This window comes from Ursus americanus, chromosome 21, assembly GCF_024610735.1.
Source record: "Ursus americanus isolate L20-20 chromosome 21, mUrsAme1.1.p, whole genome shotgun sequence".
Lineage (NCBI taxonomy): Eukaryota > Metazoa > Chordata > Mammalia > Carnivora > Ursidae > Ursus > Ursus americanus.
Window position 1 is genome coordinate 12,166,990 of NC_142147.1, and position 72,089 is coordinate 12,239,078.

The following is a 72,089-nucleotide window of genomic DNA, read 5'->3' on the forward strand; positions in this document are numbered from 1 at the left end:
CGCCTGGGTGGCACAGCAGTTAAGCGTCTGCCTTCGGCTCAGGGCGTGATCCCGGCGTTATGGGATCGAGCCCCACATCAGGCTCTTCCGCTATGAGCCTGCTTCTTCCTCTCCCACTCCCCTGCTTGTGTTCCCTCTCTCGCTGGCTGTCTCTATCTCTGTCGAATAAATAAATAAAATCTTAAAAATAAATAAATAAATAAAGATGGGCAGTGTGAGATCTCCAACTTTATTCTTCCTTTTCAAGATTGTCTTGACTATTCAGGGTCCCTTACAATCCCATATGAATTTGAAGATCAGCTTTTCCATTTACGCCAAAAAAGGCTGTTGGAATTTTGATCGGACTGTGTTGAATATACAGATCATTTTGGGTAGTACTGACATCATAACAATGCTGCATCTCCCTATCCATGAACAAGGGATATCTTTCCATTTATTTAGATGTTTAATTTCTTTTGGCATTTTTTTTTTTTTTTGGTAGATTTCAGCATGCAAGTCCTTCACCTGCTTGGTTAGATTTATTTCTAAGTACTTAGTACTGTTTAGGCAGTAATATAAATGAAATTGTTTTCCTAATTGCATTAATAGATATTTTTTCAAGATTTTATTTATTTATTTGAGAGAGAGAGAGAGAAAGCACAAGCAGGGGGAGGGGCAGAGGGAGAAGCAGGCTCCCCACTGAGCAGGGAGCCCAACACAGGCCTCGATCCCACACCTGACCCAAAGGCAGATGCTTAACCCACTGAGCCACCCAGGTGCCCCACCTAATTGCATTAATATTTTTTAAAAGCTCCCTAAGAGATGCTCATGTGCAATTGGGGTTAAAAACCACCGTCTCTGTCAAAGCTTCCTAAGGTGGATGGAAGGCCATGTCTGCCTAGTTTCCCTGCTCCCCGTAGTGCCTGGCAAGCACCCTCGCACTGTCACTGTCAGTAAGTCTTTTCAGATGCATGTAGGCACAGCTTCCTTCTTGGAAAACACATTTTTAATTTTAATATATTTTATGTCCTTACCTCTTCCATATCTGCCAGGCAGTTCCCAGAAGGAAGGCCTATTTATCACTGACTCCTCTGTAAGACTGGGCTTGTGGAGGAAGGGAGCTGACATTGGCCCAGGGCATCTCCTATGGGGGTGGAACTGGGGACCCCCCAAGGGAAAGAAATGAGACCTGATTTCAACCAAACAGTACTTGCTGAGAAATGACCCCTGGGGGCCACTAGTGGCAGATAGACGCAGAGAGTGTGGCCGGACTTACGGACAAGTCAGCTGGAGGAAGGAGGTGGTCTGCTTTGTTGAGGAGGCCAGCATGGACACCCCATGAAGCACATATGTGCCCCCCCTGCCACCACCTTCCTTCAGATTTATTCTAGGCTCCCATCATGACTTGTGTCCGGGGTCCCCCAGCACCCCCAGCCCCCCTCAGTCAGGGACATGTGGCCTTATGCTGCAGGGTTTCATGGTCAGGAATTTGCAACAATGAGGACTCCAAGTTCACCAGCCCGCTTGGCACTGCTCTCTGAGAAAGCCAACAGATGGGCTCTAATTGCAGACCTGTTGTGGGGACATTGTTAACAAACACACAAGTAGCAGTATACAGGGCTTTTTGGAACCGAATGTGACTTGGCAGCTGGGGACGGCTGTCTAATTACCAACATCTGAGTTTCTTGTTTAATGAAGGGGAATGTGGAAAATGGCCGTGCTTGAAGCAGCCGGGACGGAGGAGGATGCCAGGCAGGGCTATGATGACACTGCCTGCACACTCTCTTGGTGGCCAGGTGACTCCATGCTACACAGGGGCCTCTGCTCCCTTCTCCCAGGAACCCAGCCATCACTTTTGGGAGAGAGGCTGGAATTCCTGAGCTCCTCAGGTATCAGCCACAGACCATTAGAAAACAGGGCAGGTCCCTTATATTTGTTAGTTTTTTCCTCTTAAATCATCAGACTGACACTCCAAGAAAATCGACCATGCTTAACCTATGACTCCCTGTATCCTTTTGCACAATGCTCTTTAACCTTGAAATACACATAGCCCAGTCCCACAATTAGAAATTTGCAATCACCCTTGCTTAGGCTCCCGTAGACTTGCTTTGTCTAAGTCCTGCCTGAAGCATTCTACCTGATCGACCCATTTAGTCCTCTTCCTACACTATTTTAAATTTTTTTAATTTTATTTTTTCTGCCTCTGTGAGTTACGATCGACGAACAAAAATTGCATATATTTAGGTTGTACAGTGTGATTTTTAAAAAAAGTATACAATGTGATGATTTCATTCATGTGTACATTGTGATGTGATCATCACAGTCAAGTTTATTAAGACACGTAGCACCTCACACAGTCAACATTTGTGTGTGTGTGGTGAGAACACTTAAGGCCTATTCTTTTTTTAAGATTTATTTATTTGAGAGAGAGAATGAGAGTGTGCACAACTGGGGGGAGGGGCATAGGCCCAGGAAGGGGGAGGGGGAGACAATCTTAAGCAGACTCCCCACTGAGCACGGAGCCTGATGCAGGGCTCCATCTCACCACCCTGAGATCATGACCTGAGCTGAAATCAAGAGTTGGATTCTTAACAGACTGAGCCACCCAGGCACCCCTTAAGATCTACTCTATTAGCAGGTTTCAAGAACATGTGTAGTGTTGTTAACTACAGTCACCATGCTGTGCAGGGGATTCCCAGAAGCTATTCATCTTATAAACAAAAGTGTGTACCCTTTGATAAACAGCTCCCCATTTCTCCCCCACTTCATTTTGTCCTTTAAATGACCCTAAGAGATGGATACCCTTTTTATTTCCATTTTACAGATGGGGAAACTGAGGCACAGACGGGTTAAGTAACCTTTCAGGGAGAAGCTGGCTTCTGGCCGCAGGTTGGCTTGGGAATGTTAGTAAAGAGTGGCAATCAGGGAGGGCTTGCTGAGCCCCGGGCACTGTGCCTGCCAGGCTTGACCTCACTGACTTAAGCCTCCCAGTAGCTGCATGGGGTAGATACTATCATTACCTTGGAAGCTGAAACCGAGGCTGGTAAGATTGAGCCATTTGCTCAAGTCACAGAGCTAGATGTCCTGAGCTGGGCCGGAGACTCAGGCTGTCTCCTCTGGGCCGCACTGTCCTGCCACTCCGTGAGAAGCAGCCCTGACATGTGAGCAGCCATCATGGGGATTCTGTTTTTGGTTTTAGGGCCATTTGAGAAGGTCCATGAAAGAAGCCTTTCATGGGTTTCAAGACCAGGGAAAAGCGAATGATCTCTGGAGAGATCCGATTGCTCTTAATTTATGGACACTGTGAAACTTATTAAACCAACGTCTCACACCAGGGTACAAGTTCCCTGAGGGGATATGCAGGTCCGTCTGAGGCTTGTAAGGGTCTACCTGTTGGAGTGACATCTTCACACCCTCCCACTGTGTCATTTTGAAAAGGAAAAGCCACTCAAGACGTGCCCCCGGGCTCCCCAGGGCTGTGCTACTGGATACCTATGAGAAGCACCATGGTAAAGAATTGTACTTTTTACCTCAGTTGCTGGACTGCTCTGGAAGCACGAGTAGCAGAGTAGAAGGTGGGCAGGATCTTGTGGCACACATTTTGTGTCCACAGTTTTACCCTGAGATTTTCCTCATTTCCCATTTGATCTAATCTCTTTCTTCCTTATAACCATCTGTGGAAGGTTATGCTTTCCAAAACTGACCACCACAATCTTTCTGGTCTCACGCGTGCTTTCAGAACCTTGCCACACCCTCCCCTTGAACCACGATGGGCTTTTGAAGGTGTCTTGACTAATGGAGGATGGCGGAAGTGATGTCATGTGACTTGCAAGGCTAACTCATAAACAAGATTAAATGGATTGGTTCTGGTTCTAGCTAAGGTGGAATGAGCACACTTCCCCTGTCTCCCTCAGTGAATACAGCTATAAAGTGTAGACATACTTGGAGCAGATGTGTGAGGGCTCTAAAGAATAAGACTGGCAGGCAAATTCATGGAGAAGACCAGAACTTGAAGTATCATTGAACTGGGAGTGAGTTTATCATTTTTCCCCTGGTCCTTTCCCCACCTGGCTCTAGATATAGGTAAAGTCATGGAAATATATAGCCAATTGGGATAACTAAAGCTCCAGCTTCCAGAATAGAGAACAGAAAAAAGATTCCTCAGTGTATTGAAAAGTACCAGTGAGATAATAAAGAGAGTCGAGGTTAGGAAAGCAACTCCATAAAGTTGTTTATGAATTCCCCGGTCTCACTTCTGGGTTACACGCATGTGGATCTGATCCAGATTAGCATACCGAAGACTTTGAAACTACACTGACACATAGACCACTGCCCAAGCGCCAGGCTGGTCACTGGGTTGTGTGCATACAGACCAGAGTCAAAGAGTGCTACAAAGACTTTAGAAACCCAGAACTGGCCTTAGAACCCTATCCCACAGAAGACAGGTCGGGAACTTCCAGGCCTAACAAGACAAGTTAATTGTCTGCTAAAACAAAAATGGCAACCTTCTCCGTAGGATTTAAATGAACCCTTGTGTTTCATAATATCATATTCAAAATGTCCATGATAGCATTCAAAATTACTTGGGAAGTAAGGAACTAGGAGAATCACGACTTTTAAGGGAAAAGACAATCAACAGACACCAACACTGAGATCACAAAGTGGCTGGAATGAGCTGACAGAGCAGCAGTTGTGCAAGAACTCCAATAAGCAAGGATGAACTCTCCTGAAATAGATGAGGCAGTAAAAAGCTCAGTCCCACTCCACCCCCAAAGCATATAAAGAATAAAATGAAAATTTCAGAATTGAAAAATACAATACGGATGAAAACTCAGATGGACTCAGTAGCCAGACAGGATGGCAGAGGACAGAGGAATGAGCAAGGATGAGACAAAACCTACAGATTCAAGCAGCTCAGTGATCCTGAAACAGGTCAAGGAATCAGAACCGAACTGCTGAAAACTAGATCAAAGAAAAAACCTTTAAATGAGCCCAATTAAAATGATACATTACCTATGGGGACAATGATGAGAATGATTGTCAATTCTCCAGCAGAAACCACGGAGGCCAGAAAGAAGTAGAATGGCATTTTTGAAGAGCTAAAAGGAAAATACCAATCCAGAATTCTATAATCAGCAAAAATATCCCTCAGAAATGAAAATGAAATAAACATATTTTCAGATGAAGGAAAACAAGAAGAAATATATACTAGTCTTCTCCTCTTATGATCTTTAACATATGCTTGATGTTTCAAAGCAAAAATGATAACATTGTCTGATGGAATTTTCAGTGCATGTAGCTATAACATCTAAAACAATGATAACATAAAAGAAGGTGGGTAAAAGGACCTACATGGTAGTAAGTTTTCTACTTTCCACTTGAAGTGCTCAGCTATTGATTCTAAGTAGACTATGAAAGTTAAGTATGCATACTTTAATCTCTAGAGCAACAAATAAAAAACTAAACAAAGAAGTATGGGGAAAAATGATAGAAATTAAAATCAAACACTGAAAATGTTCAAACAACCCAAAAAAGAGCAAAAAAAAAAAAAAAAAAAAGAAAGAAAGGGAACAAAGGAACGAAAACAGAGATAACAACAACAAAGAATAAGTGGTAGGCTTAAATTCAAACATATCAATAATTACATTATATGCAAATGGTCTAAACATCACCAAACTAAAAGACAGAGAGTGTCAGAATAGATAAAAAGACTTGGCCCATTTTCATGTAGACTTGCTGTCTACATGAAATTCATTTCAAAGATAATCAGACAGGGGCGCCTGGGTGGCACAGCGGTTAAGCGTCTGCCTTCGGCTCAGGGCGTGATCCTGGCATTATGGGATCAAGCCCCACATCAGGCTCCTCCACTGGGAGCCTGCTTCTTCCTCTCCCACTCCCCCTGCTTGTGTTCCCTCTCTCGCTGGCTGTCTCTATCTCGGTCAGATAAATAAATAAAATCATTTAAAAAAAAATTCTTCAAAAAAAAAGATAATCAGACAAGAAGATTAAAAGTAAAAAGGTAGAAGAGGATACGCCATGCAAATATAAACTCAAAAACAGCTGAAGGGGCTATATTAATATCAGCAAAGTATACTTCAGACCAAAAAAAGTGACTAGAGATAAAGACGGACATTAAATAATGACAAAAGGGTCAATATACCAAATAGACATATGATCCTAAGTGAGTGTGCACTGAACAAAAGAGTTTCAAAGAGACATGAAGAACAAACTGCAGGCATATTTCCTTTTATTGTGCTTTGCTTTATTCACTTTACAGATATTGTGGCTTCTACAGATTGAGGGTGTGTGGCAACCTTGCACTGAACAAGTTTGTTGGCACCTTTTTTCCAACAGCATTTGCTCACTTTGTGTCTCTGCGTCAAATTTTGGTAATTCTCACAATTGTTCAAATGTTCTCATTGTTATGTTAATTATGGTGATCTGTGATCAGTGATTATGACTCGCCAAAAGCTCAGATGATGGTTAGCGTTTTTTAGCAATATAGTATTTTTAAAATAAAGGTGCAAACATTGTTTTTTTAGACATAATGCTATTGCATATTTAATAGACTACAGTACAGTGTGAACATAATTTTATTTGCTCTGGGGAACCAAAAAACTCATTTGGCTTGCTCTATTGCTATATTCACTATATGGTGATATCTCTAGGTGTGCCTGTATTAGAACTGAAGGGAGAAAAAGACAAATACACGATTATACTTGGAAATTTTAACACTCCTCCTTCAGTAATACATAGTAGACACAAAAACTGCAAAGATATAGTCAAATAAAAAAAAATCAACCAACTGGATCTAACTAACACAAGTTACTCCTCTATCAATAGTATGTTCTTCTCAAGTGCACCTGGCCCATCCATCCAGATGGTGGTGGAGCAAATTTTAACAAATCTTAAGGAACTGAAATCATACAAAATATGTTTTCAGATCATAATGGGATTAAACTAAAAATTAATAACAGAAAGATAACAGAAAAATCTCCAAACACTTGAAAATGAAGCAACACAGTCCTAAATAATCCATAGCTCAAATAGAGATTCCCAAGGGAAATTAGAAAATATGTTAAACTGAATAGAAATGAAAACCCAGTATAACAAAATGCATAGGATGCAGACAAAGCAGTGTTTAGAGGGAAATTCATTGCATTAAAAACTGCTTATATTAAGAGAAGGAAAAGGGTCTCAAATCAAAAGTCTAAACTTCTACGTTAAGAAACTAGAAAAAGAAGAGCAAAATAAAACCAGAGCAAGTATCAAAAGAAAATAAAAAAGGTAAAAGCAGAACTCAGTGAAATAGAAAACAGAAAGACAATAGAGAAAATCAATGAACCCAAAAGCAGTTTCTTTGAAAGATAGAGAAAAATTGTTAAACCTTTACCAGGGCAGGCAAAAATAAAAATATAGAACACACAAATTACCAATATCTGAAATGAAAAACCGTGGACATTAAATTGATAATAAAGGAATACTATGAACAAATCTAGGCAAATAAATGAACAACTTAAGTAAAAATGGACCAATTCCTCGTAAGACACAAACTATCAAAACTCACACAAAATAGTCCTCTTAACTTCATTAGGCCTAAAACTATCAAAGAATAGTTTAAAACCTACCAGAAGAGAAATTCACAGTCCCAGAAAGTTTCACTTGCAAATTTTATGAACCACTTAACGAAGGTATACCATGTGTTATCTACAATCTCTTCCCAAAAATAGAGGAGAGAATAATTCCTAACTCAGTGCTAAGGGCAGCATTAACCTGATACTAAAACCAGACAATTCAGACCAATAATCCTCATGAAGGAAATCCTCAACTAAATATCAGCAAATCAAATCCAAGAATATGTTAAAAGAACAGTATGTCATAACCACGTGAGGTTTATTTGAAGAATGCAAGGCTGATTCAATATTCAAAAATGAGTCAGTGTATTACACCATAAATAGAGTCTAAAGACAAGAAATCACATATCCATATAAATTGATGCAGAAAAATAATTTGGCAGAAGTCAACATATGTTCAAGATAAAAACTTTCAACAAACCAGGCATAGAAAAACATTTTCTCAACCAAAATAAAGGAACCTACAAAAACCTATATCTCACATGATATTTAATGGTGAAAAGTTGATATTTTCCCCCCGAAGATTAGGAACAAAGCAAGATGCCCACTCTAACCATTCCAGTTCAACATCATACTGGAAGTCCCAGCTGCTACAAAAACGTAAGGAAAAGAAATAAAAGGCATATACATTGGGAAGAAAAAACAAAACTGTCCCTGTTCTCAGACTACATTATTTTACAGGAAGCCCTGAGGAATTTACAAAATCTTCTAGAACTACTAAGTCAGTTTAGCAAAGACACAGGATACCTGCTCAACTAAAAAATTAATTGCATTTTGATATACTAACAGTGGACAACTGTTAGAAACTGAAACTAAAAAATTTACAATACATGCCTCCCACCACCCCTAAGGGAAATGCTTACGTATAAATCCCATAAATCATACACAGGTTCTTCGTGCTAAAGACTACAAAAGGCTGTTAAAGGAAATTTAAAAGGGTCTAAATAAATAGATATATGATGTTCATGGACTGGAAGACCCAACATAGTAAAGATGGCAATTTTCTCTACATTGGTCTTTAGAAATGACTCAATTTCAATGAAAATCCCAGGGGCGCCTGGGTGGCACAGCAGTTAAGCGTCTGCCTTCGGCTCAGGGCGTGATCCCGGCATTCTGGGATCGAGCCCCACATCAGGCTCCTCCGCTATGAGCCTGCTTCTTCCTCTCCCACTGCCCCTGCTTGTGTTCCCTCTCTCGCTGGCGGTCTCTATCTCTGTCAAATAAATAAATAAAATCCTTAAAAAAAAAAAATCCCAGATTTCCTCTTTGTTGTTGATATACACAAGTTGATTTTAAAATGTGTGTGGAAAGCAGAGGAACTAGAACAGCTAAAATAATGTTAAAATAAAAAAATATTGTCTAATGAATCAAACTATCTGCTTTGAAGTCTTGCTGCAAAGTTACCATAATTAAGACAGTTTAGTATGGGCAACAGATCAGACACATAGATTAACAGAACAAAACAGCAAGTCCAAAGATGTACTCACACAAATACGGCCAGTTAATTTTTAACAAAGGTACAAAGCATTTCACAGGAGAAAGAACAGTCTTTCCAACAAATGGTATTGGTACAACTGAGCGTCCATATCACAAAAATGATCCTTGGCCTAACCTGCATACTTTATACAAAAATTAACCCAAAACAGATCATAGATTTAAATGTAAAATATAAAGTCATAAAACTTTTAGGAGAATATCTTTATGGCTTGAGATTACCTTAGGTAAGGAATTTTTAGGCATGACACCAAAAACATGATTCTGAAAGAAAAATCTGATACATTGGAATTCATCAAAATTAAAAAACTTCTACTCTGCTAAAAGCACTGTTAAGAGAATAAGAAGATTGGACCTACAGCCCATATATTGGAAGAAAATATTCACAAATCAAAAACCTGACAAAAGATTTGTGTTCAGAATATGTTAAAAAAAAAAAAACAACTTTCAAAGCTCAACAAGAAAACATTTAATTGAATTAAAAAATGAGTGAAAGAATAATATTGCATTGTATAAATATATGACATCTTTGTTAACCACTTCTCAATTGATAGACATCTGGGCTGCTTCCATATCTTGGCTATTGTAGACAATGCTGCTATAAATATAGGGGTGCATGTATCCCTTTAAATTAGGCGTTCTTGTATTCTTTGGATAAATATCCAGTAGTATGATTGTTGGATCAGTTAGAGAAAGACAAATACCGTATGAGTTCACTCCTAATTTAAGAAATAAAACAAGCAAGCAAAGGGAAAAAGATAAGAAAGAGAGAGAGAGAGCGAGCGACAAAGCAAGAAACAGACTCTTAACTGTAGAGAACAATCTGATGGTTACCAGAGGGCAGGTGTGTGGGGGATGGGGAAATAGGTGACAGAGAATAAGGAGGGCACTTGTCGTGATGAGCACGGTGATGTATGGAACTGCTGAATCGCTATATTGCACACCTGAAACTAATACAACACCATATATTAACTAACTGGAATTAAAATAAAAACTTAAGATAAATTAAAAAAAAAAAAAGAAAAAGCACCTGAAACAAAACAAACAAACAAACAAAAATGGCCAAAAGATTTGAACAGACCGAAGAGGATATACAGATGGCAAATAAGCCTTTGAAAGTATGCTCCACATTTCTAGCTCTTAGGGGAAATGCAAGTTAAAATCATAAGATACCTCTACATTCCTTTGAAATGGCTGTGACAGACAGTATTGACCACACCAAGTGCTGAGGAGGGTGTGGAATAACTCAACCACTTCTATATTGCTGGTGGCAATGCAAAATGCCACAGACCCTCTGGAAAACAGTTTCGCAGTTTCTTACCAACTTAAACATATACGTATCCCATAACCCAGCAAACTCACTTTTGGGTATTTACCTTAGGGAAACGAAAACTTATGTTTCCATGAAAATCCACACACACTTATAGAAATTCTATACATAACTGTCAGAAGCTGAAAACAATCTAAATTTCATTCAGTGAAAGAATTAACAAACTCTAGTACAGCCATATAATGAAATATCCCTCAACAATATAAAGGAATGAACTATTGATACAAGCTGTCTCTTGGATGGATCTCAAAAGCATTATGCTGAGTGAAAGAAGCCAGTCATTTTTTTCTCCCCCAGAGGGAGAGAAAGAGTGCACAAGGGTGGGGGGCAGAGGGAGAGAGAGAATCTTAAGCAGGTTCAACCACAGTGGGGGTGGGGAGGCTCTCCATCTCGCCACCCTGAGATCATGACCTGAGCTGAAATCAAGAGTGGGGTGCTTAACAGACTGAGCCACCCAGGTGCCCCAAGAAGCCAGTCTTTATTAAAAGTTCACAGAGTGGATAATCCCATTCATATAACATTCTAAGAAAGACAAAGCTGTAGAGATAGAGAACAAATCAGTAGACACTAGGGCTTCCGAGGGGGGAGAGGCATGCAAGGGATAGCAGGAGGAAGTCTGGGGGGTGATAAAGCTGTTCCCTGTCGTGGGGGTGCTCCTGGTACATGAATCTATACATGTGTTAACTATCACAGAATTGTACAATAAAAAAGTCAGTTTTATGGTCTGATCTTTTTTTTCTTTTTCTTTTTTTTCCAAGGGAACATTTGGATTAAGGACTTGTGGCTGCTCCCGGGGCTAAGATGGTATTTCGGAGTCCAGGGCTCAGGGCCGTCATGTGGGAGCCAGAACCTTAGAGGAGGCAAGGAAGCCTGGGGAACAGTTTATAGAAGTCAGTTCCCTGTGATACAGAACAGAACAAGGGGAGACAGGTGGGGTGGGGAGAGTGAACCTTCAAGCAGACAGGGCAAATGACCAGCCTGGAGACTGACCACAGTATTGGAATGGGTACGAGGACTATACGAGTTAACAGGAGAATGCATGGAACTTACTTCCTTAAGGGACAGCTGCTATTACCAAGTCGTAGCAACTACAACACCCCATGTACAGAGACAAGGGGCAAAGTGAGGCTTCGAGAAGCTGATGGATTTGTCACACAGCTAGGAATGTCTATCCTAGGAGACACCAGATGTAATGGAAGAGAGTACAAAATTCAAATGCATTTTGGGCTTCAAACACGAAGCTTCAAAGACACTTCTACAGTTCAAATCCACATCGGACTGACTCTGAAGGCCTTGATCATCTGGCTGCCTTGAAAGATGAGATGTACTTGCATACCCCACAAATGCATTTAACAGGAAAGGGCCTGTATTTGCTAGAATGCGTGTTTCGTGAGAGCACGGGATTTGTGTGCTTATTCACTGATGAGTCTGCGGGACCCAGAATAGCACCTAGCATGGAGTAAATGCTCAAGAAATATTTGTCCAATGCATGAAATATAATTGCTGACATATAATCAGTTTGGCTGATGAAACAATGATTTAATGGAAGGGGATAGAGGTTGCAAAATTGATGGGAGATGGAAGGAGGGACAGGCCTTAGGAATAGCAGGAACCAAGGTAGCTCTGGGGGTCTACAAAACAGGAAGAAGGGACTCAGAAACATCTCTTTCCAAGAGCAGCCTGGTCTGGACGTGTTGCCTTTGTCACCACCATTTTGCTTATGCAAATAGCCTCCCATCATCACTGCTGTGCTAGATACAGGGCTGGGGGGAACAAATTTAGTGACCTCATGTCACACACTAGGAGTAGGTAGGAAGACCCCTCCCCTTTACCCTAACCTCTCCCCCAATTGCTCCCAAGCTTCCCTCGGAAGAGGTCACTTTGGGATCTGGGATGCTGACCTGGGAATTGTTCTCCTGCCAGATCTAGTTTGAGTAGAAGAGAAGTAATTCCCCATAAGCAATACCAGAAAAGCACCATAGAGGAATGATCAGAGGACATGGGTCCTAGAGCCAGACTGCCTGAGTTCAGATCTCGATTCTTGTAGCAAACATACTACGCAACCTTGGGCAAGTCCCATTCTCTCTGCCAGATCTGAAAAATGGGGATAAAGCAGTTAAATGAGCTAACACATGCAAAGTGCTTGAAATCGTATCTGGCCAGAGGAAATTGCTCAATGAATGAAGAAGGTCATTAATAGTAGGAAGGTGAATGGACTCTGAGCAGCTACACATGGAGGTGGGCAAATGTATCAGTTATCATCCACAGTACGCCAAGTAACAAACACACACAAAACCCAGTGGCTTAAAAACGAAAAGCTTTTAGTTAGCTCATGGATCTGCTGGTTGGACGGGTGGTTCTGCTGGTTGGATGGGTGATTCCGTTGGTTGGATGGGTGGTTCTGTGGGGCTGGGTTGAGCTCACTCAGGTGCCCTGGTCAGATGACAAGTCACTTGCAGGCTGATTTTGCAGTTCTTGGTTTCCCTTTTGGGAGCTGGTCAATCGCGGATGGTCTCCCCTCTGCTCCATGTAGCCAATAGGCTAGTCCAGGCTTGTTCACTGCAAACAATGTGTTTCCAGGGAGACGTGAAGAATGGGGGCTTTTTTGCCATCACCTTACTGCACCTACAGATGGCAGTGAGTCGCTGAGCTGATCAACGTGGCAGAGCGACGGGTGGGAAATCAGGAAGCTTGACTGTGCTTCTAGATCTTATCTGTGCCACGAGAAGGCTGGACCAGGTCTTACAATGAATGCCCCCTCCCCCCAGGTCTGACAGCTGAGGCTCAGGTCTCAGAGTTCCTGTCCACTTCTCTGCTGTCCAGCTCCAAAGTATGAGTGAGGAAAAGACACTCTTCCACTGGTCTGCTGGGCACCCCTCTCCAAGAACTTGAACCTCACCAATAACCACTTCTGCCTTGATAGACAGAGCACACCTGCCAGGAAATGTTTACCTCCTATGCCTAACAGAGAGAAGCTTTGCTCAAAAGCTCTGCGTCAAGGAAAAAGCAACAATGGTATCTTTCTTGTTATCTCCCGGACTAGTCCCCTTCCCCTTGGGAGGGCAATTTAATGAGTATGGATTTGGGGGAGCTTTGCTGGTGGCCTTTGGAGAATTTGGCTGACAGTAACGATAAGAAGGGAAAACTCAGACAAGTAAGAATTAATGAAATCCCAGCAAAAAAAAAAAAAATCTATTAAAGGAGGAGGGGTACCTGTGGGGAGGGAATACTTGGCAAATCTGGAAACACATTCATCAGGTAACCTGGATGAAAGGAGTACCTGGCCGTGAGAATTCCCTAAGCAAACATGGCAGAATCCTTAATCCTGTCAAATCGTGGTGGATGGAGGAGGTGAATCCGCCAGAACCTTTGAAAGAGCAGTAAATGGATGTCAGAGATACCTGAAAATAAAGAAATCAATCCTCCCATAATAATAATAATAATCCAAGCTCTTAATATCCGCTGGGCACGATCTACATTTTTTAAAGCATATGAACTCGTCACGCTCTTATAAAAGTCTTCCAGTATGCTTTTGTCACTAGTTTTACAGACAAGGCGAAAGGAGTCCAGGGAGATTGTCTTGCCCAAACTCTCACAGCTAAGTAATAGAGCTGCACTTGAACTTGGGTAGGCTGTGTCCAAAGACCAGATTTTAACTTCTTTTTCTGTACCGAGTTTCCTGGCTTTCTGGAACCTGCTCCGTGAGAGATGGAAAAATGGCTCATTTGACAGATGGGGTAACTGAGCCCCAGAGAGGGCTTCCAGTAACACCAAGTGTCTGCAGTGTCCTCAAAGTGCGGGGTGCTTTTCCACCCGAGGGCCTCATCTTCTTTGTCCAATTGGTGAGCTTCTACTGACCTGCCATGGTTCTCAAATGCCACCTCCTTTGGGAACCTTCCACACCCACCTTGGGCCAATCAGGGTCTTCCTCTTTTGATTTCCACAAACAGGACCGCAGATGTCCTTATGAGAGTGTTTTTCATCTGAAGGAAGTATTTTCTTTCTTTTTTTTTTTTCAGAAGTTTTTAAAAGGAAAATTACAGAAATAAAGATTTTTAAGTATTCACGTTCCCATGAACTAGAATTTATGTTTGTTAACTTTTTGCCATATGCAGTATATCTTCTTAAATAAAAGCACTCAAACACAGCCAATACAATGGAGGTATTATTATTATTTTTACTAAAAAGGATGAAACATTACTGGTGAAGTTGAAGTACCAATCTGCAGTCTCCTTTCCCTCCCTCTCCACTGGCGTGAATCTGTTGAGCGCCCTAAGGATTTATTTTTATTTTTTCTCTTTTTATTTATTATTATTATTATTTTTGTTTTTGAGAGAGAGAGAACGCGTCCATGCATGGGAGGAAGGGGCAGAGGGAGAAGAAAAATCTAAAGCAGGCCGCACGCCCAGCACGGAGCCCTGTGAAGTGCTTGATCCCACGACCCTGAGATCGGGACCTGAGCCGAAATCAAGACTTGGACGCTTAACCAACTAAGCCACCCAGGCACTTCTAAGGATTTATTTTTAAACTCATAATATATCCATTTACCAATATGTGTACATGTGAACTCTAACTTACATTTGGGAAAAAACCCCATAAAACATAGACATGCAGTTGGACGAAAAATGGATAGCTACCAGCAATGACACAAAATAGAGTATTGCAAGTATCGCAGGCTCATTGCACTGCCTTCCTCATTGTCGTCGTCCCCTTACCCCACCTACAGATTCTTAGAGAGTATAATTTAGCTTTTCCTGACTTTTGAGCTTTGTATAAATGGGATTATTCGTTAAATATTCTTTTGTGTCTTGCTGCTTGGGCTTAAACGCTGTGACAGTAAAATGCTGTTGCCTGTATATATGGTATGCTATTGAATGACAGACTTCAATTCCTGTATCCTTTTCTCAGATGATGGGAATTTGATCTGTTTCCAGTTTGTGGCAACTGTAAGAACTACGTTGCTAGAACTTTCTTGCGTGCATCTCCGTACATTGCACAAGGTTTTCTAGGACACATGCCTCGTGGAAGAACGGGTGGGTCAGAGCGTGTGTGTAAATCCAGTTGCACTGCGTGACACCAAGTTGTTTTCTAAGAGCTTGAACCCCTAACCATGATCTCAAACTGCCTTATCAAAAGCATGCGTTGAAGGTATCAGTGGGTTTTGGAAAAAGCAAAATTGTGATTACAAGGAAGGGATTGCATTAACTAGAATCTAAGCGTCTGCCTACTGAAGTGTGCGTCTCCCTGCAGCACATGCAGGCTCAGGACCCTGGAAATAGCTGAAATCAGCTGCCCTGGAGGATTGTAAGGAGCACATCACACACTCCTCCAACTCTCTGCCTGGACGGCATCTGCTGACAAAGCAGAAGGATAGATGTTACCAGTGATTTGGACTTTATCTCCTGGCTGCTTCATTACATCCTACCCACAGCAGCACCGAGGAGCGGTCCCAGGGAGGCAGCGCAGAACTCATAACACTGCCACAGCTGCACTGGGTGGCCCTGCCTCAGTTTCCCTCTTGCTTTTCTGGGACTCCTGAGGACTTGGAATTATTGCTGTGAGCCAGCACCGATGTCCTCTCGGGGACAGCTCGGTACACACCCATTCCACCTTTATCCACAATCTCTTCAAGTGGACCCCATCGGGGTCCCTCTGAATGACCCAGAAGCCCCTTCATTATTCTGCTCAATATGTCAGCCAGGGCTGTTTACAGATCCAAGGATTCTCTTGCCAAATGTACAGGCTGCTCCCCAGGCTTTCATGTTATAATGAAATGAAGAACAAGCAAGACATCTTAATATCCTATTCTGTGAGAAAGTGAGATTTTTTTCCCCCTCCTTCTCTCTTAATAGATAAATTAATATCATCAAACATTCTGAAAAGATCCTTTATGAAAACAACTCTCTTGCCAAAAAAAAAAAAAACTTTATTATAAAACTGGAGAAATTTGTTTCAACTTGTTAAAAGCCTTATTCTCAGCCGTGAATTCGGTTCCCATTTTTTTCTCCTCTTCAATTAATTTCACACTAATCCATTTCTTTATCAGACACTGGAGTGAATGCTGTGGAGTCAGTGATGAAGATGAGGGGCAATGGAGGTGTTTGGCTCTGTAATTTCATCCTTGAATTTTGTGATTACTAACAGGACAACTTTTTTAATTTGCTCTTTTGTCTGGATTCCCTGGCTGGCAATCTGCTCGGTGAGCTTGGCTTTTTAATCAATCACCTAGATAATCAAATGTCACTGGCTATCTGCTCCGTGTAATTACTTTTGCAATTAAAAATCAACCTCAAGTTGCCTCATCTAATTAGAGGGATGGGCAGATTTTCATCTAGATTGATTTTTTAATAAATATTGACTTAAAATGCCATAATCTCATCATATTCTTTCATTTTCTTTGTACCAAAAATCAAACAAATGGAAGAATTAGCAAGCAGAAGGAATCGTGGGACTTCAAAAGCTTCAGACACACAAAACTATGCTGTACAGAAGCCCAGCTTAGCTAGCCTAATAACAACACTCAATGGCTTCCACCTTTTATTGGAAAAAGGAACAAAGCAATTCAATGATTATATTTCACACTAACATTGTTGCAAGTGCACAGTTTTAAGGGCTTCTAATTTCATTTATTGTGCGGCCAGGGACAATCGTTTCTATTAATGTTATTATTTCTTTTAAAGCAATCTCATATTTGCTATTAGAATTTTTAGCACTAGCAGGAAAAAATATATATACGTTTCATACCAGAACCACCACACTGTGAGTTTTTCAAACATACAAACGCCACTCCAGGCAGATAATTTTCTTGTTTTTGCTGTCTTGTATCTTTTGTGTATTGTAATTAAAACATTGTCAATAACACAGTTCGTTGCTTTTGGGCTGTAGTGGCTGATGTTGAACATGGAAAATCCACAATCTGGTAAGGGATTACCTCCAGGAAAATAACACACTTTGCTCAGAGAACAATTGTCCCAAGATGAAATGTAATGGTATCTTGTGTGTCTGTTTAAAAAAAAAAAAATCATGTCGGTGACCCTGACAGAATTCCATTTAAACCTCAGCTGATTGGAGCGATGATCAAGAAGTAATAATCCTTCTAGCATCCCTGCTTTATTCCGGCACAAAGAAGGCACTTCTGTCTCCTTGTGTGTTCACACTCTAAGGCAGGAATAGTGAAATGCCCACATCTGACTGCACAATTCCACTGAAGAATAGAAAAAAAAAAAGCCATAACTAAGGCAAGTCAAACTTTCTGCTCTTGTTGGTGGCAAGACAAACAGGGGAGTAAGGGCAGACCCAAACAAAAGAGCCAAGGACAATAAGAAAGAGAACAGTGATTTCACCCATGCCTCCCTCCGCGAGGGAGAGAAGTTGCTGCCTGTGCGAATATCTCATCTATAATTTCTGTTGAGCTACCAACTTAGCATCCAAGCCATCATTTCCCGGAAGGAGATTCCAGGGGCTATTAGTCCCATAAAGTATGTTCCAAAAATGAAGGCTTTGAAATCACTTTCAAAAAAAGCAACATTTTCTACCTCCTTGCTCGAAAGAAAAAAAAAAAAAAAACATGTTATCCTAGAAAGTCTCAGATGTCCTGCAACAAAGAAGCCTGTTTGGCTCAGAATTTATCAAATTTATTTTTCCTTAGATTGTTCTATTATCTATCTATCTATCTATCTATCTATCATCAATCAATCATTATTTATTTAGGGGATACAATGGAACATTCCCTCAGTATAGACTTTGGGAAACTGTTTGTTTTCACACTATCCCCAAAAAATCTCATTTTCTACACCATCTGCCTCTCTGGGGGACAAATGCTGTCTTCTAGATGCATCGCTGATTATGTTTTCTTTCTTTTTTTTTCTTTGAAGATCTTTGTTTATTTATTTTAGAGAAAGAGCGCATAAGCGGGGGAAAAGCAGAGGGGGAGGGAGAGGAAGGGAGAGAGAACCTCAAGCAGACTCTTTGCTGAGTGTGGAGCCCGACAAGGGGCGTGACCCCAGGACCTTGAGATCATGACCTGAGCCAAAACAGACTGTCAGATGCTTAACAGACCGAGCCACCCCCGATTGTGTTTTCTGAGTGCAGAGTGATGTCTAGCCTGAGTTTGCTTATGGCCACCTGCAGTGACCTACTGAGAACGCAGGGGGCGATCCTGGGTATTGTCTGTGGTTCTGGCCAGACGGAAATTCCACACGTGTGTGCTCTGGCATCGTGGAGCATGGTGCAGGTTGAAAGAGTTACCTGGGTGCCCACTGCCATGGGAAGGAAGGGCGAAGCTCCACTAGGAGTTGAGAAAGTAATAGGGACAGGAAAGGGGGAGGGGAAAGAGTGAGGCTAGTTGATGTTTTTTGAACACTGGGCTACATGTGCTGCCTTCAGACCTCTTTGCATTGAATGCCCACAGCAGCTCAGAGCAGGGAGCCCTGTTTGGGTTATTACTCTCCCCATAATACAGATGAGGGAACATGCTTCCAAAAATGAAGTGCATGTGAAGAACGCTAGAGCTGGGAATTGGCAGAGTTAAACCCCAGACCCACATCTGAAGGATGCCCCACACTTCGGGCTCTGAACCACTTCATCTTCTAGGAGTAAGCCTGAGGACAGGAGAGAGGGCCGCTGACACGGGGGCGAGGGACTGTTGCTGCTGCAGAAGAAACCTCACTGCAGGGGTGGGTATCACCATAACCCGTGTCACAAACCACCCCTCAACTCCATGGCCTCGGCAATCAGCTCCCCCGTCTGCGGGTTGACTGGAAGATTCTTCTGGTCTCGACTGGCCTAACCCATGAGTATGTGGTCAGCTGTGGGCTGGTTAGGGGGCTCTGCTAACGTGGGCTGATTCTCTCGCTTGTTTCGGGGCTAGCCGGCTGTGGTTGGTCTAGGATCGCCTTGACTTGCACAACTGGGCAACCTGGCTCCACTCCGGGAGCCACATCTCCCCGCAGGCTGGCCTGGGTGTGTTCTCACTGGGCAGGCAGAAGAGGAGGAGAGGCGCAAACACATTTCAAGCCTCCTCTTGCTTCGTGTCTTGCTAACATCTTCTTGACCAAACCAAGTCACACGATGGAGCTCAGAGCCAAGGGGCACCCACAAAATAATAGAACGAAGGCCATGGATCCAGGGAAGATGAAGGTTCACAGAGGAGAAGTGTCCTGATTGTCAAATCGAGGCTACAATTTACCAAAACTCATTTCATCAGTCCATTGGTGACCCAGGATGCGTCATCTGTGCCACACCAAGATCCAAGCTCTGTCTGTCTTCTGGGGCTGCTGTGGGGTTAGGGTACCTTACACCAATGAATGAGGTACCCCCTCTTTCCAGAAAGGTCAGTCAGTACTTGGGGGGCTCTCCCTATCCTAATGACTGACATAACTCTCTCAGAGAAAGGGTCCACTCCTAAAAGGCCACCTTTGGAGGGGAAATTGGTGGTCAGGCTGCTTCTCACCCTGGCCCTCTGTTGGAACTGCGTCGCTGGTAGAACCCTAATTCCGAGGCTTCACAGTAGGTCCACTGAGGAGCCAGAATGAGGCTTTGGAGACATACAAAGCCCAGGGTGCAAACTCAGATGCCACCAGGAACACGGAATAAAATGAAAGTGAATTTTTTGAATACAGGCACACTTCTGTTCATATATAAAATGCGTAGAAATATTCCTTAATTCAACACAGAAATATGCCCTTTATGATTTTCCTTAAAGTGCGGTCCCTTTTTAGTCTAAATTTTGCTTCCCACTTTTGTTAGTATTGTGTTTGTAAGAAGGGTATTCCTCTATTCTCAGAAAACCCCCCAGTAGTCAGCAATACAAACATGAGGATAAATGACCATTATCAGCTGGTCTCAGTGTTGGGTACCAGTAGGGAGTGGCGGAGACTGTGACAAATTGACAAGCACTCAGTCCGTCTAAACAATTCATCTACTTGCTCACTCTCTCCGCCTCTGGCTGGCAGGGCAGAACGGGGGTGCCATCTGTTGTGGCTTTATTTCCAAAAGAAGCTAGAAATCTGGAATTTGATATGAACACTTGGAAGGCGGGTCTCCGTTAATGAAAAGAACGTGCAGAACAAAGGAAACTCACCTGTGGACCACATCTAGCCCACAGGTCACTGGTCTAGGCTAAGGATTCATGCATTATAGGGAAACTGAGGCCTAGAGATGGGAAGGGTCTTGCCTGAGGTCTCAAATAGTCCCTTTCAGAGATTTAATTACGTGTCAAACTCCTGGAGTTGCCTCAGAGTCTGGCCTTTGATACCTTCCCAGCCTTAGTTTCCAGAGGTTCTGTCTTCTCAATCATCCACGGATCCCTCAAACTGGCCTCACCAGACTGTTCTGTCTGCCTGGAATGTTCTTCCAGGCGCAAGTCAAATGTCAGCCCCTCTTGCAAACCTCCTCATTCCCTCAGACAAAATTCATCAGTCTTACGCATCTGTATTATAGCATTTCTTGCTCTGGGTTCTCGTGTAGTCATTTCTTTGTTGATATTAGTCTGAGCAAGTGCCCTGGGGATTTCATCTGGGGATCCCTAGGGCCTAGTCCAACACATGGCACGTAATAAGGGCTCAATAAATGTTTATGGAACGAATAAAGATGGAAATGAGAGAATAATGAATGGGGTATGTGACGGAAAAAAACAAACTGTTCACCCAGCCAGTATTCTTTGCCATACGCACTATCATCAGGGCTCTTATAAGAGAGGAAAAGTTAACGTACACATACGAGTCAGTAGAGCAGAGACGTTGAGAGAGGGACAGTCTTGGGGTCAAAGGCTGCCTCTGTCATTTACCAGCTACTTGATCCGCGGTGAGACACCGAATGGTGATGCCCAAGTGTTCTTGGCTGCAAAATGGGCTCATAATGGCACCAACCTCAGCTGGCCCTTGTGGACTGCATGGAATGGTATACATAAAGCACCGGATCCTGCATGCAGTAGGTGCTCACTAAATACTAGCTAACATCATTATCAAGAAGAGAAGCTAAATGCTCTTTCCCCTTCGACCATCCCCAGCCTGCTGCTCACCCCCCAACGGCGACACCAGAGACACAGAATTCAGAAGCCAGTGCTATGCTGGGACGGGACAGGAACCCACGGCTCTGGGCCTCCAGCACAGCCCTCCTCCTCCACCCCTGCTGTGAAGTAACACCCCTTGCAAAATCAGCAGCCTCTTCAGCAGCCTGAGACATAAACGCAGCCGTGACTTGCTCATCGGGGCTTTTCCCACGTAAGCCTCGGTAAACACGTCCCTGAGAGTACCTGAACTCAATATCAGCCCGGGCCCGAGGATTAGCAGGCAGAAGGGGCTGCGAAAGTGGGATCCTTTATACGTTTTCATATCTCTCCTCTCCAGAAAAACAAACAGCCTCTGCCGAGTCTCAACTGTCCTTCCTGGCAGCGTCTGTGATCATCGTAAGAAGACAGCCAGCCCATCAGCCGTGTAAGCTGTCATGTGCTAATAGAAGGATGCTTCTGGAAACCCACACATGATCATTTAGGTGTGGGGTCCGCTTAGACAAAATGTTCTCTTTCCAAATTCAATTATGGTTCTTTAATAATAATTATTCTTACAATTATAACTGTTTTTATTGTTCTCGTTGCTGTAGTATATATAATAAGGCAATCCCCCAAGTTGAATTTATGACCAAATAAATCAGCTGACAAAGAAGAATAGCCTTGCATTTTTTCAGTATAATATTTTAGTTGCATTTGCATTTGGAGGAGGATTTGTGGCGAGCCAGAGGATTAAATCCCATGAAATCATTATACAAATTTCAAAATGTCAAGTGCTCTGATAGAGATTATGATTTTATCTTCTTATTTTGACAGGAAACCGTGTGTGGCCACCTCTGTCTTAGAACAAGCGAGGAAGGGAGGCCAGGGGAGACCAAATAAAGATAGAGGAGCTTGCAAGGTTCCCGATCAGCTGTCTTTTTATTCTGCTCGCTTGTACGACAGAGCATAATAGACATTTTCCTTTGCACAAAATAATAAGAGCAGTACTTATCGTGCAGTGCCTCCAGCCAGGGGCAAAAGGAAATTAGAAAAGTCCAATGAAGCTGAGAAGTAATTAATCATCATACAGTGGGGCCTGTCAAATCAGAAGGGTCCTTCCAGCTGATAATGCTCCCCAACTCAATTTAGACTGATAGAAATTAGAATTTTTTTTTTCCTCTGGCAAAAACAAAAAGACTAGAGTTAGCACAAATGTGGCCAACTGTTGGCTTTCTTGACTGCCTGACCCATTTACGGCGATGTTTGCATCACGTTTAACTCAAGCCAAAATTGAAGCAACATCGTTTACTCCTCAAGGCAAAGGGAAATCATAACTCTACTGTTTTAAGGCTCCACCCCACCCCCTCCGCCTTCCTTTTCCCCTCCACCCTCACCATAGAGCCTTAGCTATGTAGGAAAAATGAAAGTTTGGTTCTATTGATTAAGTGAGCTGATCTCCCCAAAGAGCTGTGGGGAGGGAAGCATTTACCACCATCTATAATGAGTCTAGGCTCTTTGGAGATCAAGTAAAACAAATAAAATGGGTCCAAAAGAAGCCACTGAGGGCTACAGGCAAAGGGAAGAGGATAGCAAGCTGCTTTCAGAGATTCTTGAGCCCTGAGGGGATGGGGAAGATGGCGCGCCCTCAAAGGAAGACATCTTCCTGTTGGAACAACTTATGCCGCTTACACCGTAATCCAGTTTCCCCACTCAACCAACACCACCAATTCTGACCTCACCATGATCCAAACGGCAAGGTAATATTTTTATTGCTGCCTCCAGGTACTCCCGAAGGTGAGGGGGCCGTAGGAGGTTAGGGCAGGGATCTTGAATTCGAACATCCACAGAGACCAGGACAGAAAAGAAACGGGTGAAGCTGGCAGGGGATGAGCAATAAGGAGTGGTGGGGACTGTGGCCAGTTGGAGCTTGTTTGTCTTTCCCAAAGGGAATAGGCTTCCCTTGACTCCAAGTTCATACACCATGTTGCCAGATGTTCTGATTGGCCACAAAAAGCTCCAAGTCTAGCATTCAACATAACGTCTCCTAGTTTTTTAATATAGCCAACTAATGAAATTTTTAAAACTATGTGAGTGTATCCATCATCACCTACCATTTGTGGCTTTGGTCTACAGAGAAGCGAAGGCCTTCAACAGATGCTGTGTTTCACAGGAGGCTTTGCGTCCTACAGACCAGGGTTTGAATCCTGGCCCTGCCATTATCAGTTGTGAGCGCCAAATCAAGCAACTTCACTCTTATTATCTCAACTTCCCCATCTGTAGAAAGTGAACAATAATCAGTACCAACCTTATAAGCTGGTTAATAAATGCAGTCATTTTTTAACCCCCCACCCCACCCCTGGCAGTGCCCGCGCACATCAGTGTTCAAGCAAGGGCAGAGGTTCATTGGATCAACACACAAGTCACTCAAATTGCCTTTAACACACCTGCCTCCATGCTGGCTACAGATGCTCCGCCTCCTTACATGAACTTGTTGTTATCCCCTCACTTGGGGGATATTCTGATTCTGACACCTAATAATTTCCTTCCATCTGGGAGGCAAAGCAGGAACGCACCAAGTCGTCAGAATCACAGAACTTTAGGCTGCAGTTCCGCTGCTCAAAGCAAGCACATTCTGGAGAGGCAACATAACTGTCACCATTCCTCCCAAGTTAATATGGCTGCCCTGTTGGTTGCATGGTCTTGCTCATCATTCGAGGCCAGGGGGCACAAGTTAATATGGAGGGCAATATGGTGACTCAGAGGAAGGTAATTTTTGATATGTGGTATTTACCCATTGGGCTTCGGATGCCAAAGGTCTCAGTGCTACCTGCTTCTTCCACGTCCTCCAGGTCTGATGGCAGAGAAACAACCACATTGGTGATGACCATGATGGCGGACGGTCACAGTCATGGCTTCCACATCGTGCCTTCTAGTTGTGTTATTTCTAATCCCGACAGCAGCACTGCACGGTTAAATATTTCCATCCCCTTTTTACGGATCAAGGAACTAAAGTTCAGAGAGGTAAAATCACTTGCTGAAGGCCACACAGCTAGTGTGCCCAGGAACTAGGTCTCACTGCATTCAAAACTCACGTCATATACACTCCGCTACGTTGGGAGGAATACTCTGGTGGGCTCTCTTTCTCCTCTCTCTCTCTGGACTTCTTTCTTTTACTGTGCCGCTCATTCATTCATTCATTCCTTCAACCTCTATTTATAGAGTGCCTACTGTGTGCCAGGCTTTTCCTTGGAGTGTCCCAGTAGGACTTCCAGGCATGGGGACAGATGGCCTGTGGGGCCCCGGGAAAGAGAAGACGGGAGCCCGCGCTTATGGTGCTCTCTGAGGCGATGCCTAGAGATTATCAGTTTGCACGGAGGCTGTGCTGCCCTAACAGAGACTGACCAGTGCAGAGGCAGAGCGAACAGAGCACAGACAGATAGAAACGTTGCACAATCGTTCTGACGTGAGCACCCCCGCTCTGCTCCACGTGCTGGTTCAGCGTCCGGCTTCCTCTCCAGTTGCCTCGGCATCCCCTAGGGGAGGGGTCGGCACACTTACTCTGTAAGGAGCAGACGGGAAACGTCTTTGGCTTTGCGGGTTACGGGGTCTCCGCTACAACTACCGGATTCTGCCACGACTGCGCAAGAGCAGCCCGAGGCGGTCCTCAGACGATGGGCGTGGCCACGCTTGGCCCTCTGTGGGCTGGATTTGGACCGGAGTTTGCTGCCCCTGCCCCTAGGGTATTGTCGCTGTCGCTGAGTCATTACCTCGGCCGGATTGCAGCCAGTCCGAGGGGCAAGAGAGCATGGAGGAGGCACGCGAGGCGTGTGAGAGCCCCGGACTGGAAGCGGCGCACATCACGTGGCTCGTGCTTCATAGGCAAAAACTAAGCACGTAGCCACAGTCAGCTGCAAGGGAGTCTGGGTAATGTAGTCTTTGCAAGGGAGTCCGGGTACTACAGTCCAGTTGGGCCAAAGGACCCAAGGAGAGAATGGACTTTGTGTGGACACCGTGCCGTTCCCACCACAACCGTAACCAGAAGGAGGGAGTGTGCGCGGACAGCGATTGTCTTTCCTCGCTGACAGGTGGCCTCCGCGGGCCCTCGGGTCCCATGCTCTGCCTGCAGCTCTTGAACCCCTTTTGGAGGTTGGAGGGGAGTGTCGTGCGCGGCAAGGCAGCCCTCATTTAAGACAGCCCAGTGGTTCTGATCATCTGCGCTGTGAACCACCTTCCAAAAGATTCTCATTTCACTAGAGGTCCTTTCAAAAAGCCAACTCTCCTTGAGCCTTTGGGGGGAAAAATGATATTCAGAGTTTCTGCTTGTATACCGCCGGTGAGGGATGCACTCCGCTTTTTTTCAGATTCACTTTGAGCTCCAGGGCTGCTCTCCCCCTACAGAATGAGCTCCAGAGTCTGGAGAAGATGCTTTCTGTTTGGGGCCCTGGCGTCTCAGGTCAGCCACCTCTCCTGGCCCCGGACGTCTGAGAAATGAGAACGGGCTTTCCTTTAATAGCCCCATAGATGAGGAATGGGAGGCAGAGTCCTGTGGGCCTTCAAGTGGGAGACACAGTAGCATCCATCCAAACTGCCCTGGGGGTGGTGGAAAATCTGGAGGCCCCAGGGTGTAGAGAACAGAGGGAAGAGGAGCTCCGGACCCTAGTTCCTCCTGGAGGCCCAGGCCCGCTGGGTGTGTTAGGCATTCTCTCCTGAGGACAGGGCATGGCCAGGAGGCGACTGCATTCCCTCCCGGGGCTGTGAGCCCCTGATCACCAAAGGCTCCCATCTGCTGGCTTCCCGATGGGGCTTGCTTTGACCAGCTCGATCCTGACATTGGAAATATTGCCACCACAGAGGCCCTGCTATCGTCCTTCTAATGCTGGGGGCATGGAGGTATGGAAGGAGAGACTTGTCAGACAACACTGTTGGCCTTTGCGAGTGTTCAGCAGTAATACCCACTGCATTTCCCCTCCATCCATCCTTGAGAGGACGAGGGGCGCCAGGCATGACTGTGAGAAATGCAGTCCAGGAAGGGGCTCGCATGTTTTTCATAGAGGTATTTGTCCAAAGCCACCCGGTAGAGTGCCATTTTCAGAGTCACTGCTAACTCCACGAAAACAACCTCAGAGCTTCCTGAACGTTCATAATAATAATACAATAATAATCATAGTACTGGCCAAGACTTCATGCCACATGCCATTCTAAGTCCTTTATGTATATAAAACTCATTTAATCCCTACAGCAACTCCATTGGACAGTGCTGTTATTATCCCCACTGTACTGATGAGAAAACAGGCACAGAGGGGTTATGTAGATTGCCTGAGGTCACACAGCTCGGACCCACACAACCAGAAGTCAAGCCCAGACAGTCTGGTTCTGAGTCTGTGTTCTTACCACACTTTACTATTTCGTGGTACCTGAACTTAAGAAGCATCCATCAAAAATACAGCCCATGGGTTCTGTCTTTCTTTTGTTATCCGCAAGTGGCTGAAGGAAAGGAGGGGAGGCAGGGAAGGGAAAGGCAGGAAGGGGAGGAGAAATGAAGGGGGGGTAAGAGGAGGGAAGAGGAAATCCAGAGAAATAATGAGCAAGAGGGAGAAACTAGCCTGCCTGAAAGTAAACCACACTCCCACTGCTGTTGAAATCTACATTTTCTCCTGGCTTATTTACAGACTGGGTGTTAGATCCTAATACATGGGAGGATTTTTAAAAGGTCCTCAGGATAGCAGAGCCAAGCTAAGCAAACGGCTCGTGTACACAGCCCAGGCAAGATGAAAGCCCCAGCCGTCCGGGACCACTCAGGCCCCTTATCTGCCCCTGGCCCTCTGTGGGTTTCAGAAAGCCCAAGTGGGTGGCTTGGCGGAAAGTTCAAAGTCATTTTTTGAACAGATAGCGCAATCAAAAGTTTGTCTATCTGTTGAAATATTTAGGAGAACAAGATATCACTTTGACCCGCCTACACCTGGGACCTTTCTGAATGCTGTTAAGATGTGTTTCAAGCTTGTTTGTAGTCTTAATCTTTAATGGGCTTCTGCGTTTTTCAAAGGGTAGAATTTGGCACAACAAAACCAAACCAAAAAAAAAAAAAAAAAGATATTTCTCCCCTCATCAAGAGAGGTATGCTTGGTGACCTTAGCCATTCCCATGCCTTCTGGAAATCAAAAGAAAAAAAGGTGTATGGTCCTAGCTCAACCTCAGAGTGGTAGTAGCGTACCTCCAGTCTCCTTTCTTCAACCCGAAGCGCTAAGATAGGGAGCTGAAGCTGCCACCTGACTCCCCAGGGACCAGCCCTGAAAGAAGACAGGGAACCCAGAAACGAGGTTTCAAGTTTATGGTGAACTTGTTTTTGTCCTGGGGACCCTGGGTGTTTGAAACCCAACAGGATTAGTTTACAGAGTGCATGGATAACTCTTTAGAAGAAAATTAACCTAGCAATTGAACAGAAGAAGAGGGATTAGGGCACAAAGACACTTGGGTAAACACTGGAATGTCTCGACGCTCATCCTCCCAAACCAGGCCATCACTGAGTCTGCTTATTTGTGTTCCTTATAATCTTCCTGGGACTGTAAAATGGAGATAATACTGTCGCTTTAACAGAGTTATCAGGAGCTCTAAAGATACAGAGCGTATAGGTAAGATGTCCACATGGTGCTTGGCATATGGAAGGAGCAAAATGTGGGGGAGCAAAAACAGACAAAAATGTACCTTCTCCTGTCTTTCTCTTTTTCCTTCTCATCATCTTCATCAGCAAGCCTCAGGACGACTCCTATGTGTCCCCCAAAATATGATTTCTTCTAGCTTGATGGTGGAAAGGGGTACTTTGTAGGGTCTCCCCTTGGTTGGTTGTGCGGAGACCCCTGCTACCTGGGTGGTACTTCCACCATCACAGAGATGAACCAGTGGCCAGCTGTCCTCTCCCCCATCCATGAGCCAAAAAAGAGAGTCTAATCCTTGACATTCACATTCCTGTGTTAGTCTAGACCCAGAGGAGGTGTAAAAGTAATTAGGAAGATGGCAAGCATTGTTCAAGATGGCAGCCCCAACCTACCTGCCACAGTCTTTCCACGTGGCAGTGATTCCAGCAGGTCCGTTATGGATCACCCAATCACCTCCACTGCTTATGTTTCTTCAGATCTATCTTGTTAGAGCTACCATGTTTCCAGATCCTGACCCCTCGTCTATAAAATGGTGCTAATCCCACAATTAATCATAAGAATAATACTTACCATTAATAGAATAATTAATATGTGCTAGGTAGGCACTTTGATAAGCAATATTGCTTTCTACAATTTCATTTCAACTTTGTTAATAAGCAAATAGCTGCAAATTAAAACTGCTATGTGGTACCATTATACTCCCATCAGCTGGCAACAATGAAAAATGTCTGACAGTCCCAAGCATTGGCAAGAGTGTAAAATCGCACCACTGTGTCAGGCAATAGTCAGTAAACTGCAGTAGTGAATATCCTATGAGCCAAGCCTGAGCATGCCCCCTAGGAAAGTCTCACACATGTGCCCTGGGAGACACACATAAGAATTTTCAGGGCGGGGCACCTGGGTGGATCAGTGAGTTAAGCAAGTGACTCTTGGTTTCAGTTCAGGCCATGATATCAGGGGTGTGAGATCCAGCCCCACCTGGGGCTCCATGCTCAATGCTCAGCATGTAGTCTGCTTGAGATTCTCTCCTCTTCTCTCTCCTCCCCCCTCCCAACTCACATGTGTGTGCACTGTCCCTCTCTCTCTCAAATAAATAAATAAATAAATAAATAAAATCTTTAAAAAAAAAAAAAAGCATTTTCAGGAGCGCCTAGGTGGCTCAGTCGGTTGGGTATCCAATTCTTGATTTTGGTTCAGGTCGTGATCTCAAGGTTGTGAGAGTGAGCCCCACATTGCACTCTACACTGGGCGTGGAGCCTGCTTAAGAGTCTCTCTCTCCCTCTGCCTCTGTCCCTCTCCCCACCTCCTCTCTCTTCCTCTGTAAAAGAAAAAAAAAAGGAATTTTCATAAAACATTGCTCTTGCTAGCAAAGAAGTTGAAAATAATGTAAATGCTCACCCCCAAATGGAACATTCTATGGCAATGAAAATGACTGCCTAGCACCATACATGTCAACATAGATGAAGAAAGCATATGGCAGAAGAATATGAAAAACCGTATGTAGAGGAACGTATATAAGTAGTTCAAGTATAAGGAAATCCTTGGAAAGGAGCAATCTCAATTCAGAGCAGCCGTTCTCTCTGAGGAAGGGGTCGGGAGGATGTAATGCAAGAGAGAGACTCGGAGGTGGTCTACTGTATTTGTAATATTATATATATAATATATATTTATATATAACATATTGATATATAACATATTTATATATAATATTATATATATATTATATTATATATATTTAGAGAGAGCACAAGTGAGCAGGGGGTAGGGGGGTGAAGAAGAGCAGAGGAGGAAAGAGAGAGAATCTTAAGCAGGCTTCATCCTGGGCTCCATGCTGCAGGGCTCGATCTCACGACCCTGAGATCATGACCCGAGCTGAAATCAAGAGCCAGATGCTTAACAAACTGAGCCACCTAGGTGTCCTTGTAATATTATATTTCTTAGGCTGGGTGGTGGGTATACGAGTGCTCATTATATGATTTTTTTTATATTTTAGGGGATGTCTTAAATATTTCATAATTCATTAGTAAAAATAAATTAAATTCATTAAAATACAATAAGCAAATGAAATTGAATTCAACGTCTTGGAAGGCAGAACCTACTGGAAAGGAACCCACCAGAGCTGCAAAGGCAGCCCCCCTGAGGTCAGCCAGGGCCCCTGGCCACCCTCCAGGGCCAGACCAATGGGTCAGGAAGGCTGGCTCCAGTCCCAGCTGTGGGCCTCAGCAGCGGCATCCTGCTAATGGCCATGCACCCTGGCATGAATTCTAGACACAGGAAGGGTCAAGATGATGGGCCAAGAGCAGATGGGGAGCATGGAGCCCCTGGACCCACAAAGGTCCTGCCGTGAGTTGGAGGGAAATGATGGATTTATATATTTAATGGAAAGGAAACAGTGGAAGAGCAATAAAACTATGGTCATGCAGGCAGGTATGTTTGGTGTGTGTGTGTGTGTGTTTCAATCTCTACTCCGGAGCCCCAGCTCTGGTACAATTCTTTTGTTAGATCAGGTAATATTTTTGAAAAACAGCATTACAAAAGGTTAAATGTAGAACAGATGTAAGTTATAAAATACAAGCTGATCAAAGCTGAGATTTTGAGACAGATATGTTAGCAAATGATGATAAATCCGTCCCAGTAGGACTGTAAGAAGCAGACAAATGTAACTATGGAAGAGCGAAAGTCAAGGGTTGAAACGGGGGGAAGGGGAAAGAGTGAAAACAAATGTTGGAACTAATTCTGGGGAACTCACGCAGAACATCAATGAATCTGTGCCGAGAGAGGACCGAAACAACGGACACAATGTACTCCGTTTTCTTTCAAAGAATAATCAAATTCCTGGGTTTTGAATAATCCAATTATGGATTCCGATCTCAGAGCCTCAGCCATCTCTCCTTATACTGGGTTCTGACTCTGGGAGTTCAACCTTTTTCGAGCAACAGATGCTGGGTTCTGGTTTAAGGCATTTAAAAATCGGCTGGCGAACTCGGGCATCTAAACTTCTCATTAAAAAGCCAGATAATTTATAGTCACATCATTAAACCGCTTCCTCAGCCTAGCACGATACACTTATCATTCGGGGAGGGGGGGAGAGAGATTTCAACAAAACATTACCACTGCTTTCTGGGAAGGCAGCAGAGAAGCAAAATTAAATAAATCAAGCCTCTCCGTGTCAATAAATGAAGCCCACGAGAAGTAAACTATTTACTGAGGCTTGAGTGAAACAGAAAACATTTAAAGATCAAGAAAGAAAAAAGGAGGTAATTGTTCAGGCTGTCAGCAGGGGACCGCTGTGATAATTTGATCTGAACTCTGCTAACAAATGACCGAGCCGTTCTTCCAACTTTAGGATCTGTTTATGCTCCTACAAATTGAAACCCCGCCGCTCAGCTGCGCAGAACAGGGCCCGGTACAATAGCACATCAGCCCGTCGATTAGTTCAAGGTGGGGATGGATTAGCTGTCCATCCCAGGCCTCCAAGCCCTCCAGAATATTTTGTCTTTCCCTGCTGGGGTAAAAGGGTGCAGACATATGTAACTAATAAAGAAACAGGCTTCTATGGACTGGAGGTTGAATGGAAGGAATGCAGAACAAAACTATAAAATAATAATAGACAAAGGGGCAGTGAGGACGGGGCGGGGGTGGGGGTGTTGGGGGTGGAACTCAATACCTCCTCCACTTACCCAGGCGGGGCTGTAGCACCGGCATCCCCAAAAAGTTTTCAAAATGGAAGGGGGTCTGTTTGTGCGATTGCCTAGCACACGGCTCCAGGCCAGGCGTGCCAACATTCAGGACTGACGTGAGATCAAAAGCCTGATAAATGAGAGGAAAGGGAATGTTTGACCCACTAAACCATATTCTACAAGAATCCCAGGCTTTTAAAGTAATAAGCAAGGCCATAAATTACAATGTCTTGGGTATATTCTGATATATTCTGATGCACGTGAATGCTATTCGTATATAATATTTTTAGAGAGATCTATGAGCACTTGAATGCATAAGAATCTAGTTCTCTATTAGAATTCTGCGTCTAGAGTCCCCATTTGGAGGGAAGCAACTTATCTTCCTGGGGTTTCCGAAGCTAAAAGGGATAATTAGGTGAAAAATATGCTTTAAATAAATGGGAGCAAATTCAAAATGACACCAGACATCCATACACTGCTTTCGTGGATCAATAATGAGTCACATTTAGAAAGGGAACTTCGGGATCGAATGAAAAAGAAAAGATGAAAAAGTGAATGCAGTGGCATAGCTTAGGGTTAAAACCACAGGCTGTGGATTGGAGGCTGTTCTCCACCATTTTGAGTTGTGTGATCTTGGTCAGCTCACTTGGCCTCCTCAAGTCTTGGGTGAGTAATAGCAGTAATAAGAGCCCCTGTGTCCCAAAGCTACTGAGGAAGCAAGAGTAAGTGGGGCATATAGGATACATTGACCTTATCCATGGTAGGTGTTCAGTAAATATTAGGTAACATTGTGTTAATGTGGTTATTATAATGACCACCAACAGTATATAGAGTGGTGTATACATAGAAGGGTGGAAAGAACATTTTGGTTAATCTATCAAAAAAACTAAAAACAAAAAACAACAAATAACTCTGCCCAGAAATCAGAAGGCTGTGGAGACAATTATAAAGGAAGCCACTGCAAAAGTTTCCTACTAATTGGATTGTTTCATTGGCCTTTCTTTTGTACTTCTGCTATTTTCCAAATTTTCAAACCATTTGCCCCAACCTACTCTGAGGCAACGCTGACAAACTTTCCAGCAGAGGGCACTGGCCCCATTAAAAATTGGGGAGACCATTTTGAAAATGGCTGCCTTAACTGTCCCAAAGAAAACACTTCTGCTAGCCACTGAGACAAAAACATTTATTTCCGTCCAGGCAAATTTGCCTTCAGACCAAAAGTGTCTCAAGATGGTCAATGGTTTCGCCTGCTAGGATGTTGCCAGATAAAACAACTGCTTACTAGGACCAAAATAACTCGAAAAGCCACGTGATGAAGAAAGCATGAAAATGCAGAAGGAAAAGCATCCTTAACCTCAAGCCTTTCATCCTTCAGCTAGCCTGGTCGTTCTCAACCAAGGGTGATTTTGCTTCCCAGGGAATATTTGGCGAGGTCTGGAGGCATTTTTGATTGTCACGCCGGGAAAAGAGAGAGGGGTTGCTATTGGCATCTGACAGGCAGAGGGCAGGGATGCTGCTAACCCTTCTACAGGATGTTTAGGACAGGACTCCACAACACAGAATTGTCCAGCCCCAAATATCAATAATGCCAAAATTGAGAAACCCTAAACCAGACACAGATGTGACACTGGTCTTCCTCTTGGCTCAGCCTGGCCAGGGCACGCATTAATGCTGGAGATGTAATGTCATTGAGTCTGAGTCTTAGCAAATTAAAACAGAAAATAATAATGAACAGAAGCAGCTCTTGGCCGACGAAGCTTCGATCAGGAAGGAGAGCAACATAGGTGCTGAGAACGTGACTTTGATTTTCCAGTCCTGAACTCCAGAGAGACCAGCACGATCAGGGGATTGTCCAGCTCTTTTTATTTTCCCAAGGTGGAGAAGCTAATGACCAGACACTGAATACTCACAGCTGTCCTTAGACTCCCCGGCGGAGGCTGAATACTCTAGAAATTAACCAGAGATGGGTAGGTAGATAGACTGAGTGGGAGAAGAGTCTAGAATGGTGTCAGTCTGGATCCGAGTTTAAATCCTAGCTTCGTCTCCTAATAATTGTGTCACCTTGGGCAAGTTAGTTAATCTCTCTGGGTCTCAGTTTCTTACCTGCAAAACAAGGTTAACTCCATCCACCTTGCCAGATTTCAGGAGGATTAAGTTAAATAACGTATCTAAAGTTCCATATCGTAACTTCAAGGATGAAAGCCACGCATCAAAGTGCCCAGTAGATGTTTACATTAAGTTCTAAGGTTCACTAACATTTATTGAGCGCTCAGTAAGTGCCGTGATTTGCCTTGATTACCTCATTTTAGCCTTCTATTATTATCCCCATTTTACAGATGGGAAAACTGAGTAGTAGAGGCAGGGTTTGAACTGTGGTGGTCGGATGCCAGAGCCCACACTCATAACCTCTACCCCACCTGCCACATTTAAAGAGGTTAGGGCTGGAAGAAATGTCAGAGATCATTTAGGCAATCTTCCTAATTTCTCAGATGGACACCTGAGTCCCACAGGGACTGAGCAGTTTGCTTGTGATAAAGCTGGCATGGAAACTGGGGGTGGGGTAGGGTCCTGACTCCCAGTTCTTCCAACAAAGAACAGCTCTGATTTTTTTTTTTTTCCAAAATCAGATACCATTTTCCCAGCACAGGGTAAACACAGGACAAATCACTTAGCATGTGTATCTTAATAACCCGACTTGACTGAGATGAATGAATTCACATTCAGTCATCATATAAGCCTATTAAATATTCTAGAAGGCTGCAGTATACATTTTAATGGATGTCGAAACACTAAGTGTGTGTGTTTATGGCTCTTTTAATCTTGCCAGTTTTACTAATATGATTAGTTCGGGAACCATTTCACATTGAGACTCAGATATCAAAAGAGAAACACAGAAATTTCCAGAACATTTTGCACCTTGAATTTTTTTTTTTTTAAATGGAATATCTGGTTTCCACCTATGAGCTCAGTTGGGAGAGGAAAACACAAATGGCCGAAATTATGACTTCAGTGCTTCTGATGCTTCCATTGGTAGAAATCTACCGTTGCTCACTGTGAAATGTCCTCTTTCGTGGTTGTTAATGGTGCTACCTCCCTTTTGGGGAACCCCAGGACTTCACAGATGGATAGCCCCAGTTACACCCAAGTTTCAGGCATGAGGGTGCACAGGGCACCAAGTGGGGTACCCCCACCCCTGCCTCTTCACAGCCTGCCCCTGATATTTATCGGCTCACCGGCCGTGCCATGGTGAACGGCGGCCAAATGAGGAGCTCAGTGTCTGGGAAATGATTGAAATGGCCACGTGCCACGGTGAGAGTTGTTTGTTCTGGGAATGGAAGGAGGAAATTGTCAGAGGAAGTGAAATAGGAAATGAAAAGATCAAAGAGAGGAGGAAATGAGATTAAATTGAGTCCTTTCTGGATTCAACCTTGCACTCTTAACCCATGTGAGGCAAAACGATTAGGCTTGAAGCAGCTGGGGTGGGTGATACAGTTTCCAGCGGGTGCATCCTGGCGATGGCAGCCCCCACCATCCCACCCCACAAGTGGACAGTGGCTGGGGAACTGAGGGTAAGCCAGACCCACTTCCCACAGAAAGTCCAGTGGTGAGTGTCCCAAGCAAATCCCCAAATCTCAATTTAACCAATAACCCCATTAAGCTATGGGATATGAATATATAGGGCCTGAGCCAGACTCTCTCCCCAAGAAGGAAGTGCGGTCTCACCCAGAACCAGCCACTTTCCTAGTCCCCAGGGTGGGAAACGGGGTTTCCAAAAGGCACAGTTAACAACAGGGGTGGCTTCCAGGGCATAATGGGGTTGTGAGCTGCAGGGATCCAAGCCCCAGTGATAATCCTTTGTCCTGGCCTGAGTATCTGGTCATTGCAGAACTTTGTAAAGACCCAGGGGCAACCGGCTGCTTCCCATGTTAGAGTTAATACCTGTATTATCCAGCTGGGGTTCTGGTCCCTCAGCCCAGATGACACAAGTCATTCAATAACAGAGATTTATTGATTACCTAGAGGGAGATGTTGGGGACACAGAAGTGAACATAACAGCCTAAGATCTCTGCTCTCGTGGAGCAGATATTCTAGAGGGGCAGTGGCAGTTAAATGAAACCAAGAGGTTAAATATATGGAATGTTCGAAGATGTTAAGTCCTAGGGATAAAGATAGGGAGATAGGGAGTGTTCTAGAAAAGGGGCCCCGGGGAGCCTCCCTGAGAAGGTGAAGTTGAAGGAAAGCCTTGAAGGAGGTGAATTAACAAGACTGGGGGAACATACGGGGAAAGGGCTTCTTTCCTACCCTTGTCTCCTTACAGCAAGCACATATCCACATTCTTCTTGGGTCTTAAAAGGGCTTTGCTTCTCGCAAATAGGAAAAACTGGCAAGATGGGAACAAAAGAGAAGGGCTTCTTCCTACTGCAGTATCGTCCAAAGGCCCACTGAGATGCTCAGTATAGGACTCTGGGTGCCCATCTCCAAATCCCCAAACCAGGCAGATCCGCATTCCGGGAAACACAGTTGGAGGGTCTTCAGTCCTAGGCATTTTACCTAAGGAAGAGCTGTGGTCTTCCCTTCCTTCATTACCTCCGGCCAGACCTCTGCAGACCCTATTGGGTTGGTGAGACTTGGGATCTGGGGTGAGGCTGGGCAGGGGGGCGGGTATTCCAAACAGTGGAGAGATTCCAACAGGCAAAAGTTGGGACCAAAGAATGGGGCAGAAAGGTGATTTCCAAGGCCACTATTCTGGGGAGACTCATGCATGTGGAATATAAGGAGTGAGGCTCTGGGACAGCAGTAGCTGCTGGCCCCATTCTAGGTATCCAAACGGCTGCTTTTAGACACTACAGTCCACAGCTTTGCACAATGAAGCATGGGGAGGTCTGTGGTATCAACAAGCAATACTAAGATTTGTAAACACAGACACACGTACACATACCAGACAGGATCCAAGAGAGCTGAGAGTCATTGTCAAAAGCACATGGTAGTGAGTTTAATATGTATGATATGCTTAGGGTCTGTAATTTTCGGATCATAGGGACTTGAACCCTGCCATCTTTTTGTTGCTTGGTGTCTGAATACCATTCCTTGTCTGAGGACAGTTTGAAATGTGACCTTCTTGGTCATTTTCATTTCTTTCTGGAAACCCAGATGGATGTTGGCTCTGGTCTAATCTCCCATAGAGATTACATGGCTCTATCTTTCAGCCTGCACTCTCTGCAGAGAACACTGTCATCCCAGGGGCTGGCTCCTTGGGATGGGTCTGGTCCTCAGGGCCTGTTTCTGTGGCGTGATCTCACTACCTGGCATGTGTGGTCCCTGTGCTCCATACTCCCAGGACTCAGAGCTAGAACCGGACCCACCATGACTCCCAACCTCTCCCCACACGCAATGCATATGCACACACACACACACACTCCTTTCTGTACCTGGTAAAGTAGACTTTGCTGAAGGTTTGGGATGAAGAAGAGGAGGAATGGCTAGAGATTTGGATCACAGCTGTGCAAATGGCTTCCTAATAGCTGTCCCTACTCTTGGAAATCCTTCACTCCCAGCCATCAGAGATTTTTCAGTGGCCAAGTCATTTCACAAAGCTAGCATGCAACCTTTCCTATGCTCTTCTCCTGACAAACTGTCCCAGGGAACTTCTAATTGAGTCCTTGCCAACTCCGGTTCTCACACTCACATACAAGACATCTACTGTGGGCAGTCCTGAATCTATCGAGATGTCCAGCAGAACCCAAAGACCTTTTTAGTAAGATTCATTCTTCTTGGAAAGCAAATTCCCATTCAATATACGTCAACAAGCCCTATAATTTGGGGGCTCCAATGGGTTAATCACGTGGCAGGACAACTTCTCATTTCTCCATGATGCCTCACGTGGTACCAGAACACAATTACCTCTAGCATATACTTCCTAGGTGTTTGGTTAAGCTCAAAATGCCATTGGGGCAAGTCTAGGAGAAGATTCCCAGGGACTCAGGGGAGAATGAAGGCTCTGAGCGCTGGGAGGAAGGTGGGGAGTGGGCACTCATCTATGATGTGAGCCAAGAGTAAGCACTCAGAAGAGATTCTGTTGGCCCTTCTCTCTGCCCGGCTCTTGAAATCTCACCCATTTGTGGGTAAGTTACTTCCTGCTCAGCATCTTTTTATCAAGAGCATTCACACACATCTACTGAAACTGTGAATCACGTGGCCCCGCATCCCTGGCTATGTGGTAGGCATGTGACTCGAGCTGGCCAATCAGCACATCACAGCGATTTCCCATCAGATGCATCTCAAGCCTTCTGCTAGAGCTTGGGGAAATAGCATGTTCTTATCCCTGAACTCTAGCTAAAAGGATGCTATGAATGTCTTGGGTCTTGCTTTCCCTGTGGGAGATGGGGGACAGGCGTCAGTGCACATGCAGGTGTCGGGGCTTTCAAGTGGCTCAATGAGGTGCTCATCCATCCTCAGACTTACCGCCCAGGATTTCTGCCCTCACTGCCACAGGCCACAAGGTCAAATGGTGTCATGCTGTCTCCTCTCTCCCAGGCTGGATTCTTCAACTCCTTTTCCTGTCACCCCACCCTTCTATGCCCTTCCTCTGACCTGTCCCTGATGGTCATCTGCCATCTGGGTTTAATGCTTGATTCCGATAACCCCGAGTTTCCCAAACTTCAGTCTTGTATATATCACGTTCACTTTTTTTTTTTTTTTTGCTATAACCACCTACCATCTTAGGCTACTAATTATTTAATTAGTTTCTTTAAGCAGACTCACTCCTTTTCTTAAACAGCTTTTTTAAAAAGAAAATTGTATTTCATAAGAGTAAACTGAAAACCAGTGGTACTTGGCATAAATAGAATGTAAATAAAGACACACAAAAATAACGTTATTAAATACCAGCTAGGTTTGTGCCTAAGGTTGTGCCCTGAAACTTGCCCTTTCCATGTTATAAGGGAAGCTGGCAAGATTTAGCAAGGTATTAAAGGCATATTGGCACCAAACTTAGACTTTCTCTTGTCATTATGGAAAAACTGAGAAGGGATAGAAAGGAGCAATTTTCTCATCAATTCATTAATGCGTGCTGTGTACACGTACCACGTAAAACGGCTTGAGGGCCACCAGAACTTCGGGAAATGCTAAACTAATCAACAATCAATAATTATGCCATCTTATTTTGTTTCCTCTTGTTCCATGCTCTCCATGTTTTCTCCAACTAGACTATAAATCCTTCAAGAGCAGAGGCCTGATTCTTCCTTCTTAACAGTTCTATCCCAGAACCCACAATTGTGCGGCCCATAATAGTCGGTAAATGCTCATCTTTCTGGTCAAAGGTTTGGAACTCTTGGCAAGCAGGGCTGATATTTTTCTGAAGCTTTCTGGAGTATGCTCATATTCTTAAGAATCTCTAGATGACATCGAATCAAATTCTCTGATATTATCGACTTCCCTCTAAAACTCACAGAGGAGAGCCTTTTGGAGGCCACATCTTGTTACTGCGGAGTTCTCCGTGCACCCAGGCTGTTTTCTCTATATTGCCCTTGAGGACTGCAGTGAGACAGATCAGCTCTGCAATCAGCTCAGCAGACATGATCCGACAATGCAATCTCCCCCTCCCCAAGATGAAATTGATCCGTACCATGGTGCTCACACACGTGACAAATACTGGGATTCCGAATTGGATCTTAAGGTCAGTTTTCTTTTCCATGAGTATTTTATGGTGAGATCAGGTTTCAGAGGAGAAGCACACAAAGACTCAAGAGTAATTTTGTCTCATTAACAGCCCGGGGGGAGTCCTAAACCTCTCTTCACTGTCCTGCCTGGTTTGTTTAGTGGCTGGGCTGTGGGTGGGTGGGTGTGGGGGGGGGGTGTGGGGGGTAAAAAAATTGGTAATGAAAATTATACTTGAGAACGTAAATCCTTTTTGGGAAGTCAGTGGCCGGAGAGCTGATTTGTTACAAGAGTAGGATCCTAGCCTTCTTGGACTAGGAATCTAGTTTGTGTTTTCGTTTTTTGTTTTTTTTTTTTAATTAGCCTGATATTTAACATTTAAGTACAATATCATATATTGCTGTAGTTAAGACCTGAGTAGAATGTTAATGAACCATCCAACAAGAGTGATTTGTTAGCAGGCACTTGAGATCACCAGCGACAATTCATTTCTGTAGAGTAATGTAAACTAATTATCTACAACGCTGAAGCAAGGACTGTGTCTGCATGGTAAATTGCAGAATATTGCATTATAAGAAGAAATATTAATTCGCATAACATAACATTAAAATTGATGACAAACTTTTCCCTTTTTTAATTGTTTAATTTTTTAATTGCTATTGTCTGACAGCAGCAGACATCACGTCCCTCAGAGGCACACAAATGTATTTGCCTGAAAGCACATTCTTTGCAAGCAAAAGACATGGTTATCCAGAAAATGACTGTCTATTCATTCTTTCTTTCCTTTCATGGAAATTTATTTTCTCTCCTGGGAAATAAATTTTCATATTGGGGGGGAAGGATTTTTTTCTTAGCATCTCAGTGTATTTTTTAATCAGAGCAAGTCTTAAACTTTTAATAAAATAAAGGAAGCATAGCCATCAAGATAGACACAAAATCCTAAGAATTAGCATTCTGACTGGAGGGTTGCACTTTATACTTTCTCTCAGTCACAAACTGTTATTTGCCACCATTTTCTGTCCCTGAGTGCTTAAGATAAAACTGACAATTTGATGGAGAGATTCCTATCACTTAGTTCTCTCTATAGGTGTAGCAGAAAAATGCCTAATTGAATTATTTATTTCTTTGCTGTTCCAAATGAAATTAACAGTGTGGGCCCCGAATGAGTGGATCTTGCCAAGAATGTCAATCAAGCAAGTGGCTCTCAGGTCATTACACTTAGATCAGATTGGGGTGGCGGAGGAAGGGGGGGAGGGGACAGGCTTTTCCAGGGCACCATGTTGTCAGCACCAGGGCTGGCTCTTCATTCCAACTACCAACCAACGCATCCCTGGATTTCTCTATAGCTTACACTTTTGTGGCACCCTGGAACTTTTCGGGGTTTGGGCGTTAAGACCCATAGCTCCAGATGAGTGGGTATGGACTGTGTGACCTTGTTCCCCTCCCTCCGAGCCACAGCTGATTGGACCAGAGGTTCTGACCCAAAAGCAACAAATCTCTAGACAGTTCTATGGCATAGTCTGCCTCCAAGAGTTCTGCATAAATCAAGGTGAGGGGATCGGTCAGGGTCCCCTCCTGGGTATAGGGGCTGAGAGGCTGAGTTAGCTAGGGTTGTGCAGTGTGGCTGGCGCCATGTTGAATCAGTGGAAGTCAAGGAGGAGTGGGAGAGACAGAAATAAGTAAGGCAACAAAAAGTAGAGGTAAGAAATTATGTGCTCATGGGGGAGAGGGGAAGAGTATTGACTCTGGCTGTATTGTCCTTGGATTGCAGGACATCTTAGTATCCTTCCAACAACCGCATATTTTCATTTCCACCAGCTCGAGGGGCTTTCTGTACCTTGCTTCTTCCATCGTCATGACTAGTGTATCTTTGGAGGAAGCACATCGACTATTTCCTGACGGTCGTGTCCTCTTACCTCTGGATGTTTGCACACACTGCTGTCTGCCTGCTGCGCCTTTTCCCTGCCTTCCTTTGCTGAACTGACAATTGCCCTTCCCTTATGTCTCAGCCAGGGACCCCCTCCTCCAGAAGCCTGCCCAACCTACCATGAGTTAGGTGCCTTCTCCTCGGTTCCCCAGTCCCTCTGCTGTGGCCCTCACCACACCATGCAGCAATCAGCATCTCGCGTGTCTCACCATGAGCCTGGGATAGGCAAGGCTGTACCACCCAGCTCTTACTTTCAAGAGCTGGGACACCAAAAAAACTCTATGCCTTTTCATTGCAAGATTGAAAGTCTAAAAGTCACCCCATAATGTTGCATTCACAGTCTTTGGCTTGGCCTTCAAGACTCTTTATAATCTGACCCCCGTCGCAGTTTCTGACCTCGTTCTCACTACCGAGCCCCATATGCTGCTCTCTTCCATAAGCAAAGACGTCAAGAGCTTGCTCGGATGTGCAAAACACGTGGTTGCCAAACTTGATGTTTGCTGTTTTTGGATCCTGTAAGTCATTTCCTCACTTCAAAAGACTTCACTTGGAGAATTATTTCTCTAATAAATGTCTCTTTTCATCCATCTCCGGTTCTTAAAATCCCCAAATTCTCAAAAGTTTCCCCTTGAATCCAATTTAGAAACGTGTTCCTTCTCAAAGTGTTCCCTGGTCCACCCAACAGCCCTTCGGGCTTCAACAGAAAGGGAAAGTGAGTCTCCAGGAATCCCTCTGCGAATTCTGACCAGCAGTCTCAATGACAGTCAGAATCATCTGACCTGGATTTTGCCTCATGCCCCCCCATTAAAATCATACTCTCCCCAGGAGCAAGAGCCACGCCTTACCCGGGGCACCCCTGCCCCAACATACACACACACTAAAGGAAGGAGTTTTACCACTTACAGTGTCCTTGGGCTTGGAGAAGCTCGACCTTCCAGGGTACTTTATTCTTCTGACCAGAAAGAAGAAAGTGACAATAAAATAACACTTGCAGATTAAGGAAAACTCCTCCAAAATTAACGCCTGGGGTGTTCAGCCCCATAGCCATTTTCGATCCACAGGCTAGAAGGGGTGATCTGTCTCTGGTAACTCAGCATTCGGTCTCTAAAGCAGGTTCAACTACGGTCACTATTTTTACTCACTAGGTCATCTAAGTGGACTGGTCCATCTTAGAAAAGATTTCGGCAGATATTATTCTGATTTACTTAATTCACCAGGCTCTTGCTTACCGAATTATTGTGTCTTCTCTTCTACCAAAGTGTTACTGAGCTTAAGAAACACCAGGGAAGAAAGATCTTATCCTATTTATTATTTTTTTTATGCTACAGAATTAGTACTTGCTGTTACTAATGCCCCAACGAGAGAATGAGTATCATCTCTGTAAAAGAAAATAAAAACAAAATAGAACTGTAGTAACATGTTACAAAAAAAAAAAAAAAAAAACCACACACACACAAAAACAAAAACCAAAAAACCCAAACAAACAAACAAAAACCCAAAAACCCCCACGTATCGAATGCTTCCTATGTGTCGGCGATTGTGCAAAGAGCTCTATCTGTATGGACCCCCTCAGTCCTCACAGCATCCCTGAGAAGTAGGAGCTGGTCTCTGTAGCTGAGTAAACGAAGCAGAGCTGGCACATCATGGGAGCTGGGATTGGAACCCCAGCTGCGTGGGCCCCTAAACTGTTTTTCTCCACTGCTGCGCTTGAGGTCGCAGAGCACGTGGGTGAGCTGGGCTGCCCGACCGCAGGGCTTTCACACTAAATCCTTGCCTGCTAATAACTGATCACTTTGCTTTGTACTCTTGCAACGTAAGAATTTTAGAGGTGGTCTTCCTTTATCTTGTCTGTGCACCAATGAAATAAATAATGGAACAAAGCAGGTCAAGGATATTTGACCCATGGCAAATGCAGGGTAGGATCTCAAAAGTCCATTTCTTTTCCCCAAATCTCCGTTTCCCCTCTTTATACCCCTGGCAGTATCTCCCGAATTCAGCCACCAAAGCACCAACCTTCTGGCTGTTCTCCATCTGCCAACCCTCACTCCTGATGCACTTTCAACCCTTCTCCAACCTGCTCCTTGCCTTGGGAGCCTGACCTCTTGAGGACTGCATCATCTCCCAGCCTCTCCCTTGACCTTGGCTTCCTGCTGGGTCGGGCTACTAGAAGGCATCAGCAGGACGGGGAAAGATGTCCCTGCTTCACGTTGGGCAGCTCTCTTACTTGGCTCTGGGGAAACCCTTCCTTTCCTTCACCATTCAGCCCTGGGAGGCTAATGGCTTCCCACAGTTGTTGGTCCTGGATGTACCCCGCCCCTCCTTGGTTCCCCTAATCCTGCCCATGTCTCCGTAACTAGACATTTCTTTCCAGCTGAAACTCTTTGAGCATGGCACCTACGCCTTTACAACAACCTTCTTGATTTTCCTTATCTGAGGACTACTCCTATTAGTATTTACCTAGTATTTTTTCTTAAGATCAATTAATTCATTTTATGTTAAATCCTTTTTAAAGTAGATAGTCAATCCATATCATCTAAATGAAAAACCAGGGACGCCTGGGTGGCTCAGTTGGTTAACTATCCAACTCTTGGTTTCAGCTCAGGTCATGATCTCAGGGTCATTAGATCAACCCCAAGTCGGGCTCCATACTCTGCACAGAGTCTATTCGGGAATCTCTTCCTTTCCTTCTCCCTCCTTCTCTGCCCCTCTCCCTGCTCCTGTGCTCTCTCTTTCTAAAATAAAATAAAATAAAATAAAATAAAATAAAATAAAATAAAATCTTCAGAACAAGTGAAAAACTGTGTTCACTTACTCTAAATCAAATATAACCATAAAAAAAAAAAGCAGAGCAGAAAATTTGAGATCATTAACTCTGGGCAGGTGCCGTGCCTGTCAATGCTCTGAGCCTGAGTCCTCCCCCCCACTTTGGTCAAAAAAGGAGATGAACAACTGTTTAAAAGGTGTTAAGGACATCTTACCAGCAAACTGAGACATCTTGATTGACACAGCCAGAAGGATCTTGAGACGGCTGTTGAGGTAGTAACTTTCTCATTGTGGAGATGTTATGTTATTGGACATGGCATCCAAAGGCAACTTTTGGATAGCACTGCCCCACAGCAACCAGTAGCAAGTTGCTCCCGACTCAGTTTGTAGCCTCAAATTATGTCTTTGAGATGAAACTAGAAGATAATAGAAGGTACTAGATGCTACTAGAAGATACTAGAAGATGATACTAGCATAAGGAAAAATAATAGCCACTCACGGAGTTGCTGAAATAATTGGCCCTCTCTCAACACCAACAGCAGCCACCCTGACAGCAATTACAAAGACACATGCTTTTTGCTTGCAAGAGACGTCAGTCTTTCTCTGCGAATACTCTTCGCAATGCCAACTCGACAAACAGGAGCAAGTGGGTAGGTCAAATGTCAATGTCAACATGCATGTGTGCATAGGTGTGTGTTCCTGTGAAGTTGTAGGTATGTGAGGAAGTTAAACTTTACCAAAGCAAACAGGGTGAGGCATGCACATGGCGTCACTTCTTAGTGGCCGGTGTGGATGGTACGGACACATCAACATGTTTCTCTTTCATAGTCTGATAACCAGGGACTGTTAATTCCACAATCGCGGCATCGGCCGCGTTCATCAGACGTACACGCTCCTAATGGGCGTTCCAGCAAGGTTGAAAACACTGGTTGAAAGCATGTCCAAGGGCTTTCTTTGGTTACATTCACCCAACCCTGTTGCTCCTGCTGTGTTTTATTAGGCAAATATAAAATTAACAACACAGCAATAATTATTTCCTAAACTGGTTCCAACACAAATTTCCAATTTGAGGTCAGATGTATTGCCTAATAAAATTTTTACAGCTGCAGTCAAATGGTGGTAGTTAATTCCTGGAAAATACAATTCTTAATTCGCCAGAATTAGTTTTAAGTCTTGATTCATCCTATAAAGACGAATGTGTATTACTGCAGTTTATACAAAATGTTCAAACAGTAATATCCAATATAATAGCTTGCATAATTTCAGCTAATTCTGTTAGCGGTATTTGACCTACTTATACTTTCACTGAACCATACATCATGGCTTTAAGATCATTGGGTCTGATCTTTCTAAATTGCCCTTTCTCGAACTGGATGAGTATTGCTTAATGCTATGCAGCTAAACATGGAATCATGTCAAAGAGGAAAGAATAATTAGAATATCCATGAAGGGGGATTCTATTTATACTCCTATTGCCACCAGTCATTTGTTACGTGGAGACCTAAGGCTTAATCACAGACTTCGAGCCACTGTTCTGAACTGGAAAATTTACACATGTGTACTTGCAGAATTCAACGTATTTCGTCTACTCCAGTTCCCCGGGACCTTAAAATTAAAAATGTAATTAAAAATTAAGATAATAAGTTCAGGAAGAATATTACTAGCAAACCCAGCACTTACTCTGTTCTAGATGCATCTGTTAACTTTTTAATCCTTACAACAGTCCCAAGAAACATGAGGTTTTATGATTATACCCATTATATGGATGAGAAAACAGAGGGCAGTGACAGTAACAGAGCAGACCACAAAGCTGCAAGACAAGTGGAAGACCTGGGATTCAAGCCCAGGAAATCTGGCTTTAGAGCCTCTGCTTTTGATCACTTTGCAGTATCATACCTTAAGCAAAGAAATGATCACTATTCACCATAGATGGTGGGTCCCTCTTCTTTTCTTCTTAGCTATGTACTGAGTGACAGCAGCAGAAGAGGCTTGGGACACATACGAACCATTTAGAGATCTAAAAGACCAAGAGGAGGATAGCGTCTGAGGTCTTCTTTGATTATTTGTCTTATCTGCACATTGTTTTCTAAGCATCCAAGACATGCCACTGTGTCAACAAAAATCTAGAAACTTCTCCGAGGATAAAGCCTACAGACTTCTGAAAGAGGCCATCTTCTTCTTCTTTTTTTTTTTTAAGATTTTATTTATTTGTTTGACAGAGAGAGACACCGAGAGAGGGAACATAAGCAGGGGGAGTGGGAGAGGGAGAAGCAGAGTTCCTGCCGAGCAGTGAGCTCGATGAGGGGCTCGATCCCAGGACCCTGGGATCATGACCTGAGCCGAAGGCAGACGCTTAATGGCTGAGCCACCCAGGTGCCCCCAAAGAGGCCATCTTCTGCAAAACAAATGTAGACCAACTTCTTGGCGAGAACCACGCAAGTTCAGTCATGCTTTCTTTGGCCTCTAGAAATAATTTGTTCCTTGGCACCTGGTGGCAGAGTGGTTGGAAAAATTAAAACTTTTGTACCCTGACACGCCCGAGTTAATTCCTGTTTGGCCACTCCCTAGCTCCCTGGCCTGAAAGAAAGCACTTAGTGGGTCTGCACCTTCATTCTTGTCATTTGGCAACGGAGTCTATCTGTTTCTTCCGGCCCAGTCCATTATACTCTCTGTCCCAGGCACCGATTTCTCTGTCAGGGTTCGGGAGTTGCAAGCAACAGAAACCAGCTCCTGCTAACCTAAGTAAAATGAATTTGTGGGAGAGACATGGAACAGAAAGAAAAGAGAATCAGCTGGGGAAAGAAGAAGAAAGCAGAGCTTCTCGGAGGTCCAGCCACAACTCAAGAGAGAAATCGTGCCAAGTCCACGGGATGTTGAAAGCACTCCATAAAGTTTCATTCTTTCCCCTTCCATCCTGGGCTTCTTTTCACCAAATTCTTCATCCATTCCGACACGTACTGTGTGCCTATTCTGCGAGAAGCCCCACCATCGGTCTGAAGAATGTGAAAAGGAATAACTCAGTCCCTGCCAAAAAGTCAGCAATGCCCTCACCCCGAGTATTATTTTATGTTGTTGAGAAATACCCAAATGAATCATTCATCTCTGAAATAAATGGCTGATGTCAAAACATTTACTAATGCAGACAAAGCTGACTGAAATAAATGGTTGAATAACCCATTGTTTGAAAATCTACAAGAGGAATATATATTACAATCAGATAAATCAAAATTACAAAGGATTTTCTGCTGCTTTTCAAAACGCTTGCCAGAAGTTGGTCGGATGACAGTAAGAAGGATAATCAGTTTAACAAGTGGTTGCCGGTTACCTCTAGGGAATGAGGCGGGGAGGGGGGAGCTGAGGCACAGGAGGGAGTGGGGGACAAGGAAGAAGACCCCTTTTCATCATGTCATCTCCTGGAGAGTCTGAATTTTTCAACACATGTGTTTCTTTTAGAGTAATTAAATAAGTAGTTTAAGTAAAAATATACTCATTAGGGCACTGTGGGTTGATTAAAACACCACCACCAAACAGCGTGAGCTAGAAAGGGGGGATTTAGTGGCCCAGGACTGTAGGTAAGGGAGGGAGTAAGAGTAGAGCCAACATTCTCTCTTTATCTCTCCATCTCCACTATTGCTTCTTGTCGCTGAATTTCTTCCTGTGGCAGTTACCATGAAGTTAGAAGTTCCATGAATGGTTCCTGGCCTTGCATTCTCAACAGCTTTGTGACTGGACAGAAAACAGTTTTTCTCTCTGGTTCCTGTTGGAAAATCCCTAGGGGAGGGCCCCAGCTGGCCCCGTGTCAGTCTCCCTGCTCCCTTGGCCTGGGGGCGAAGGAGTCTAATTGGCTCAGCTTGGGTGAGGCGCTGAATCTCTAACCAATCAGGGAGGCACACAGGAGGTGGGGGGAGAGAGGCGCAAGAGGGTCCCTCTAGTCCCTGGGAGGGGGGTGGCCCTCTCAGTGTGTGGCTCTCACCTCCAGGCTCAAAGACGACCTTAGAAACCAGATCCCCAATTTTAGACAAGTCTTAGGAAAAGATACTTAAGCTTCTGAGTCTTTCATACTAAATCACAAAGTCAAGAGTGAGTTACTGACTCTTCTTGCTTCCCTTCTAAGCTAAATCCCATCAGATAAAGCGCCGGGCTATGAGCCCCTGACTTCTTCTCATCTTGGCATCCTCGGGGCTGTGCATTCACGCCAGAAACATCTATTGAGCACCTCTTATGTGCTGGGTACCATGAGCATATGGCCACAAGGGGGATGCACTTGGGGGGAGCATGGCTTCTAGTGGAGGAGACAAGCAGTAAACACACACACACACACACACACACACACACACACTCTTACACGCTATTAGACAGACCTTCAGCAATTTCAGGTCATGATGGGGAGCTAAGAAAAAACTTTAAGGGAGTTAAGAGGCTAGAGTATCAGGTATGGGGGTATCGAGTGTGGTCAACGGCAGCCTCTTTGAGGAAGTGACATTCAAACGGAGACCCGCGTGGATGAAAGAGAGTTTCAAGCGGATTCAACAGCACGTGCAAAGGCCTTGCGGTGAGCATAAAACTGACACGTTTGAAGAGCAGCAAGGAGGGTATGTGGTCTGGGGGGCAGAAGGGGAGAGGGGGCGGTGCAGGGCAAAGATGAGGGACAGGCCTCACGGCCTGCTCAGAGGCGGCCTTGCAGACTGCGGGAGGACTCCGAATGTTGTTCTATGGAATGTGTGACGTAGGGGAGTGACACGATCTGATTCATGTCTTTAAAGTGCCTGGTCAGCCGTAGGCTCTCAATAAATATTAGTTAACAAGTACAAAAATACTCAGACCAAAAAAAAAAAAAATGTAATAGTCTCCTTGGCAGGAGGGAGACGGTGCTACTGACTACTAATGACAACAGACTGACATTTGTCCAGCGCTTTATAGTTTACAAAGCTCTTTCACCCCGATGATCTCATCTGACCTCTCCTTTGGATACAGATCTGTGACCACAGACACCAAGGCCCGAGCACGGCACCGAGAGGCCTGCTGCGCTGCACACAGGTGTCGGGGACAGCTGTCAGAGGCCGGCACGGGCTGGGAGCTCTGAGGGCGTCACAGGCACGACATCCCCCCCCCCCCCCCCCAGCCGGCTCTCCCAAACCCAGGCAGGGAGATTCTCATACTCCTCTTCCTGGAACTATCCTGAAGGCTTAGCTTTGCAAACCAGGGGCCCAGGGAGACCAGATCAAGAGGAGATTAAGTATGCTGTGGGGGATTTCCTTTTCCTCTCTCTCTCTCTCTTCTACTCAAACACGAGGGTTTTTTTGTGGTTGTTTTTTTTTTTTTTTTTTTTGGTGGTTAAAAAAGAAAAATTATTTCACTTGCCCCTCAGGCCTGGGATTAACGCCATTAGAAACCACGGCAGTGGGGAGCCTCTAAAGGAGGCGCTGATTTAAAGGGCTGGTGTCAAGGCCCTCGGTTACATCACGGGACCACTCTTGGGAGCAGGGCCGGACAGTCGCCACCCCCAGACTCCCGGCGCCTCATGCCAGGGCCTCAGAAATCACGATGTCCTCTGGGGTTCTCAGCCTCAGTTCAAGTCATCTTTCCTGTGCTAGTCCCCCATACAGATGGGAAAGGGGGACGCTTACCCCTTCTTCTGGGCAGCCCTGGAGCACAGGGAGGGAGGGAGAGATTGGGAAGGGATAGAGGCGCCCCAGGCTCCCTCCCACAATCCCAGGTAAGTCAGGGTGCTGGGTCCAGCCCTCTCACTCGCATTCTTTGTGAGTAAAACAGCTGCCCAGCCAGGGAGGACCAGATTCGAAGCCCAAAGGGCTCCTGGTTCAAAGGCAGTGGTAAAAGATTGAGGCCTTTCAAGGGCAAGACCCTCGAGATGCGGCCCAGCGATGGGAGCACCCCCAGCTCAGGGCGCTGCTCTCAGAGGCTGCCCTGGCCTCCTCGCAGGCTGGCCTTTACCATCGACATGCCATTTCTACTCCGGCATTTCGCTTTCGACACGGTGCTTCCAATGTCCTTAGTCTCAGCGTATTTTTAAACCTTCCTCCGTGCCACTTTCCAGCTACTTCTTACGAGAGTCATAAGCTGGGGGCCTTTAGAATTTATGGAATGAACGCAATTGTTAACGGGCTGCCACAGAATCATCAGCAACGTGCATGTGTGCCTCCTGGACTCAAAAATACAGTCGGAGCAGAAAGAAAGCAAATCTACATTCTCTGTTGTCAATCATGTTTATTAAATTAAAAAAAAAAAAAGAAGTCCTCTCCCAGGCAGTATGAAAAGTGGGGGTGGTGGGGATGAATTTATTCTATGTTGGAGAGCTAAGCTAAAAATGTCATTAACAGACACAATTATGCATTCTGATGCAAAGTGCTTCAAGCTGACAGTCGAGAAACTTACAGTGCAGCTCCCAGACCACAGGCTGCAAAGTTTCTAACAACTTTATTCATCTACGCTGGCCCGCAGTTCAATCCCACTTCCTTTGAGTATCTCCTGCAAATAAAAGGCCCCATTCTTTGGCTTCCCCGGGCTTTCTTCGGAGTGAAAACATCACTTTGTGCCCACGTTGTGTTAAAGTAACAGATTTGTGTTCGTTCCTGTAGGTTTCGGATGAGGGGACTGAGGCCGACTATCTCCACTGCGGATGGTGAGGCGCCTTTTCGGGGAGGAGGCCGGAGAGAAAGGGTCTCCCACAGGGAACCTTTGTCCCGGAATGCAAATGAGCCTCCGCAAGCAGCGGGGACAATGCCAGCCCGGCCCAGCCCCGAACCCATCCATCTGTAGCTACTTTGTTAACCCGATGTTTCCTACGTTCTTTCTCTCACACAAAATACTTGATGTTGACAGCTGTGAATTTTAAACAACCCTTCCGTGGTACGCTTTTCTGATTTTGTGTATTCACATTGTTTCTCCATATTGGGGGGTTGGAAGCCAAGTACCTGCCTGCCTTCCCTCAGAGACTTCGTGCTTTTCCAAAGTCACAGAGACTCTGATGGGTAAACTCGGTAGAAAGGAAGGGTGCTCCCCAGCAGCATTTGGAATGACCAAGATGACGAGCCATGATGGCCCGGAGGCAGGACTCTGGAGTGACTGCCAGCTCAGACACTCTCAGGGCGGCCCTAGAAGCGGAGTCCTCCTTCATGTCTGCCCTTGCTTACCTGTAAAATGGGCCATGACCACGTGCTCCAGAGGCCGAAAAGAAAGACCTCCCCTATCCAGGCCATCCACCCCATTTTATTTCTCTTGTCTGGTTCCAATCACATTGGTCTGGAGGCCATTTTTCTTCTTAAAGAGAGTGCAAACACATGAACATTAAGTGTTTTAAGCATGAAGGAAGACGGAAAGAGCTCTCAGGCTGAGACTTGGGTTTAGAAGACATTGGATGGGCTGCATGATTTTTTAATTTGTGGATTTATTTATTTATCCCTTTGCCTCTTTGATACGAGGTAGCTTCTAACCAAACACACGTGATGGAAACAGCTCTGAACAAAGAAAAAGAAGGTTGCGGTAGGGCAATTATAAGGCTCCTTATGTTTGCTGTCACTGAACTTTGAGATCTGATTCAGAGCCTCCCGGCAGCAAGAGTGAAAGGGGAATGATGACCAATGGCAAAGCCTCACTGCACTGGAGCACCCCGTTCTTCGGAGGGGAGAAAACTTTTCCAGAAGTTTCATTTTAAAATAAACTTTTTGGGGTTCCAGGGTGGCTGGGTCGGTTAAGCACCTGACTCTTGGTTTTGGCTCAGGTCATGTTCTCAAGGTGCTGAGATCCAGCCCCATGTTGCGCTCCAGGCTCAGCTGGAATCTGCCAGAGATTCTCTCCCTCTTCTTCTCCTTCCCCGTCTGCTCTTCCCCCCACCCTCCTCTCACTCACTCTCTCTCTCAAATAAATAAATAAATAAAATCTTAAAATAAAATAAACTTCATACTCAGAGCTCTTCAGAGGGCGGCAATGAGAACAGAAAGAAGTTTGATGTCAACATGAGAGCAAACGCGGTTACAAAATTCCCAGAGCTAGAGCAAAAAAGTGGAGCAAATGGGTGCCTGTCTAGTGCGCATTCCAGTTGTTTGGTGGAGATTTAAAGAACCCCAACACGAGTAGGATTCAAGGCCACATTTAGGCTGGACAAAGAAGAGGGCAGATGATCGACCACGTGTGCGATGTTAATTGCTCACCTTGGGCTAAATAAATATAGCACAAAGGAGCAGATTTCTGGTGTCCCACTGGATCCAAAGACAGGACTCTAGGACCTAAAGAGTGTACAGCTATCGTTCTCCTAGATGTCCCTGAATAACACTGTTCTCGGTGGGGTCTTCCAGAAGAGCTGGAAGGCTGACTGGCATTTCTATCAATGCTTGGAAGTCAGAGGAAGCAGGTGGCGGGGTGGACAGCCTAAACTGTAGGAGAAACATCTCCATTCAGAGCCATACCACCTCCACGTGGTCCCGGCCACATGCTTTTTTTTTTAATTGTAACATATTATTTCGGCAGGACTTTGGGGACTTCAACTTTCCTTTACTTTTCTGTATTGTTTGAACTTATTATAACACATATTACTTTTATCATCAGAATATGGTAGGTAGATCATCTTAGTCATTTTTCTTTCTTCTTCTTGCCTCAAGTTACACCAATGCTCTGCAAGAGCTAATCTCACAGTGCACTAAAACACCGAATTAATTGGGGCGCCTGGGTGGCTCAGTCGGTTAAGCTGCTGTCTTCAGCTCAGGTCATGATCCTAGGGTCCTGGGACTGAACCCCATTTAGAGCTCTCTGCTCAATGGGGAGCCTGCTTCTCTCTCTGCCTCTGTCTGCCACTCCCCTTGCTTGTGCTCTCTCTCTCTGTGTGTGTCAAATAAATAAATGAAATCTTTAAAAAAATAAAAAATAAAACACCGAATTGATGAACAGAACCTCATCGAGCTGAATTCTAAATATCTGGAACTGTTTAGCTCAGGCCAGCTTGGAGGGGAAGAGAAGATAAGAAAACAGCTTGGAGAGTCTGTGACGTCTACAGAAGATTCGTGCCTCCGGCAGAGTCACCCGCTCACACATTCGTCCCAGGAATTCCACATCCACAGGACAATGGCCAAAATGGGGTCCTGAAGCCCCGCTGATTCCCCCACGATCAAAAAAACATTAAAAAAAATTCACTAATAATCAAGGCAGGCAACACAAGAAGGAAAGACCTAAAGAACAATTTTGGAAATGTGCTCAAAAATGGAAAGGGTTGCACCAAAGACATAAATTCCAGGTAACTCGGCCGGATCCATCGGTCCTGACTTCCACCCCACAGGGGTCTGGGCACACAGATGCCCACTTCTCTTTCAGTCCCGAGCTTCTGCTGCTCCGAGAGCATCTGGACACACTTCCAGAAGACTTTGCTGTAAGCAGTGAATTTCCAAAGCAGTTTTTCTGGTGAGCCTTCAATTAACCGGAAAATCAAATTAATTGTGCATGAAGTTCTATTTCCAGGACAGAGTGTGACCCATGGAATATGCAAATCTGGGTTAAAAAAAAAAAAGTCATGCTAAAGTGGGACTCGCTTGTATTTGTATTAGAGCGTGGAAGAATGGAAAAACAAGACAGTGAGGGCCCCGGGCCAAAGAAAATGCTATATTTAGATGCGAAGGGCTTTGTTTGGCCCCTGCTACCAGTGTAGACACCGCCAGTCAGGAACAAGGGGGCCATTCAATCAATCCACCTGACACACTGCTGTCGCCGGCCCGTGAGTTCCACGGGCACCGAGCTCAGAACCATCCTGAAAGAGGCTGTCGGCTGAGAAGGGGTAACAGCTGCTCCGTGGCAATTAACCAGCAGTTTCTGTTGCTGAAGGAGATTATTTCGGATGGCGTAAAGAGATTCAAATAAAAATGTCAACGTGCCCATTATGGATGAAAGTTAGAAAAACTTAAGTGGCCCCGAATTAATCACTATTTGACAGGGAGGCCCGTAAATGAGTACTGAAAATCCCCCACAAATCTATTTTCCTGCCTTTTCGGTACTCGTAAAGAAGCTCGTTGGGGGTGGGGAGGGCATTTCTTGGCGACAACCTTAATTCATCTTGGAGTGAAGATTTAATGACAAAGTTACAAGCCCTTAAAGTAGCATTTATTGAGGGGCTAATGAGCGTCCCTAGGAACTCTGTTAAAAAAAAAAAAAGAGGCAGCCCCTTTGAAAGTACCGAAGAGGGGGGAGTTCATTAGACTTTTTTTTTTTTTTTCCTTTCTTCCCCTTTCTCAACAATGAATATTTCTGCTGCCAAACCTTCAGGAATAGGGTTGGTTTCCTTTCAAGTAATTGATGCAGATTTGGCTTCTGCACGGACTCCAGACAACCTCTCGGAGGAGAAGCAGGAAATCACACCGTCAAAGGGAAGCTGTGCATTCCTTCCTCCCCGGCTGGGTCGGCCCCTCACAAACACTGGATTTATGCTGTGTTGCCAAACCGCCTCCGATTTCCATGCCCTCCCACGGCTAAGATAACGAACTCTGCCTTCGGTCTCCGAGAGCTGCTCTTATTTAAAACTCCAGCTATGCGGTAACAAAACCGGTTGCTGTCACCCCAAATCGAGCAAATGAGCTCCTGTCCTGCAGCATAAAAGGTAAGAGAGTTATTGAATGTTCCCCGCAGAGCAGGCCCCATTTGCTCTTGCCCTCTCTTGGCACCTCCCTTCTCCCCTCCCTTCTCCTGGAATCTTCTAGGCCCTCTTGCCTCCAGGCTTCCTTCTGTCTCAGGGAGCACAGGAAGGAGTAGCTGGGGCTGGTCTCTGTTCGAAACAGATCAAGTTTTCTTAAGTCAGGATTTTCTTTTTTCCGTTTCTTTCTCTTTTAAGTAAAAGTCGAAGTGGAAAGGAACACTATAAGGAAAGTGGAAACTGGCAAGCCCTTTGATTTCCAATCTCTTCTGATCAGTGTGGAGGCACCTAAGTCCTGCTCTTCCGGAAGCGTAAATACAACGGAACAGTTTATGGGAAGTGGGGGGGGGGGAATCGGGGGAAGCTGTACACCCCTAAATGTGAAACAGGTATCGTGACTTATGCTCGCTCAAGTCGAAGAGAATCGTGTGCTTCAGAGCCCTTCTCCCCAAGGAGTCTCGAAAATGATCTACAACGTCCAGTGAAACTGACACGCAGAAAACATGCGTGTTTGGAAAATACTCCCGCGGTGGTTTGCGCCTAGCCAAAACATTCCGTTGCCCTCAGGACAGAAAAGAAAGGCTTTGCACTAAAAGTGCCTCCATTCGGAGAAAACATTTATTAAAATGCCATTTTCCACAGCTGCGTTGATCCAACATTTGGGCGGTGTTTCCTATTTGGACGCTATGCCCCTGCTCGCGAGGGTTCGCACCCTGTGGCACCGTCCCAGGGCTTTTGTGGCCACATCGTTCTTTCCGAAAGAACTGTCCGCTTGATATTACATGGGAAGGACTCAGACTAATTCGCCTCTCACTGGGGCATGTCTGTATTTCGGAGAACATCTCTTTAAACACTGTCACATCCGGAAAGCCGCACATCATGTTTTCCTTCTGAAGGTTGACAAAATTCAAGGGGCATCATTTAAATGGATTTTTTTTCAGCAGCCTGTAAGTAGTCTTCAGTTCCAAGAGCGAAGCTAGAAAGGGGGCTGCCAGCTAAAGTCACAAGGGAGAAAACACACTTGCTCTCTGTCTTCAGGACCATCACTGCTGACACTGAGGATGTGAAGGGTCACGAATAGGAAGGCTATTAATAGTGATTATCTATAATCTATTATTATCATAGTAGCTTCCACTTATGTCCCAGATGGTGGAGCAACACTTCGTATCCTTTTTTTTTTTTTCAGTTAAACCAGACAATATGATTTCGAGACTGATAGTATGATCTTCACTGCTCTTCACCAATGAGAATCCAAGAGCTCAGAGAGATTAATTAACGGGCCGGGTTCACAGGACTAGTACGAATGGAAGACACAGAATTCAAACCAGAACTGGCCTGCATGGGAAGCCTTGTGCTTACCCACTGCTCCGGTCAGCCCCCGTACTGCTACCTGCATTCACTCTGGGCTGACTTTGTAGCCACCCCTCTCTCAGCTCTGGCCTGCCCAACGCCTAAGTCTGGCTCCACAAGGAAGGCCGCGTACCCCAGCAATGCAGAGTGCCTGGGCTGGAGTCAGAATGCCTGGGTTTGAAACCTGGCTCTGTCACTTACCAACCTGGTGACCCCGTGCACATTTCCTAGCCTGTGCCGTTGTCTTCGGAACGGGAATATTAAACACTCCTAACTACGCTGGCTGTTGTGAAAATAAAACGGGCTTAAGTGTTTAAGTGCAGGATAGTTTCTGGCAAATAGGAACCACTGTGAATGTGAGGAAAGGAAGGAGGGGAAGGGAGAGAGAGAAAGAAAGAAAAGAGGGATGGAGGTTGGAAGAAAGGAACGAGAGAAGGAGAGAGCAAAAGAGAGAGAGAGAGAGAGAGAGAAAGGGAAAATAAGGGCAAGTCAAAGGAAGGGGATGTGTTCTCTTGCTCACTGAAGCACCGCAGACGGAGGCCATTACCCACAGAGTCCTGGGGTAGAGAAAAGGGCATCTCAACGCTTCAGACAAGCCTACTAGGCAGCCCCACGGCCTCTCCCACTGTTGCCTCTACTTCCTTGGGGTTGACACTGCGCCTGTGCCACCTTATCCCCACAAGCTCTAAGATGCGGCCAACAGCTCCCCACCTTCCAGCCTTACTGTTCTGCGGAAGGGAAGCTGTCCGGTCCCAGCGTTCTCAGCTCCGATCAGGTCACATGACCATCCCTGAGCCAATCACCAACACCCGAGGAACGCCATGTGCTGATTGGCTTTCTCCCATCACGTGCTTCACCGCCGCTCGGGAATGGCGTCCCACAGACCGGAAGTGGAAGAAGGAATGATTCTCTGAAGGAAAAGCGGGGTGCAGTTTCCCAGAAAAGAATGAATGTAAGCGCAACAGGTTAATAACTACCACAGGCAAGACTTGCCTTCTGAGAGCATATATACCCTCGTCTTGACATTGCTTGTTTCGATGTAGTTGGTGTGGTTAAGAGCTGGTGTTCTAGGACTGAGGGCTTGGGTGTGAATCTTGGCTTCATTATTTACCAGCCGTGTGACCTGGTCAGGTTAACCCACCTCTCTCTGCTTCAATTTCACTTGCAAAGGTGGCTAGAAATATACCTTTCTCAGGGACTTCCACCTACTACGTGTATACATGTAAAGTGCTCAGCACAATGAGAACACATACTAAACACCCAACACATTTTAGCCATTCAACATTCAATGATTATTTGTTGAGCACCTGGTGCTCACGAGACTGTATTAGATTGGTGGGATACATTGGTGAACAAAACAGAACAGCAAAACCCTTGAACTTGTGGACCTGAAACTCTAGCGCGGAAAGAGGCAATAAACAGAAGAATGAGATCGTCATATGGAAGTTTAGTAGAAACAGTGTGGAGAAAAGAAAGTGGGTCAGGGTGAAGGGGATTAGAAGAACAGAGGTAGGGGGGAATACCGGACAGCTCGGGTTGAACTCATTGAAGAGGTGACATTAAGCCCAGATTTGGAGATGTTCAGTGAGTCAGCCAATAGGATATGAGGGTGTGGGGGTATTCCAAGAAGGGGAGGCAGGCAGTGCAGAGCCCCAAGGTGGGAGTATGCCTGGAGTTTCTGAGGAGCAGCAATGGGACCAAGGTGGCTAGAGACAGCAGGAGAGAGAGGGCAAGAATGGTGAGATATGGTGTGGGCAAGGTAAGAGAGGAGATCAGGAAGGGCCTGGGAACGCAGGCAAGACTTTGAATTTTACTCTGGGGGAAGCAGGAGCCATTTTGACAGGTTTGGAGAGTAGGGGAGAACGATGTGTCTTACTCTCTACTGGGCTGGTGGGGGCTGCTATGTTGAACAGAGAATCGCTCTGGTTATTATTACTTGGACGATGACCACACTTCTGTTCAGCGGGTGGAAAAGCAAGTGCATTGTAAAGCTCCCCGGGGGATCCTCCCCGAGCAAACCCTCCAAGGGGGCTGTCTGGCTCTTCTCTGACAAATAAGATGCATCTCCGACGCGCTTTGGTGCATTAGTCTCTTCCAGGGCTTCCAAAGAAACAGGACCAAGAGGTCTGCAGAATCTTGCCATTCGGGTCTCATTTGGTGTTGTAAATGACTCCTCTGAGGAGGCCTCCTTCATTCAAACAAAACATCTGTCGGGAATACCACGGATCTCTGGGAAAAGCATGGTCTCTTGAATCAACAGCCATAATGACAGCTTGTTGAAGATTTACATGGCTTCTGATTTCAGCCTGATAATTCCGTGTTAACATGGTGCGCTGGCGCTATTGGCACTCGGCTTGCTGAGTGTATCTTATGTCATCGGATCATAAGAACTGGCCGATGGAGCCTAAAAGATAAGTCCGGCGAAGTAGATTAAGAGTGTCTATGGTGATTCTCAGCAGCGAATGGATTGGAGTGCCAGAGGGATGGGGGGCCCGATGGGAGGTAGATTATATGACAGGTGCTTTTAAGAGAATTGCATGCAGTCTCCTAGTAACCTCGCCCTGTGCTTGGCTGAGGTTTGGGCTTTCTTCGCAGAGATGAGAAAAGGAGGTCCCCTGTGTGGAATGCCTAGTGAGGAGTGCAGGTCAGAGCAGAGACTTGCAGATAGTTCCGTCCACTGCATGTTTGGGATGGAAATCCATGGAGACCATTCAGAGGAGAAAGACGTCTATTTAAATGCTTCGTATTCCTGGTCTCTTAGAAACCATTAAGGCGTCTCATTTGCAGTTTGTCTAAAATCTTTTGGGATCCGTCGAAGCTTCCAGCTAGTAGCTTCTGTTAAGGCTAATAAATCCCGTATGTTTGTTTTTCTGCCTTTCGGTCTTTTTAAAACTTTGTATTCCAGTATATTATTTATACAGAAATGTGCACAGATCACATTGTACTGTTAGATGAATTTGCCCGACGTGAACACCCTGATATAACCAATACCTGGAACACGTAGAACATTGCCAGAGCCTCAGAGACCTTTCCAGTACAAACCACTATTCTGACTTCTTACATTATAGAGTACGTTGGGCTGGTTTTTTAAAAAAAATTATTTAAATGAAATTCTGTATTAATTTTTGTATAGTTATATGAAGTTCTTTATGAGCTTATATAAATGAAATTTTGCGGGACATCTTTTGTATCTAACTTCTTCGCTCATCTGAAGTTTGTGGGATTCAGTCCACGTTGTTGGGCATAACCATAGTTCATTTACCTTAATTGCTATGTTCCATTTTATGAATATACTACAATTTCTGTAGCCAGTTAACTGACAGACCTTTGAGTTGTTTCTAATTCTTTACTATTATAACTAAAGCTGCTATGAATATCTTTTGGTGAACATTAATGCATTTCTCTTGGGTATGTACCTAGGATGGAAAGGTGTGGGCCGTAGGGGGCACATAGGCTTGGGATGAGTCCATACTGTCACAGTTTTTTCTATGTGGTTCTACCACTTTGACCCCTATCCACAGGGCATGAGAGTCCCACTTCTCCACACCCTGGACACCACTGGCATTTTCAAATTAGCTATTCTGGTAAGTATGAAGTGGTAGCTCACCTTCGTTTTCTAAATTTAATTTAATTTTTATTTATTTAATTTTTGAAGATTTTATTTGTTTATTTGACAGAGAGAGAGGGAGAGAGAGAGAGGGCGCAAGCAGGGCGAGCAGCAGAGGGAGGGAGAAGCAGGCTCTCTGCTGAGCAGGAAGCCTGACACAGAGCTCTGTCCCAAGATTCGGAAACCAGGACCTGAGCCACCCGGGTGCCCAGCTCACCTTCATTTTAATTTGCAAACTATTATCTTGTCTTTCAACTATCAAACACGTTTTGGACTCCTTTCTTTGTACGGGGTTACGTTAGCAGATATCTGCACACATAGTCCTCGTCGCACAGACATTACCGGGCTCAGAGGCTTTATCTGACTTCTTATGATCATACTTTGGGTCCCAGTTTGGCCAGGACATGGGACTTTCAAATGCCCAAACCGGGTAAGTCCCAGAAAACTGGGATGGTTGATTATCCTACAGCTAAACAACGCCGCAGCAAATATGCAGAGATTCCCTCACTTCGGGTTTTCTTCACTATCCATTATGCCATCACTACTCAAAATGAGGTGCTTGGACCAGCAGAATCAGCCCCGCTTGGGAGCCAGTAAGAGATGCAGTGTCTGAGACCCCGCTACGGACTTTCCGATTTAGCATCGGTGTTCCAGAAAGATCTCCAGGTGCTGTGTTTGTGCTCTCACAGTCTGAAAAGCATCACCCTGTGCCAATGGTTCCCAAACTTGATTGTACTTGGGAGTCCTCTGGGGAGCTTTACTGTTACTGTGGCCTGGATCTCAACTCTAGATTCATTTAGCTGGTCTGGGATGTGGCCTGGACAATGGGATTTTTTTGGAGGTCTCCTGGGTTATTCTAACGTACAGCCAAGTTTAAGAACCAACACTCTCCTATATACCATGCAGCCTTGGATAGTATCCCGTTATGGTAGTCTTCTCACGATTTCATAGGCAAGACTGCGATCGCCTTTATTTGCATAGTTTCAAGAGTTTAAAGATTTAGGTCGTCGTCTCTTTAGACAACTTCCTCCCCGACTGAAGCATCCAGCACTGGTCTTTGCTTTCCCTTCATCTTTTTGCCCTTGAGTGGAAACACTACCACTACCTTACAATTCTGAGTGGATCTTAGAGTCTAAGGAGAAAAAAATAAAAGGATTCAGAGCTCAGCCACACAGACATTCCCCAACACCCACATACTTGACAGCAGGGACGAAACACCCAGATTACGGACCATGTCTTCTTTTCATCCCAAGGATCTGAGCTCACATAGCTGAGACCCAATTAAAAGCTAGTCTGGGCTAACAGCCAGTGGGCCACAGTGGCTCAGGGGGGCACTAGCTCCGAGAGCTGGCAAGCCTTTGCTTTCCAGACCCCGATTATGCCTTCCTGGTTCAGCTTCCAGCACATGCCCTGGTTTCCGTGTAAGATGATAAGGCCTCTGTGTTCTTTCACGTGCGGACTACAGAACTTCTGGTTACTTCGATGAAGAAATCAGGTCCTAGTGATGGCAAAATATTTACACACTGATTTACACTTGTCCATGAAATTAGGGATAAGGAACATTTCCATCGAGAGAGGGGGAGAAACAGAAAGTTCAGAGCTACAGTGGCATCTCAGGGGTGTTTATTTAGGTAGAAGAGGTTTTTCCATCACCTTCCGCCCTTCCTTTTCTTTTCTCCAGGAAGATTTTGGGGAATCCTTAAGTGTGTAGTACAAAAACACCCAATATTGTGTTATCCTGTTGGTGTGTGTGTGCGTGTGTGTGTGTGTGTGGAGGGGGAGAATCAGATAGGACAACAGTTGTCTAAAATGTAGAATCACATAGCTCATCTCAAGACACTTTTTCTTATACCTGCAAGTTTTTCAGTCTGTGTCACATTATAACATCCTGCAATTATACAAAGGGATTCCCAATTTGACTTGTTATTTGCCAATATCTGCAAAGGCTGGTGTGTTCTGTTTCAAAGTAACATTGTTTTGGAACAAACGCTCTACTGTTTACATTTTACAACATGCAATTTTTTTTTTTTTAAGATTTTATTAATTCGAGAGAGAGAGGGAGAGAGCGTGCACACACAAGTTGGGGGAGGGACAGAGAGAGAGGGAGAGAGAGAGAGAGAGACTCTGAAGCAGACTCCACACTGAGCGCAGAGCCCCACTCAGGGCTCGATACCACCACCATGAGATCATGACCGGAGCCAAAACCAAGACCCAGACCCTTAACCTACTGAGCCACCCAGGCGCCCCTACAACATGTAATATTTTAAAAAGACTTACAAATGCTGAGACAGATATTCAGGGAAGCAACTCCTGGGCTCTGGTAGGAGACATTATAGTTAGGCATCATTATAATAATTTACTATTTGTTGACATTGACTGAACATGTACTATGATCCAAGATGGTCCTAAGTACTTCATACAAATTAGCATATTTATTTCCAAAGCCCATCGGGATAACTGTGTTGTTATTCACCTTTTACAAATTAAAAACTGAGGCGTGCACTTGATAAGGAGTGGAACCAGGATTCCATTCTAGGTTGTCTGCTGTCGGAGCTTCTGACTTTTTAGTGTTGGCCCTGGTAGCCCTGTGTCCTGGGGATCCCTTCAGTCCCCGGCAAACCTGGTCCATTGGTCGTCCTCCCTGTAACACTCACAACCGTACTTGACTTCCTCCTGTATACAACTTCTTAGACTTAGGACATTCATATTCTTGCAATCCCAACACCGCCATCCAATCCAATGAGCATTTTCAACCACCAACTGCGATCAAAAACCTCTTTGCCAGGTGCAGTAGGGATCCAGAACTAAATAAAGACGTAAACCCTACTTTTAGGCCACTTGTAAGTAACCTAAAGGGAAGAAAACACATGGTATTTCATCAAGATGTCATGCATTATCTTCAGCATTGTACCTGTACGAACATCAGGTTTCGGTGTTCATGTGTGTGTAACACAGATATTGATTTTCACTTGGCAGCGCAATTATTTACCACGACAGTCCAACATCTTTGTGAGAACAGTGTGGGGCTGGGTGCTTGGAGCTGCTCATCCATGCAAAGAATTCTTGTCAAATATTTTAATGAGAAGAAAAACACGGCAGTCGTGATGAAAACCCAAGGTGACCTTGGGCTGAACAACACATGGCCAATCACCTACTGGTTTTTAAAGGTCTTTTTGATGATGGTGATGATGATGGCTTGTTTACAGAGTTACTCTCTAGATGAGGGACAGGAAGAGAAGCAGACTGGGAGACCACCTTACAGAAAGCATCTTTGTCTCAACATTAAACACTCGTTCTAGCAAACATCGGAAACCAGCATCTAAAGTCTTTCTCCTTGGAAGAAATTCCCCTTGGCTATATGGAAGTGAGAAGCAGCACTGGCCTTACAACACGCTCTCCTCACTCCATGGCAGGGTGCACACCGAGCTTTGGCCAGCCCGTGTCCCCACGCAAGACTTTGTGTCGTGGATGCACGAAGAGGAGGGCACAGTTAGGAATTTCTTTGCATAGCAGTAGGCTTCAGAATCCACGGGGGCCTCCACGGGGCTCATAAAGGGTGGTGGAGATGTCTTGCCCATTGTCTGGATTTCTGAATCTTCCTCCAGCCTGACACTCTTGGTCTCTCCTCCAGCGAGGACTGATGTTCAGCGGGTCTGCATTAGTGAGCCCGTGCCAGTGGCGAAAATGCTAAAATGCTTTGGTTCCTTGGTGAGCCTGCAGCTCCCCAGCTGCATCCGTGTGCTGGTACTGCTGTGGCTGAGTGAGTCCTCTTCTTTGGGACCTGCTCAGGTCCCTCCCCGTCATCCAGAAACCTCAGGGTTAACTCTCAGAACAGCAGGAGGTTACCAGGAACCTGCTTGAGCTCCCTTCTGATTGGACAGTGCCAAGTCCTGTGAGTTACTGTTTTGAATATCAATCCTAGGCCCTCTGATAAACTTTGAATAAATTCCCCTTTTTGACTTAAGCTAATAGAGTCCATTTCTGTGTTTGCAACCCAAAGCCCTGACTGATACCTGCACTTATATACATTTAATTTTATGCAGGCTGTATTTAAGGGAAGAAAATTTATTTCTAGGTATGGAAATATGAGTTACAGAAGTGTACCTGCTGTGAGGGAATTATGTGAAAGTACTCTATCTTGACATGAAAATATTAAGAAATGAAATGAACTTGGTAAGAAACTAACATGGCTTTAATGTTTACGGTATGCAAAGGTCTTCCTTCCTTACCGTATCTCATCACAGAGCACTTTGCCGTACCCTGTACATTTGAGGTACAGGTTAAGGCATGACATGTTTTGTATTATCTCAGTTTAGAGGGAGGAGTGACTAATCACACAACTGTGATAGAACAGAGCTGGGGTAACCAGCTGGGTGTCCTGATCTCAAATCCTGCCCTGTTTCCTTTCTATTTTGTTGCTTCTCCAGGTGGGCTGTTCACCATGGTTGAAAAATACAGAAGTCCCCTATGTGCCAATATCAGAAATTCTACTACTTTTCTTCCCTCTTTGGATTAAGGTATAGTCTCTAGAACATCGTTTTCAAATGATGTTTAAGCCACATTAATCCAGAATACTTTATCAGAGATTATTTTTTAAAAATTAGCTAGTGCTTACCTGGGAAAGCAGAGCATTGAGGGAATGAATGGGAGCTTCAGAAGGGTCACAGGATCTTTGTACTTGCTATTTCCTCTGTCTGACAACTAGAAATAGTTCATAAGCTCTGATGAAGTCAATATAATCTTATCACTTTAATTTTTTCTTTCTCCACCCCTCCCTCTACTGGCTTCCTAAATTGGTGGAAGGAAGTGGAATAAGGATCAGGGGAAAATGTCAGAGAGAGAGAGAGTATAGGTTGAAAAGTCTCCCTTGGTGATTTGGATACAAAACACTTTCCTTCTTTTCCAACAGAGAAACTCTTTAGTCAACAGAACATTCTTGCAGAAATTTTTGGTCAATGCCTAAAAATTCATTTCCTGGGATGGACTGAACTGGAGCATAATTACAGAAATTAGCTTCATTTAATCAAGGTAGAGTGGGTGGGTGGGAGGTTGATTGGGGAGCAAATCACCTAACTTGAAACAAACCAGATTAAGACCTTTAGAGTTTCTAAACCTTGAAAATATTATGGTGCTCCCCCGACTTACCATAGAGAGTTCAAAAACATATAAAGTCATAAAATATAAAGCTTATACAAAACATATATGCTTATATAAAAATAGCTTATTGGAAAAATATCTTAATGCAAAATTCTGGCTAAGCTCATCAAAACATAAATTTTTGTGGTGTCCCTCTTTTATCTTGTGCCATAAACACACGCTTTGTTGGTTTCTCGAGCAATCTCGCACTTACCAGGAGTCAAAACTTTGTGTCCTAGACATTTATGAACAGTGTGGTCCTGAGTTAGCCTCAGCTCTTCAGATACAGGATTCATGATGTCTACTTGCCTCCCACCATGAGATATGACCATGACAATGCTTGCTAAATAATAAAGGGCTGCGCAATGTAGGTTGTTATTAATTCTGAGTGGTTAGTGAGCGATAGATTGCAAAGGGATACGCAGTGCTCCCCAAAGTCTGAAAGTGTCAATGACCCCAAAAACATGTTGCTCCATGTTATGCTTTTGGAGCAGTAAGGTAGGAAAAACTGCAAGACTGCAAGAGATTTTTGTGATGTTTTGAAAAGGGATCACTTGCAGCCTTAACATGTGTTGATGAGATTAAGAAAAAGGCATTTTCAGACTCAAGGAATATATATCTCATGAATCCACAGTCAGAAGTTATTAGATGAACCCACCAAAAGATAGGGACATAGCTCCAGGAATCAGAGATCCAACCCAACAAAATAGTAAAGGGATTCCTGGGATGATGTTGAAGAAAGATACCAGGAAGTCAATCTAGAGGACAGTCAGGAGAATGGGGTGGTGCTAGAGTTCAAAAGGGATGTCTTCTAGAAGAATCCCAAACTGACCAAATAGCAGAAGTCTTTTTAAATGGTGAGAGAAGAGTTTTGATAGAGAACCTACAAATGAATTACTGAGAGGTAGCTAGAAAACAAGGCTATTAGCAACTCCAGGGAAAACAAAAAGTTCTACAAAAAGGAAATGTAATCATAATCAATGGCTCAGCTGAGGGCAATATTGATATGAACATAACAAGGTAAAGGCTGAATATTGAACTAAACCAAATTGTAACCTAACTGTATTGGGAGGAAGGTGACAGGAAGTGAGCCTGTGTGTTGCCAGACATGTGTGTTGGGGGCAGGGGTGAGAAACACATTAAGACCCAGAACACCTCATATTCTACTGTAGGAAGCTAACAGACTATACCTAGATTTAAAACTAAAGAAAAGTCATACAAACATGTTATTTAGAAACAAGGAAATCGTTTCCAAACATATATCAGAAAGAACTGAAAGTTGCTTCCAGACAGCAGGATTGGGGTGAGTGAATAGGGAACTGGGGAGGCAAGGGGAGCCTTACTGAATTCTTTTAGAGCCAGGAACATGTATAACTTCGGGGAAAGTTTCTTTTCTTTTTTTTTTTTTAAAGATCTTATTTATTTATTTGACAGAGATAGAGACAGCCAGCGAGAGAGGGAACACAAGCAGGGGGAGTGGGAGAGGAAGAAGCAGGCTCATAGCGGAGGAGCCTGATGTGGGCCTCGATCCCAGAACTCTGGTATCACGCCCTGAGCCGAAGGCAGACGCTTAACCGCTGTGCCACCCAGGCGCCCCTCGGGGAAAGTTTCTAATTCAAAAAGAGACAGGAGAATTCAGGCTAGGATGACAATACACAGGACAGAGGTCTGCACTCTTCAGCCACAAACAAGGAGTTAAAGCAGAAAGTGCAGCAGCCGGATTAAGAGCCGCCAGCTCTCTATCTTGACTCTGTCTTCGCCTGGGAATTAATAGGTTACAATGAACATCTCTACCTTGGAAAGGCCTGGCTGGCACACAGGGTCGGCCTGCCACAAGCACTGACAACGGCAATAATGAAGCTGCCAATCCCAGGGGCACGCCGGGGACGCATCTGCTACAGGCTGGTCTTGCAAGCTGTCAGCTTTCTTAAATGCACATTGCCAGGCCAGGGGAAGATGTCACCTGCTCTCCCTGGTGTACCCTCACTGGTGACTGTACCTGCTCATTTCCATAAATTAGGTCCCAGTATGTCCTATTTGGGGGGTTTTTTGTTATAAAGATGGTGCTGCTTTGACTTATAGCAAAATTCTCAGAGAGCAGACAAAAGCAGTCTGGAAATGGATTCCTAATTTGGGATCTAGGGAGGGAGGTCTTGGTGGGTTCTTTGACCCCCCCTGAAAATGTACGCAAACTTGCATATTTATGCAGATGTGCATTTATTTTGTGAAGGTTCAATACATAGTTGTGCAAAGGGCTGGGGTTTGTGACCCAAAGCACCAGACTGTAAGCATCAGATACCCGGCCAGGATAGAGTGATGTCTCCATCTTAGGGCATCTCACCTATTAGGGACTGTAAAGAAAGGACAAGCATTGTTGGGGTTCACAGGCTTCTAGATAGTTCCCAGCCCTTTATTTCAGGTTTCTGCATCTTGCAAGAGTCAACCCATGCAGCAACTACATTGGGAGGCAGAGATGTCAGCCTAATGCAGCAGGAAAGGCACAAGGCATCATGGAGAGCTCGTCGACGCTTCACTCTTGAACAGGACCCTGGAATTTAGGACCCCAAACCCACCCCCACTACTGTATTGCCTGGTGACCCACCAACAGCCTGGGAAGGAGGCAGAGTCTCAGAACCCATTTAAGGGGCTAGAGGTGGAAGCTGAGATTCATCAAAGGAGACTGGACAGGACACAATACAGGTATTTGTAGCGAAGACCTCACGACCAGGGACACACAGAAGTGGTGAAAGTCACTGTTGGCAGAGGCATCCAGACTTGGGTCCCGTTTGTGCCGTATTAACAGACTGATTTGGGGCAAGTGGTTTCACATCTGCAAACCTCCACTTGCTCCTCTGTGAAATGGGAGTCCTTTTACTCATGTCTTCAGATTTTCCCAAGGACTATATAACGATATCAAAGCATGTGATGCCGGGGAAATGGCTAGCATTCAACAGATAGCAGTTAGTATCATTATGTTATAAAATATATATAAATAAACATCCTGGAATGTCACCTTTTAAGGAGAAAATAATTTAACTTTGCGTCTTTCATTCCAACAATAAGATTCCTCCATAACTCACGATTACCTTGCATTTCTTTAGCTCAGTCTTTCCCAGCTGGAGGGAGCTTTGTCCCCCCTCCCACCCCCCCCACCCCCGCCCCCCTCCCCGCCCCGGGGACGTCGCAATGTCTGGAGGCATTTTTGGTAGCCACAACTGGGGGGATGTTACTGGCATCTAGCGGGTGGAGACCAGAGAGGCTGTTAAGCATCTATAAAGCACAGGGCAGCCCCCACAACGAAGGAGTATTTTGCCAATGGTGCTGAGGTCGAGAAAGCCTGTTCTAGCAATAAATATGAAACTTCAATGGGAAAAATAGACTCTAAGGACCCTACTGAAGGCACCCATTAATTCTTGGAAGAGATGGTGGCTTGATTTTAAGAACAGCGTTCCCAGCTGCTTGGCGTGTCATTTCTACTGTGACAGTCAGCGAGAATGAAAGTCGGCGTTAGCGCGTGGCCGGCCGCAGGGTGAGGCAGCCCGGCGCTGGGGGGTGGGGTACCCCAGCAGAAGGGCAAAGCTATTGTCCAGGACCTTTGTAGAAACAACAAAGCTCTATGAGTCTCCATTGTGTTCTGAATTGAAACTTGCAGTAGGAAATTGATTTCCAAAGGTAAATTAAGGCTTAAGATATGTTCAAAGCACCAGGGAGCAATTTTGCAAGTGTAACTTTTTAACACCCCAAGAACCTCTCAGAGACACCGTTCTAAAATTAGGCTTGCTCTCTGATTGAGTTTGTTGACCCCCGTCTTCAACGACGGTTTTCATGCCATGGATTTGGAACTTTTGACCCTCCTCGCAACTATTACCAACTTGAAAACCACTGGGCAGAGACAAAAATTTCAGATGATCATTTACGTAATGACACCCTGCCTTGTTTCTGATTGGGTTTTCAAAGATGAAAAGGCTAGGGACGCCTGGGTGGCACAGCGGTTAAGCGTCTGCCTTCGGCTCAGGGCGTGATCCCGGCGTTCTGGGATCGAGCCCCACATCAGGCTCCTCTGCTGGGAGCCTGCTTCTTCCTCTCCCACTTCCCCTGCTTGTGTCCCCTCTCTCGCTGGCTGTCATTCTCTCTCTGCCAAATACATAAATAAAATCTTTAAAAAAAAAAAAAGACGGAAAGGCTACAGTATAAGCATAATACCATCCCCCACACATCCCTTTCTCTTCTGTGATAAATCCATATCCAGATATGTTGACATGAAGACACACGATATCAGAGAAAGGACACCCAGAGTGACAGGAGGACTCCAATGGTTGAATGGTGGGTTTTTGTCCCAGCTCCCAGAGCCCGGCATCCTCCACACCTCTCATCAGTCTTTTGTGTGAAAGTCTTTGCTAAGAGTCAAGTCTCAACTGATAAGGCCTCGGAGACATAATCATTTTCCATTGACAGCACCTTGCAACCAATTCACAAACATTTTCATATTAATATTGAGCAATTTCCCTACATTCTAATCCATCAAAGTAGGCTATTAATCCTTCCTGTACCATTCTCTATTCAAATGCTAACAATTTTCTTCTCACGAGCTAAAACATTTGTCCGACAGCCCCTCACACAAAGACCCTGCATTGTTAGCGATGATGGATCAGAGTGTTAATATGAAGGATGCAATGTAAATTATATCATTGATATCGTACATATGTAGAGGCGGAAAATCTTTTTAAGAGATCATTTGTATGCTAAAGATAATGAAAGTGATCCCATGGTACAGCAACCTTAATTTTCCTTCCTACGAGGAAAGAAAAAAAGGTTCTTTATGGTAGAGAATATGGAAATCCATCATGATTTACAATGGCACAAATGCCATCGTTTACTTTCTGGAAAAAAAAAAATACACCCGTCTCTTTTAAAGAACTTATTGAAATAACCGGAGAAACCATGTTAAAATTTATCTCTTAAGAATCGCATACCCCACGGTTACCCGGAGAACAATGTGGATAGCAGAGCTCAGTTTGAGTCGAAAAATAGATCAATGTCTCCATTGCGGGTTGGGAGTGGTCAGACGATTTATATTAATTATGAAATTTATTGAATGGTATAGAAACTTGAAGGTGAATACGTTTAGGGCCCCCAGAAGGAGAGATGTGAATGGGTTAAGAACTAGGATGTAATTTGGTTCACATAACGAGCGGTGTTTGTAATCACACCTGGGCTCCGCATCATTGTAAACTCCTGGGGGCAAGAACTGACCATCTATTTGGGGTCCTATTCTCCCAGAATACCTAGCAAGTCAGAGGTCTGAAGTAGCAGTGAAGTAATCATTGTGTGTGTTCGCTTATATTTATTTATTTTCCACCTCAGAGTTTGCTGGTCTCCGGGGTTTTCCTTCTGTATTAAATGGCTCCTTGAAGGCAGATATCCAGAATTCATCCTTGATATCTTTCTCTTCCTCACCAGCCCCCACCTCCATCCAGTCTTATTAAGACTTGTCAATTCTTCCTGAAAAAACTCTCCTTTCCCTATCTGTCTCTCCATTAGCCACTTCCGGCACCTTCATCTGAGACACCGCCATCTTTCATGTGGACGGCAGCTGATCTGGTCTCTCTAACACGCTTCATGCCTTCTTCACAGTGTAACCCAGGGGATCTTGAAATGCAAATTTGATCATGTCACTTCACTGCTTAAAAGAAAAAAAAAAAGAGTAAATGAAAAATAAAACAAAATCAATGGTTTCTCTTTGTTCTCAGGATCATGTTCCAATGTCTTCCTGTGGGCTGGCAAGACTTTGCTAAACTGGCTCCTGCCTATCTATGCGACCCCAGCTCCTGCCACTTAAGTTAGAGAGTTCCTCCCATTGGCCAATGCCTTCCCTTCCTCCAAGCGTCCTTGCATATGCTCTTCCTTGCCTTGCTTGCCTGGAAAACTTTTTCTCATGCTCTGTTCCTGGTTAAGTTCTATACCTATCCTTCAGGCGTCAGCTAGAACTCCATCTCTTAAGGAAACCTTCTCTGATGACTCCTCCTTGTACTACTCTCTACCCCACCTACAATCTAAATCAAATCTCCAGGTACATCCTTCACTTTCCCTTCAGAGCACTGACCAAGAGTTAGAATAATTCATGCATGTGTGATTATTTGCCTAACATTTGTCTCCCACTAGGACTGAGCACTCCGAAAGAGGAAGGATAGGGTTGATTCTGTTCATTCTTGTATCCCCTTCGCCTCACCCAGTACTTGGCACATCAACCACTCAATAAATACACAGTCGAGAACATGTGAGTGAATCAACTTCTCTGCACAGAGCATTTTACTAGGAGCTTGGGGAATAAATACAAGTCGAAGACACAGTATCAAGAAATTACCATGTGTAACCTGAACATCATTTGCAAAAATGACAGCAGAAAATCCGAATGCTCTAATCTACTTGGAAATGATCTCCCCCATCTTTGTATGCATTTGGTTTCTTTTGGGATTTACATAGTTTTGCATCTGAAAAGATACTTGGTGTCTCTCCTCTCCGCTGAACTCCATTAAACCTCATTATTGCTTTTCGAGGATTAAGACGTGGCCCCAAGGAATTAGTGACTGAGGACCCCTGTTCTCAAGCAGCTCTTGTGATAGGTGGGTCTCCCCCGCCCAGAGAGTAACATCCATGGAGTTAAAACTGCTTCTGGCCAGGAACCAGAATGTACCATGGGAGGAAATATAGGCCGTGTGTATAGCAACACGACAACACCAATGCCTAATACTCAGGCAAGAGAGAAAAGAGGGGGAAGGAGTAGAAGGGAGAGAAGGGAAGAGAAGACCAGAGAAGGAGTGATCCAAGAGGGGTTTGAATGGAACCTTGTCTGTAGGCATGCGCAGATAAGAGGTTATGGCTCAGAGCATTTTTCTCTCTGCTAGCTTCCCGAAGCCCTCTGTGATAGGTATCCAGGACAGGAAAGGACCCTGATACAGAGCAGAATGAGCCCTGGGAGACTACCAGGGGGGCTACAACCCTCTAGAACCTGAGCAATCCTCATGGGCCAAATTCCTCCATCGCGAAGACTGCCTGGTCCTCCGTGAGCACAGCCCTGGGCATCAAGCATCCTGCAAACCTCTCTACACCTGGCCTGCATGTCCTCCAATGCTACATCCTTATGATGACGACAAGGATCAGCTTGGCACCACTAAAGTCTCCATTCGCCTGCACGGAGCGCTCAGAGACAATGATAGGAAGGCTCACTCTTCTTTTTACTTAAGGAAAAGACCCGTCTGTTTA